The sequence below is a fragment of the Herpailurus yagouaroundi genome, unplaced genomic scaffold, assembly GCF_014898765.1.
Source record: "Herpailurus yagouaroundi ecotype Mexico unplaced genomic scaffold, PumYag 159, whole genome shotgun sequence".
In the NCBI taxonomy this organism is placed as follows: Eukaryota; Metazoa; Chordata; class Mammalia; order Carnivora; family Felidae; genus Herpailurus; species Herpailurus yagouaroundi.
Window position 1 is genome coordinate 25,545,732 of NW_024412400.1, and position 71,681 is coordinate 25,617,412.

The following is a 71,681-nucleotide window of genomic DNA, read 5'->3' on the forward strand; positions in this document are numbered from 1 at the left end:
ATTGAGGATCTTTGTCTCCTAGTCCATAGACTCTGGAAGACTGAAAAGTGATCAGGACAAAATTCTCTTCATAGCACATAAGAGTTCTTGGGAGTCTGAATTTAGGTTCTATAGCTTTTCTTCTCTTGCTTTCACTCTACCTGACTCAGGGTACACATACACACACAAAAGGTGCTGTTACCACTTGAGTTCAAGTTCAACAGGCATGTATTATGTGTCTAACGAAAGTCAGAAAGTGTGTGAAGAACTTGGGGCAAAAATATGTGCAAAATTTTATTAGTCTAGTGGAGGAATGTGTGTGCTCATTGTAATACTGAGTGGTCGTGTTCAGACAGAGCTACATATATAGTGCCCCTGAAGACGGGCACTTAGCCCAGCCTGGGAGCATGGAGAGATGGTGCATGAACAGATCCTGCATGATGGACAAGAACAAGCTGGTGAAAGGACAGAAGGGCGCTCTGGGCAGAGAGAACAGTGTGGCAGAGGCAGAGAAGAGAGTGTTGTACTGGAGACTCCATGTTAAGAGATGGTGTGGTAAGTCCAGAAAGTCAAGGCCAGGCTAGGAATGACCTTGTAGCCAGGTTGCGTTGGGGAGGCAGAGCATTGTTTTGAAGGTGGTGGGGAGCCATGGGAGGATTTCCAGCAGGGGAGAACTTAAGGTTCATCACTTGGGCTCTAGTGTCAGTTGAAGTTGCCTGAATGAGTGGATCTGAGGTTCCAGGATGAGTCAAGGCTGGAGAAATACCTGGAAATTATCTGAACACAGGTGGATTATGTTTTAAGGGTCACTGAATGCTAGGATGTCCCTACAGCGATTTTGGGAAAATAATTGTTATTTACAAATTTAGGTCTGTTTTGTGTCCCACTTGGCTAACGTATCAAAGGACACATTTGCTTCCTTTCCTGGAATTGTTTTTGAAATCTCTCTGCCTTCCCAGAAACTGAAGAGTACATATCCAACTCTGCCTGAGCCTGTGCTGACATAATATGCAGTGAAGATGATATTTTGCAATTTTCTGATTCACGGGTGATTCATCAAGATCATCAGAGCTAACAGTTCAGAAAACACATGGGTCAAGGACCTGGAAACGTTCTTGGCACATAGTAGGTATTCAAGAAATATGTATAGTTTTTTAATTTGGAAAGCGACCCTAAGAGTCTAGAATTCACTCTGGAAAGAGCATTATAATTTGGGTTTATAACAGTAAACATATCACCCAGACACTTAACTTTGTCTGGGTGCAAATCTAAAGCCCAGCCATTGAAATTTCTGGATTTTTCATTGCATTGCCTTGCTTTCAGAGCACAGAAAGATTTAAACTTTTCCAACTCAGCACTCATGGGTATCGGCCAGATGCTCTTACCTTCTGTGGTTACTGACTGGCCTAAGAGGGAGCAGATTAGAACCAAGGGGTTGGAGGATGTTGTCATAAGCCCCCCGCCTTATGGAAAAGCCTTGAGAAAATCCAGAGCCCCCTTGACATGATCACATAGTAGCTTTCCTGCTCATGGGACACAGATGGGGTTAATAGGCTGTAACTTGTTTTCAGCAAAATTCCCAAGCATCTTCCTGTATCATATACTCCCATATGATCTACAACAAAGGAAGGAAATCATTATGAATCCCATGGGAAGATGCCCCCTCTCATTTTTATAAGCCATGCTTACTTGCTTTTTATGTCTCTTTTTAAAAAGCAAATAGAAACCTGCCTCTCAGAGACAGAAATAAAGGAAAAGAGCTTTGTTGGATGGTACTTTGGGGCCACATTTCCCCCTAAAATGTGTGTAATAAGAGAGATCAGAACACTTTTGCTTCATAGAATATCTGACCAATTGTGGTAGTAGAGGGTAAGATCCAGATGGCAGGTACCCTTATGCCTTCCTTTTAGCCAAAAATGAGTAAACTGAGCTGGGTCTGGGTCAATTAAAGACTACCACTTTGGACAGGGAGCAAAGAGACCTGACCAGCTGGGAGGGCCGTTGCTCAAACAACTATGTGAAGGGATGTTGTTGCTGGGCAAAGAGCTGGAACCTCAAGGAGACAGTAGTGGCTCTGTGCAAACCAGCCCACCACCTAGAGCTATGTGCAAGGCCCTCCCATGGAGAGTGGTCAAGGATATTCTCAGGGGCGCCTGGGTGGTTCAGTCGGTTGAGCATCCAGCTCTTGATTTCAGCACAGGTCATGATCCCAGGGTTGTGGGATCGAGCTCCACATGGGCTCTGTGCTGAGTGTGGAACCTGCTTAAGATTCCCTCTCTCTCTCTGTCTCTCTGTCTCTGTCTCTGTCTCTCTCTGTCTACCCCTCTCCCCTTCTTGTGCTCTTGTGCTCTCTCTCAAAAAGAAAAAAAAAAGGTATTCTCCAAGAGTTGACTAAAGAAATAATGACATTCCCAATGAATAGTAAGAACGGGGGCTTCTCATCCTTCTATTACTTTAAGCATCTGAGCAACAGGGGGGAAGAAACAGGATCTCTCCAAAATAGAAGTCAACAGGCCTCAACTGTGGCTTCCATCTGGGTACCCAGCTCTATGGAGCTATGTGTCCCTTGTGCGTTGGTGAAGGCTCACTGGACAATGACATGTAGGCTCAGCAGTGTGGAGAGCAGAACACTAGGTTATAAGGTAGAGATGGGGTTGGACAGCTCTAGCCCTGTCCTTGAGGGTGGGGAGGAGGAGGCACCCCAGGATCTTTGTTTTATCTGGAGTCAGCCTCGGATATGCCAACACTGACACTTGAAGGGGCATGATGGGCTGGCAGCCCCAAACATAGGTTATAACAGGCAGGAGGCATCACTGGGCCTGGCCTTTAAGCCTACATTATGGACCTATGCTGGCCTCGGAGCACAAGGAGTGAGGTTTGCTGGCCTGGTGCACCCCCGGGGCTAAGGCCAAGCTTTTGGAAATCACTTTACTCTGCTTGCCTTTTGCTGTTTGTGTTTTGAAGTCTGGTGAACTTGGGTGTCAGGGAAGAGAGTTTATAGAAATACCCAAGGGTTATTGCCCTTGCCCGTGTAAGAGCTTGTATCTGATTGTCTCCAAATCCCAGCTGCAAGAGAATTGTGTCAGGGAAGGGAGGGAGTGTGTGCATTGCCCTTTGTGAGTGTCTTCATCACAATAATGAAAACTACAGTAACAAATTTCATCTGTTAGCACAATTTAATCCTGTTTGCTAGCTAAAATGCGGAGAGCTGCTCTTTGCTTCTCAGCCGCCTCCCACATTGCTGTTCTTGCAGCCTGTGTGCTCGTTAAGAAAGTTTGTTCTGCCTAACCTCTGGGGACAACGAAGGCCTCTGGAATCTGTAGGTCCCCAGAAGAAAGAAGGCTATGGGCTGAATATCAATGTTTTATGTTTTTATTAAGAAAACAAAAAAAGATTTATTTGTCCCTATTTCTTTCTAAAAAGGATTGAGGTCTGCTTACAGTGGGAACATATGCTGTATATTGTTTTCCCCTTTTGTTTTTCTTTGCTCTTTTGTTATTTATAGTGCAGAAATATTTTACTTTTACATTTTTCAAGCATACTCACAATTTCTTTGGTAATATTTTTCTGTTTTTTGAAATCTATAATTTATCTCCTTCTGCAGCTGGGTCAAAAACTCTATTCCAGGGGGGTGGCAGAGTATGGTTATGCACCAAGTCTGGTTTTCTTTTTTTTATATATTTATTTATTTTTGAGAGAGAGGGAGAGAGTGAGTGGGGGAGGGGCAGAAAGAGAGGGAGACACAGAATCCGAAGCAGGCTCCAGGCTCTGAGCTGTCAGCACAGAGCCCAATGTTGAGCTCAAACTCACGAACCTCGAGATCATGACCTGACCTGAAGTCAGACGCTCAACTAACTGAACCACCCAGGCGCCCTGAGCCAAGTCTGTGTTTGTAAGTAAAATTTGATTGGGACACAGCCATACTCACGTGTTTATTGTTGTCCGTGGCTGCTTTTGTGCTACAGTGGCAGATGTGAGTAGTTGTGATAGACCATAGGCCCCGCAACGCCAAAAATATACTGTCTAGCCCTGTAGAGGCAAAGTTTGCTGACCCCTACTCTAGTTCACAATCTAACGTAATTTTAACACGTTATCTTGTCTCATTGAATTTATCCTTATTGACACGGTGTGGTGGCCAGAACTTATATTGGTTCTTCTCTATACTGATGTTTCCCCACTTCCCCTGAGCGTCCAGTCTCACTGGTATCTATCCAACCTGCAAAGGCCTCTCTCTTTCCTCTCTGTCCCAGATGGGTTTCTCAGCCCTGTTCCTTCCCATCCTCCAACACGGCACACATGTCAGTATGTAAGTCTTGGCTAAAAGTTTCAGGTGAAAATAAGGAAACATGTTTATATTGAGGACTAATCACCTAACTCCGAAAATCCCTCTGGCAACCCCTCCTGCCCCCACTGGAAATCCCTCCTGGATCATCTTGCTCTTCAGGACTTTACCATATCATTTGGCCCATCTCTTCCTCAATACCCCCCTCGTATCCAGATCCCCCTCATTTTATCATGGAGAACAATCACGCTCTCCACTCCTATCTTAGTATGGAGTATGCCTGCACATCCTCTAACGCTGGTATGCACCAGTTATTGGAAAATAACTAGAATATGAAAGGGAGCATTTTGTGTGTATGTGTGAGATTCAGGAGGAACCTGGGCCTCCCTAGGCTTTAGGCTCCTACAAGGAGGAATACCAGTTAGTGGAATACTTGTGGCCTCTCTCTATGCCTCAGTCATTTTTCCCTAGGGATGAAGGATGTCTACCATTATTGATATGTTTGGGATAAGGACTGAGGATGTTGCCCCTTCCTCAGTCCCTCCCTCCTGAGACACAGCTGCCTAGAGGTCCATACCACGGTCTTGCAGCTCAGTGGAATAAGTTCAGCTCAAGGGAGTGGGGCATCTGGTACATGGGGTAGGATTACTGAAAAAGAGTGGAATTGATGAAGGGCACCTGGGTTGCTCAGCTGGTTAAGCATCCGACTCTTGGTTTTAGCTCAGGTCATAATCTCATAGTTCTTGAGATCCAGCCCCATGTCGGGCCCTGTGCTGGCAATGCAGAGCCTGCTTGGCATTCATTCTCTCTCCCTCTCTGGGCCCCTCCCCACTTGTGCTCTCTCTCTCTCTCTCTCTGTCTCTCAAAATAAATAAATTAATTAACTTTTTAAAAAAGAGTGGAATTGATAAGCAGAGTAACTCCTGCAGATGGAAGCTTTTGGAGGGTCAGGCCGCGTATCTTAAGGTGGGTTTTCCCATTAAGAGACACTGAAATAAGGATTTGAGTGTAAGCAGTTTACCTGCACCAGTAGGGAGTGGGAAGGAGATGTGGCCATTAAAGATGTATTATAAAGCCAGCTACCACTGTGGGTGATTAGAGTAATCCCACAGTAAGCTCTAGGAAATGGTATGGAATTTACACCTCAGAGTTATCCTATTGTAGAGGATGAGGGAGCTGAGGCATCTATACTCCCAGCAGTCATTGATTGAGGACCGCTCCCTGGGGATGACTTTCTGGACTGCCCCACATCATAAAGCATCCTTCTTCAGCTTTTAGGAAAAACCCTCAGGCAAAGAAATGCAGATACTGACAGTTGGAAGTTCTTCAGGGGCTCCCTGAAGCTGTAAGGCCAGAGGGAGGTGGGAGGGACCAGAATACTCTATGTCACTACCAGAGACTCTGATGTTGAAGGGTGGATTTGGCATCTCATCTCCTTAGTTGTGCTTTATCTTTATTGTGCAACTTAAGGATTGAGGGAATCAAATTTCGGGCTTTGGCAAAATTTGTTTACTGATCATCTAATCTTATGACTATTAGATGTAGCTAGTTTTCAGAGGTCACAGGTCCCAGCCCATCTCCCAAGGGTCCCCTACAGCTGCCTTTCTGTAGGTCCTCTGTAGATAGGGCTACCTGCCTGCCAGACCGCAGCTGTCTCCTCAAGACAAGGGCTGTATTCCCATGACTAGCAGCCGCACTTCCAGCAGGACCAATCATCCCATGTCCATGTGAAATGGCATTTCTACTCCTTCCTATCCTGGAGTCTTCCAGGAGAGAAGCGAGGGCTGAGAAGAGCTGAAAAACGGAGCAACTAATTGATGTGATCAGTGCTCCAAAAATCCTTTGGAGAAACCGATAGTGTTCATTCCATCAAGATTAGTCAGTTGTACTTGGTAATGGAAGGGCATAGAGGGCCAGATGGAGGAAAGGGAGAGTCAGAGAAAAGCTGCCACAGGAGCATGGATGCTGTAAAAACAGTTTTGATCAGAGATGAGAAAAAGAGAAGCTGAAGGCAAGATAAGGAAAGCAAGGAAATCACAACATAACCATGGACCAAACAGCAAGAACAACAAAAAAAGTAAAGAACTCCCCTGGTCAAAAGAGCAGAACTAGTAGACAGAATGAGAAGGAGGAAAAGTATCGAGGGGAGAAAGGAAAAGGAATTACATTGAACAAGGTGTATTGTCCTACATCATATAGGATCAAACCATCCTGCCATGTGGATTCAAAAAAAGATCTGTGAGAAGCAAAGAATAGTTCAAGAACTGGTCCAATGAGGACTCTCCTAGTTCCAAGTAACAACAGAAGACTACTGGAAATGTTTAAATGTTTGCTACTCAGAGAGTGGTCCACCGATCAGCATCAGCATCCCCTGGGAGCTCATTAGGAATATAGAATCTCAGGCCCCACCCTAGACCTACCAAATCAGAATCTGCATACAATCCCTAGCTGATTTGTGAGCACAGTGAAATTTGAGGCCTGCTGGATTAAATCAAAATATTAAGAGATGTCTCATGGACTCTGAGGACAAGGATCTAGCAAGACCTTGAGAACAAACTGGAACCAGCAACTTGAATACTATCAAGATATTCCATCTATCTCTTGCTTCTCCTTCTGAACAATAAAGTCCAATCATAAAAGTGAAGATCAAACTCTTGGGAATCAAATCTTCCAATTGTCAGTTTTCTCTACTTTTAAAATGATCATTGTGGATAAAATCAAAGCAGAATCCACAGAGAACAGAATTTGAACACTTGGTTACACTGTGAGGAGAAGGTTGAATTTCTATTAGAACTAAATGGAGACATCTGTTTTGTTTAAATTAAGGATCTGTAAGTATCAGCCAGGGACCAAGTTGACAGCCATTTCTATAATAAAGCAATAAATCATGGGGATGGTTAAGGAAGCAAGGAACCCCACATTCTCACTTGGTTCAACCAATTAAGCAATAAGCCATCTGGGTCCTTTTGTTAATTACTGTCAAACACAACTCACACAATTGAATTCTGCCTTTTATTTAATTATATTAATTTATTCCAGCAACTTCAAACACAATGCCAATAATTAAGTTCATTAAAAAAAATAGAGGTCTTGTTTAATTTTTATTTTGCAACTATTAATACCATTTACAAGGTTGACATCTGAGAATGTTTAGCTCCATCTCAGTCTCAGGATGTTAGGGGAATTTGCTTTAAATATAATCATGTCTGAAGGAAGAAGACAGTGTCCAAAATCTCTTCTCTCAATGGGATGATGAATCTATCCAGATCAGCACTATCCAAATAAAACTGTTTGCAGTGATAGAATGTTCTATATCTGTGCTCTCCAATACAGTAGCCACTAGGCACAGGAAGCTATTGAGCACTAGAGATGTGACCAATACAACTGAGGAACTGAGTTTTAATTTTTTTTTTAATTCTAATGAACTTACATTTAAACAGCCACGTGCAGCTAATGGCTACCGTAGACAGCACAGGTCTGGAGCATATTCTAAGGAGGGAGAAGTGCAGCAGGCCATTGACTTAAGCTGGTAGAAAAAAATATGTTAATTATGATAGGCCTTGTTTACAAACCCTCACTTCCTACCTACTTTTTCTTATTTGAAACGCACTGAGTTCTGAGACAGCCCAGAGGAGATCAGTATCTTCAAAGGGAGGTTTCCTAGCTGACCATGTGAAGTGAAATGGGCATAAATGGTGTCTTCTTAACAGCAGAACCAACCCCACTCCACAGCTCTTTATGGACAAACTAGGTAGGCCAGGTCACAGCCAGGAGAGCCTTTCAGCTCTTGCTAGCACTGGCTCTGCTCTAGCAGAGGCACGCTCTTCCCACAGTTGTGGACATTCAACCTGCAGGCACATTTGGGGGACTGAGGCTCAGAGATGGCCACATCAGCCCTAACGAACATTAACTCCCAACTCTGGTTCCTCTCGTGTGAATTTGGGCTCAGATGCTGGCATTCCCCTACTGTGGAGGTTTGCCTCTTTGCAGAGGTTGCTATTTCTGATCCAGTCCATGCAAACCCTGTAACAGGGCATCAGGAGAGCTTCTCCACTGTATACACCTTGTTATTGGGAATGCTTAGTCTGAGCTGACCCAACGCCAATGACTAATGAGAAATACACTGCATGAGATTCTGGTTGGGGTTAACCAAGCTAGAGAAGGGCTAGGGCAGGGTGAATGGAGGTAGAAAGTCAGGAGGAAATTCTCATTTACATGAAAACATCCTATTCCAGGCGTGCTGACTCTTTGCAGCTGCCAGGCTGAGCTGGAGAATTGGGTCAAAGCTTTTCCATCTTCTCTTCAACCCCGTTCTTTGCTCAGTGGCTTCCCTTCCTTCTTCTGAGCTATGGCTCAACCAGTGAACATGGAATTTGTCCTAATGAACTTAATCCAAAGTTTTGGGGATGTCAGGCCTTTACACCCTTCTCACACTTTAACTTTCATGGTTGGCTACACAGATAGTTCAAGGTAAGGCCATTTGCAAAAAAATTATCAACCGGATGTATGTATCCTGGAGGTGTTGCCCAAGACGGTCCATGCCTCTCCTTTGTCAGAGATAAAAGCAATTCTCAAGTGCATGATGGAAAACAAAATAAAACAAACAACAATCTTCTGTACTACATAATGACCATCATCCAGTGATAAAGACAATGAGACAATGAATCCTTTTTTTTTTTTTTCTAAAACAGCCAACAGTCAATGCAATAAGGGGCGAGAAGGAAAGACTTCCTATACTCATTCATGGAGTTTTCTTCTCTACTATCACCAGGAGCGCAAACACAAAAGGGTCAGCTTCATGAAATATATATGCTCTTTTAGTTCCCTTGGGGATGAACTGTAATGGCTAAACTTCTCTTTTCCGTTTGACATAGGCATTCATCGTTCATCCACAGTGTAGATGTTGTCAAATCGCCACAGCTGGCTGGCTTTTCCATCACACTGGCGCAGGTACAAATCTTTGCTGTTTTCCTGCACCACAGCTTCCATGCATTTCCCAGAAAGAATGTGAACAATCATTCCATTCTGAAAAAACAGAAAAGACGAGGGAAAAAAGTCATTTCCCTGCAATCAGTAGGCAAAGAAGGATATTTCTAAGATTTGTGTTAATCATTACGAGAATTACAGAGGTGGTGTGAACTCGCCTAGTAAGGAACTGCATTATGTTGGTTAGTGTAAAAATAATTTAGGTAAATATATATAATATAAATATATTATGAATATAAATATCATTTGAAACCTTGAGATCATTAATTCAATTACTTTATTGAGATTGTATAATTGTGCCATTTCTTAGAGAGTTCTGTTTAGTAACAGGCCAGTGTATAGAGCATGTTCAGTCTTTATACCATATTGGTGAAATTCATTGTTATCACTGTGCTTGTACATTTCTGCTTTCAAAATGATTTAGTTTGATCTCTGCCCACTGTGACTCCTGCAATTTAGTACTGTTGCCACCACGTCGCAGTAGAGAGTAAAAGCTCAAGGATACACTGAGGGCCCAAGGCAGCCATGTTTCAAAGACTATAGCTGCCTCCTGCTCAAAGTCCACCGGACTTAATACTGAATCTAGCCATCCCTTCTTTGACAAAAAATTGATTTCTTTATGAAAAGTTAAACATTTTAACCACCAATGCCGATAATGTCCATTTGCTTATGTACTTTTGAGATAGAATTCACATACCATAATATTTACTCCTTTAAAGTATACAACTTGATGGTTTTTAGTATATTCACAGAGTATATGCAACCATCACTGTAAAAAGAAACCCACTATCATTAACAATCACTTCCTGTCCCTCCCTTCCAGCCACTGGAAATCACTAATTTGCTTTCTATATTTATGAATTTGTTTATTCTGGACATTTCCTAGAAGGGTAGTCATATAATAGATAGCCTTTTGTGATTGACTTCTTTCACTTTGTATGATATCTTCAAGGGTCATCCATGTTGTAGCATACATGTTACCTAATTTTTTTTCTTTGTATTGTAGTAAAAATAGGTAAGATAAAACTTACCATTGTAACCATTTTAAAGGGTAAAGTTCAGTAGTATTAAGTATATTCACATTGTTGTGAAACGTATATTCAGGACTTTTTCATCTTTCAAAACTGAAAGTCTATTATTTATTAACCAACTCTCCTCTCCCCCCATCCCCTGGTAAACACTACTTTCTGTTTCTATGAATTTGACTATTTTAGATACCTTATTTAGGTGGAATCTTACAGAATTTGTCCTTTTGTGACACATTTATTTCACTTAGTGTGATGTCCTCAAGGTTCATCCATGTTGTAGCATGTGATCCTTTTAAGGCTGAATAGTATTCCATTATACACACACACACACACACATACATACATACATACATACACATACATATACATACATACATACCACATTTTGTTTATCTATTCACCCATCGCTGAATGCTTGGGTTGTTTCTACCTCTTGGCTATTGTAAATAGTGCTACTATCAACAGTAGCTGAATGATAATACTTTTTTAATGTTTATTTATTCTTGAAAGAGAGAGAGAGAGAGAGCACGAGCAGGGTAGGGGCAGAGAGAGAAGGAGACAGAGGACCCAAAGCAGACTCTGCACTGACAGCACAGACCCTGATGTGGGGCTTTAACTCATGAGCCATGAGATCATGACCTGAGCAGAAATCGGATGCTTAACCGACTGAGCCACCCATGTGCCCCATAATACTTTTTTAAAGTCTTAGGTTGTAATGCCTGAAATATACTGGGTATATCTTACTCACTAATCTTGTACTTATTATTTTAACATGCTGTTTCTAAGATGTATCTTATCCACAGGACTTGGTTAGAATGATCCAAGACGTCTTTGAGCATGTATGGGCCCCAAGTCTTAGGTTCACTTGTCACCAAGTAGAGAAGGAAGGGCCTTTCTGTTGCTCGTAAACCACACCACTGAGGTAGTTGGCTGCTTCTGTAACATGCTCCCTGGTCTTACTGGTGACCTGAGCTAATAAACTTCAAAAAGGGACCGTCTCTTCTCTCTGCCACGATCATGGTCAGAGCTTTACAGAGACATGGCAAATGAGTACACTTTAAGATGCTTGCGGTCCAACTTTGCTACAGTGTTGGCTTTACTTCCTCCTGAGGCCTTAATGCCAGGTCACTAAGTTCAACAATAGGGGCTCTGACCTGTATGGTACGATCTGACCCCTTAGAAGACCCTGGGCCACAGTCCCAGCTAGAGGCACTGCTGAGCCCTTCCTGGACAGATTACTTACCTCTTGGAAGTCCCAGTGCTGTTGATGGATAGCAGGCCCTTCCTCGGTGCAGTTCTGAAGAGTCACCTGCTCTTGCCTGATGTCAAGACACAGGTGCTGTGGGCTGCCAAAGCGTATCTCCTTCCTGCCGGTGTGCTTCAGGTGCTGGGACAAAGAGGATGTTTGTTAGCACAGCTAGGAGACCTTCTCCAAAGCTGGAGATGAAGGAAGGGGAGCTCACAACGGGGCTGACGTCAAGTGGCAATCTTTAGATTCTCTTAGGGTCAGCCAACACCGTATCTCATAGCCGAATCCACACATGCAATGCCAGACTGGACCAAGCCTCTGAAATCTGCACGTGCCAGCTGCTGCCACATTCATATTTCTACACTGTGGCATGTTTCTCCATTAGTCTCTCTTACTGCATCATGGTGAGGCCATAAAAGAGTGCCGTGTGTTGTGTGAGTGCACTACCGCAAGAGCAGATGAGGAACACTTCTGAGGCCCAAGGGATCTCTTTCTGGAGAGAGCTGACCTGGCCTGTCACCTGGCCCAAAACGAATTGTCTGTTGCATCTGATGACTCTCACTCATGGTCATTTTTTTCCTCCAGTGTTTTATACGATTGGATTGTGCATATCTTTGCAGAGGGGCTCTCACTGTAGGAAGCCTGTGTGCCCTGGCCGGAGAGCATGCTCTGACAAAACCAATTTCTGTTTATTCCTGCCAAGTGCAACCTGAGTGGATCTTATATTAATTTTGCGGTTGGGAGGCAGTGTTGGCCTCAGTGATCTGCGCATTCACATGGGGCCTCGTGCTTAGAAGGGGTTAGTGTTCTTGGTTTAATGTATTTGGTTTAATGCTCTCCTGTTACTATCTTGAAATCCTTTTTGGTTTTGTTTTTGCTTTTGTTTTTGTTTTGTTTTGTTTTTTGAGATAAGGCACAAGTGAAAGAAGGGCAGAGAGAGAGGAAAAAGAGAGAGAGAGAAAGGCAGGGCTCACCTGATGTGGGGCTCAAACCCACGAACTGTGAAATCATAACCTGAGCCAAAGTTAGATGCTTAACAAATTGAGCCACCCAGGCGCCCTATCTTGAAATTCTTTTTTTTTTTTTTAACGTTTATTATATTTGAGAGAGAGTGTGAGCAAGGGAGGGGCAGAGAGAGAGACGACACAGAATCCGAGGCAAGCTCCAGGCTCTGAGCTGTCAGCACAGAGCCCCACGTGGGCCTCCGACTCATGAACTGTGAGATCATGACCTGAGCCAAAGTCAGATGCTTAACCGACTGAGCCACCCAGGTGCCCCAAGATGTTACACAGTTTTGAAATTCTTAATAATTGTTGAACTGTGGGCTCCACATTTTCACTTTGCGCTGGGCCCCAAAATTAGATAGCCATTCCCGCTTGAGGATTCTCACACCACACAATTCATATAAATTTGAATCCTAAACCCATATTAGATGCAGACTTGTGGTTAAAAAAATTTTTAAGAGTTATTTTTTCCTATACAAAGACCCTGTGGAGACAGACAACCTTCCCTGTCATCTTCCTGTGGCAGTGGGTGGATTTTTCTAGTCAAACTTTTCACAGGTAAGTTACTCTTTGAAGGTCAAAACTGGCTTTCTATGGCATCTCATTTCCAACTTCTCATCTGTCAAAGGCTGCAAGTAGGCTCCCACTGATTACTGCATGTAGCTAATGGCTCATGTATCCTGAGGCAGGATAGCTTGGCCAATGCCCTGTGGCTCTATTTTCAGATGCCTCTTGATTTGTGGCCCCTGGAGATTTCCCTTTGTTACAAATTCACTTACTTATGTGTTTCTTCTTAATTTTTTATCTGGCATATCTAGGTGCTTTTAGGAAAACGGCTTTCAGCTTATCCAGCTCACAATTTTGCTAGATATAGAGGTCCTTGCTAGTCCCCTCTTCCCCACCAAGAATCAGAAAACCCACAAAAGCGAACATTCTGTTCGCATGCCTGAGACTGCATTATTCCCGGTTGCAGAGGAGGAAACCAAGACTTGGAGGGTTTAAGAAGCCTCTGATGTCATACAGCTAGAAAGTGGTGAGCTCTTGCCACCATATTACACTGCTTCCTCACTTAGCACTTTATATCTGTATCCTTCTCCCCTGTGTCAGGTGTAAATGCCTTTTGCTGTGTTCCAGAACACTGGTAAAAGGCAAAACGGAAAGAGGCCACATGGGTCCTAAGAACCTGCTTCCCCATGTGCCCTCCAGATACAGGCCTCCCTGACCCCAGCCCAGCCCCCTCCCCGCCCCCCACCTCCAGGATCCCAGAACCTGCTTTGCCAAGCCTGGCCTCACCGGTCCTCCCTCCAAGACATGTTCTGGCATTTGCCCCCAGGCTCTCGGGGCCTCATCTGACTCATTTGATCAATATCTCTAGGAACTCGTACTTTGTTACTTATTTTTACCACAGGCCTTTGGGATATGACACCTTAATGCAAAGGCCCCTGTCACAGGCTAAAAGAGATTTGGGGGCGGGCTAGGCCTTTCTAGGTTCACCCAAGTTGTGAAAAGAAGTGGACCCACTGACCCTCAGCCAGCATCTCTGAGTCTTCCCACCACCTTGGGGAGTTATTCTGTGATGGCAGCTTTGAAGAGAAGCTTAGCCTAAGATACAAAGAGATCTTCCTGATAAACAAGGGGTCTTCATGGATGCTGGAATGACCCTGCTGCATCGAAAGCCTTTCTCTGACTCAATTACCTTCTTCTCATCTCAGATACTTGAGGGCGTAAAATTTACCAACCCCTGGGGTGCTGCAGGAGGAAATATGGTTCTATCCTTTCACCCATTCCTTTAGCTTCTGGGAATTATGAACTAGGGATTTTAGAGCGCCAGGGACCATAGGGGGCTTCATGGGAATCTATGAACCCTGGAAATTGTTAAAATTTTGTGTAGCTGTGCTTATATGTGTTGTTGTTGTGTTTTTTTTTTTTTTTTTTTCTGGGAAAGGGTCCTTAGAATTTATTACCTTCTTAAATGAACCATGTGACCTATAATAGTCTAACTCCTTGTCTAATGTCTGGTCTCTTAGCATTCAAGCTCCACTCCTTCACCTTATATCCTTGCTCTACTTCTGGGCAAGCTCTTAAGAAAGCCCCGTGCTTTCTTCTTTGGTGCTGGTGGGAAGTTCAATCCAGGTAAGCCCAGCCAGAGCTTGGGAACCCTCACCTGCCCAACCCCCCCACCAACCACATAAGAGCCAAAGTCAGCCGCCCCTTCTTGCTGTCTTGCTGTCTTGCTTGTCTTGCTTGCTTGGGAGCCTGTCCTGCTCCACTAGGAAGTCTCATTAGGTGAATAATGATGCTTTCCATTCTCTGTTGTTGCATGTGGGGAGTCATCAGTTTCAATATCTGAACCAAATTTGGGGTCAGGGGTTGATCTTGCCCCCCCCCCCCAGGGCAACCACTAGGTACAACCTAAAAAGATGAGGAAGCACAGGGAGGGATGGAGGGCCCTACTAGGCCTTCCTAGGCCTACACTTTAACCAGGTGCCACCTGGATTTCTTGATGTCAATTTCAAATAGTCTGTCCTGTGGTGAACCTTCTATATCCAAGAACAGGAAACTTGGCTCAAGGAAAGGCCTCCCCCTGTGGGCAGGGTGCCTGTCAGGCATGTTCAGCATCTCTCTTCGGCTGCCCTTTGGGCCATTAGCTTTTTCTGTCACCAGGGCAGCCCCATCCATCTTGGGTAATGACAGGTCTGGCCACACTGCAGAGTGGGGCCTCGGGGAAAGTTGTGCAGTTTGTCTTCATTGCTGCATTTCGGTCCTTCCCCAGCAGTCATCAGAGCCCTTTCTCCTGGGGAGAGGCCCCATCAGCCCTGGCATCCCAGTACAGCTTATGTGCTGTTCCCCAGGGGTATTTGTACTCTCCCCTTTCCATCTGACTGTGGAATGAAAGACTTTCTCCTTGTGGAAGGAATCCCACGGACCAAATTGCTCTGTGCCTGGGAAATCTTCTGAATGACGCCAGTGCTCTGCAGCTTGGAGCCAGGGACCCCATCTGTGTGGAAGCCCTCCTCTAGCAAGTGCATCAGATGGTTGGCCGAGGCCACGAGGCCTATCTGCTCCAAATCCAGCCCTCCTTCTCTGCTTCACACACACACACACACACACACACACACACGTGCATATGCAGAGACACCCACACAGACAGACAGATACATGCACAGAGACACAGACAGACAGACAGACATGCACACACCAGGCCTCTGTTGTGCAGTAAAGATCCCCCTCTGTGAACTCTGGCTCCCATAGAGCCCCGTTAAATCCTGGAAAGCCACAATACATCTGCATGGGAGGACTCAGAATCAGAGGACTGAGACAAGACTGTAACCACAAGTTGTGGATTGGAGGCACCACTGTAAGTGGGGAACACACTCTGGGGTCCCCTTTCCTCCTCAGTGCTTCTGTGCCTACAGCGCCCACTTGGATGACCCATATTACCCCATCTCTGGTTCTAGCTGGCTGAGGATCTCTAGCTGGTCCAGATGTTTCAAGTGGTGCCCTGATAGAAATGTGTGTCAATTTCTTTGACCTCTGATTAGAGATTTTTAATTTAAATAGGGAAGTTTTCCACAAACTCCAGATTTCCAATGTCTTTTAAATTTGGGGGCTAATCTCATAATACTGGACCCACTTACAAAAGAGAAAACATGTGTTGAGGCTGGGGGACGGGCATAGCTGTCCTTTCTGATGGGCACGTGTTCCTCAGGCATAGCAGCCTCCACCCAGCTCACTGTGCTCATCCCTGCCTGACCCTGGGGATATCTGAGTTTGCAACCCCTGGGTCAGTCACTCTCTGAGCCTCAGTTTCCTCATCTGTTAGATGAAAGCATTGGCTAGATAGTCTCTATTTGCTTCAGGCTCGGATGCTTGTATTCTCTGATGATGGCCCATGTCTGTGATTGTGCCTGGGGGCGGCGTGGGCAGAGCTGGGATGGGTCATTGTGGTGGGAGACGTGGCACCACTGAAAGGAGGTGCCCCAAAGGGAAGTGAGGAGCATCCCAGGAAAACCATTCTTAGGTCTTGCCCGGATGTTACCCACCTGTTGCTGCCGGCTGTCACTGCAAGGAGCTAGCATCATGGTGCAGCCCAGGATGTCCCCCTCTTCCTGGCAGTCAACACAGAAGCCAAGTCCGGTGTTGTGGAGCTGAAAGTGGACATCCATACAGAAGTGAACCCCGCCCTTCACTGTTAAGACACCCTCCATCAGGCGCTAGTCCTCCTCTCCTCCTTCCCTGCAGTGTAGCTCACGGTTCCAGGTTCAGGCCACAGAAATAAGCAAGGTCAAGCTAAAGCCTCTAATCCCAATGGACAGGAGGCAGACCACATCTGTCATGATGAAAGGACCTGAAACAGGTTTTGGGGTAACCCAGTCACCTCCCTCAGGGCAGGCATGGAAGCCTCTGAGGCTCCCCTGACCTTGGGACTGTGTGGCCAGGGTCATGGACAAACATCTGAGTATCCAGTTTCTGTATTGGGAGGCTGCCCATCCCCTCCCCTTCCTCCTCATCTTCCCAGGGGCATGCCTTGCCTTTCCAGAGAACCTGGGCCTGCACTCAGATGGATAAAGCTCAGGGTAGATGTTGGCCAGAAACCAGTGGAACGTCCGACAACCCAGTCTCCTTTGCAGCTGCAGGCGTTCTGTGCAGTCTGGCTTCTCAGCCTGATGGAGGAGAAAGACATGGGCACTGGGTGGGGAAAGGCTGACTGTTCACCACAATTCACACATGGGGGAGGGACAGAGGTAGCTGGGAAGAAGCTGAAGGATTGGGACAGAGTGAGGGGACCAAGGCCACGGTTCCCTAGGGCCGTAGCCAGGTGGGGAAAGTCATGTGTTAGGGGAAGAAGTTTAGAAGGGACAGAGTAGGATGGTCCTCCCTACAGAGAGCTGTGGAACCAGCAGTGTGGTTGTGAGAGCACTCCCTCCCCAATCCTTCACATCTTCAGTCTACAAAGACGATTATACCTGTGCTTTAAGGACTTTTTGTGGAAGCTGGCAAAATGGCAGGGCTTTGCACCTAGGCTGGTGTGCTGCAGCACCATAATGAGCCATATGGAGGCAGGAACTGACCCAAAGGCAACTGAGAGGAAATAAGCTAGGAAATTGTGGGGTGGGATGGGGGCAAGACAAGTTTACTTTTCTTCCCCTCTAAGTGCCCAATTTCCTCCATTACCATTAATAAATCATTCCTTTGGGCTACTCTATCCCCTTTCCTTGAGATTCTCCTTTATAATACAATTGTCCTGGGATGGGTGTCAGGTAAATCCTTAACACTCGAGTATAAATTTATACATTTGGCTATATTGATAAGATACAAGGAAACCTACCTATACATTTAGTATTAAATCGTGGATATCTTGAGGGAAGACAGAGGTGCTAAGAAGGGGTAGGAAGGACCAAAAATAAAAACAAAAAAGAGAGATCATATTTCCTGGGGTAAGGAGAGGAAAGGAGAGGGGGCTGGAACAAGAAGTCCATGTCAGAGTTCCAGTTTGATGGCCTTTAGTCTGGCAGTTAAACACTGGGCTAACAGGCTGAATGAAGTGATTCCACTTTTTCCATCTTTTACTCCTCAGATATAAATGGTCTGGATCTGCCATACTGACATGCTCTCGGTATGCTTCCCAGACTATGATCCCCTGAGCACCTGGCTCAGAAATGCCCACGGAACTTGTTAAAAATGCAGGTTCCTAGGCCCTATACCAGAGACTATGATTCAGTAGGTTGGGCCAGCAACCCTGGAATCTGCATTTTGACCGTTTCTCCTGCTGAGTTTTATCCACAGAAAGTTTGGGAACAACTTCTCTAAGGCAGGGATGTCTTGTTTATTCAGCACACCTGCCTACCATTAAACCAAAGAGATCTATTACTCTTTAAGGAAATTAGTGTAAGTTTTTTATGGTTTCTTGGCTTTCTTAGTGTTCGTTTGAGACCTCACCAGTCATTCTGCAGGGCTAGACTTTGCTACCAAAGCAGGAACATGGCTTCATGAATTTTCCATCACCTTCACCTTTCTCAGTGGTCAAAGTGGCAAATCTCTCCAGCCTTTTGTTTGATCTCAAATGAGGGGCATATGCTGACAATGAACTTTCCCTTCTGTACAACCAAACTTGACAGAGGAAAAACAAGAGAATGTTAACTCCTCCAACAGTGAAACCCTGACCTTGTCTTTTGGGTGCCTATAATTTCTGTATCTCAAAATCCATGTGAGGGTTTGGATAGAAGGATAGAAATTGTAGAACAAAATTAATTTTTAGCTACTTAAATTTAAACTAAGAGCACAAAGTTAACGTCTCCACCTTCAGGGAGGCAGTGATATTATTAAAATCTTAACATCGATGTCAACCATAGGACATTTCCAAAACATGAATTAAGAGGAATGTTCCAAAAAAAAAAAAAAAAAAAAGCCAGAAAAACAAATGTCTTCTCATTTACCAGTAGGAGGTGCCATTGTCCTTGTGAAAGTCATCAGATGACTAGATGGCGGGGAGATTTGTGGATCAGAGAATGGAACACACCCAGCAGTGTGGGCAGGCTGGTGAGGGGGCCTATGGGAGTTGTCCCAAGACCTTTGTGGGTCATGGAAATCTTATCTTCGGAGCCCCCACTCCCAGCCTAGCAAACAGTAACGGGAACCCAAGTCTCAGGCTGAATAGTATTTATGTGCCAGTTCCACGAGAATTGTGCTACGTGGCAGTTGAAGATGTGCTGTTTGTGGACATTAATGAAACGTTTAAAATTTTAAATTTTTTGTGGCTTGTTTTGGATCTTTTATGTTTATATTTATACTTCTATTTGCTTCGTGTCTTGGATGATTCCACAGTTTGAGTGCTTTGCTCAGGAGGAAAGGGTGCTCTGAGACCCGTCACTGCTTATTCCCTGCCCACTCTGCACTCTGGCCCCACGATAAAGGATTGCAGCCCATAGATGTCCCACAGACCTCAGGGGGCTCCAGGCCAAGATCAGCTGTGACGCTGTGTGGAGATGCTTGGGACGGACAGGCAGCTCTGCCAGGGAGCCACTTGAGAGGGGCAATTTAAGGGAAGCACAAGCCAGAAGCTTTTGTTTTCCCCTCCAGGTTGGACAGAGAGGCACTCCTTGGCCCAGCCTCCTGCTGGCGGCCCGTGCCCGGCCCAGAGGCCCCTGCCAGGATCTCTCCTTACCTGGCTCAAGGAGAAGGCCTCTGGGCTGTGCCTGTAGAAGGTTTCTTTGAATGAGCCCAGCCAGGTCTCGGCGATGCGAACCTTGTTCCGCAGAGTGGCTTCCTGATCACGGGGGGACTGGGCTTCCTGATTTTGATAGATGTGCCCCACCCGAGAACAGGGAAGGATTTCAACAGAGCCGCCACAGAGCCAGGCCTGCCATAAAAGGAGAAAATAAACATCTGAACACAACTCCAAGGACATGGAGTTAGGGATCCTGACAGGGGCTGGGAAAATGCACAGGAAATCACGAACACAAAATGGTGAAGAGGACGATAGTCCTCGGGGTGCCTCAGAGTTTCCAGATCTGGGAGTTCTGGGCAGGCGAGTAACAGTGCGGGAAGAATGGGTGCAGTTGTCCTGGGAACCAGTGGAGTAAGGGAGCCACATCCATGCAATACCGGAACGGGCCCTTTCCCAAAAGCACATGGACACGTTTGGCACCTTTAGAGATATAGCTGTGTGGATTAGCACCCCTGTTCCCCAAAGCTGCTTCCTCAGGGAAAAAGGGGTCCCTGGTGGTCAGAGAGTTTCTAAAAGCTTGTGAAGTCTCAAGTGGAGAGCAAAGCAAGTCTTCCTTGAACATAGTCTCTCCTTTAGGAGGGTTTTCACAGTTCTCCAGTAAAATTCATTTGAAAGGAAGCCTTTCATTTCATCCTGGGGATCAAGAGGAAAGCGAAAACATTTCTAGCAAAAGGCAGCATGTGGAGTGAAACACACCAAAAACAGAGTTCCCAAACTGTGGGCCATGGTACCCCTGGGGGTGCCCCATCAACCTCAAAGGGCCATGCGGGATATTTTAAATGTTTGAGAAAAACACGGTGACATCTATTGGGTGTTCTGCAAACTACAAGCTTGAGATAATTCATGATTTCCACATAAGATGGCTGCATTTTCGATAATGTACACCTTTACGGGGTTGGGTTTTCAGTGGTTGCTGTGATGAAAAAGCCAGTCTCGTGTTCAAATCGACATGGAACGGGAAATGAAGGTGAGGGTGTCTGGTCTGATTCCAAGGCTTGAGAAGTTGTGCAGTGCCCAACACTAAATTTAGGCACTAAATTTTTAGCGCAAATACTTATTTTTTGGAACTATAGTAGTTCCCCCTTATCCATGGGGGACATGTTTCAAGACCCCCGGCAGATGCCTGAAATCACGGATAGTTCTGGACCCTATATACACTATGTTTTTTCTTATACCATACATACATACATACCCGTGATAAAGTTTAATTTATAAATTAAGCACAGTAAGAGATTAACAATAACTAATAATACAATAGAACAATATCATGATATACTGTAGTAAAAGTTATGTGAATGTGGTTTCTCTCTCTCTCTCTCAAAATATCATCTTATATTGTACCCACTCTTCTTCATGTGCTGATGGGAGATAATAAAATGCCTACGTGATGAGATGGAGTAAGGGAATGACAAGGCATTGTGACCTAGGGTTAGGCTACTACCTGTCTGATGATACCTCAGAAGGAGGATCATCTGCTTCTGGACCAAGGTGGACCATGGGCAACTGAAACCGTGGACGAGGCAGGACCAGTGAGCTCAATGCACAGAACTGTTTGGCATTTGTTTTGGCCTATGGGTGCTATGAATAATGCCTGAGATGCCAAGGGTGCTGTGAACACAGAATGTACAGGAACCCCTGTGCTACAGTGTAGACGGCTGATATGATGCCCTTTCCTATGCACAGGTTGGATAGCTGGTTTCAAGAGGGAGGCTGGGAGCACAATCAAAATAGGGCATGAGAGACGTGGGAAGGGAAAGAAACACACTACATTTCATGACTCGATACATTGCCTACAGCCTTATCCCTGACCAGGGGCATTTCTAATGGCTGCGTCTCAGCTGGGACCTCACATACTACTCCACAGAACCCATCTAGCTCCTCCCTTGGTCCAGGACATACCTTGAGAGACAGTTCGAGGTTTTCACCACCCCGCAGTGACATGAGAGGGTCATATGCACCAGTGTTTTGGAAGTAATGTCTGTCCATGGCCACAACACCACTGGGCACTACAGGGCTCCTAGGCAGAGAGAAGACAGACACAGACTGCAGTTCAGAACCTCAAGTATATCGGGAAGTCTTACCATGTGGGAGCTCCAGTGGCCGAGAGAGTGGACTCTGGTCCCAGATAGACCTCGATGCTTTTAATTGCAAGACTGGAGCCAAGCAACCAGGTCAAAATTCCCAGTATTCTTTTTTTTTTTTTTTTTTAAGATTCATTTGTTCTTGAGAGAGAGTGTGTGAGCAGGGGAGGTGCAGAGAGAGAGGCGGGGAGAGAAGATCTGAAGCAGGTTCTGTGCTGACAGCAGCAAGCCCATTGCGGGGCTCAAACTCACGAGCCGTGAGATCATGACCTGATCTGAAATTGGACGCTCAACCGCCTTAGCCACCCAGGTGCCCCTCAAAATTCCCGGTATTCTATGAGAAGAGAGCTATGGCTGCCTGGGTCCTTTTTACCCCATCCTCAGGTGCTGGTCCTAAAGGGAGGGGCACCGGGCTGCCTCTGAGGTTCCCCTACCCTCTGGTTTGAGCGCGTCTGGACAGACCGCTGGGAACGCCTTGGTTAACATAATACACCCTAAGACAGGCAGCACCAGGCCTGGACAAAGGGAAACAGTCAGGCTTTTTCTTCCCACATCCTGATTTGGGACTTGGGCAGATACCACAGGGAGGGTGGAGGCCGCTGGGGGCCAGGCATGCCAACCCCCTGCCAGAAGCCATGGCCAGCAAAGTGCCTCTTGGTGAACAGTGATGCAGGACAGCTTGAGCCCGAGGTGGGGCACTCCTTCCCCACCGCTGCTGCCCCCGCAGTAGCCTGGAGCTCAAAATCAACTTCAGGGGGACAGAGAGAGGGGTACATGCCTGGATGTTAGACTTCAATATGATATCACTAAGCTGTTACTGAATTTGACTAATTTGCATGGAAGTTTTCTGCTGTTAGTGGCAAGAGAGGTTAAGATAGAAATTACCTAAGTCCAGTTATTAGAAAATAAAGACAGAATTTTTTGCATATCTAAGCTTGTGGCTTATCAAACTTCTGTTAGAGTCATATTCCTTTGGGCAGACTCTTGGAAGGCCTTCATTCCATGTCTCTGTACTAGACATTCAGAAGCCACCTGGATAATTGGTTGGTGTTGGGCAATACATGACGAAAGTCGACCACGGCAGATGGAGGGTGACTGCCCGGGGGTAAACACCACACGATCCCTTGTCCCACGGGCCCTTCTTACAATGTGACATTGATATTGCTTCCCCCTGAGAGGTGGGGTCTAGTCTTCTTCCTTCCCATGAACCTGGATGGGCCTGCGATTATGTTGGAAGTGACCCTGGGTGACTTCTGAGGTTTGGTTATAGAACGGGATACATACTCTGAAACATTATACTGACTGAAAGAAGCCAGACACAAAAGGTCACATATCCTATGATTCCATTTATATGAAACATCCAGAACAGATCAATCCATAGAGATAGACGGTGGCTTGATGGTTGCCAGGCACTGGGGGGAGGAGAGGGTGGGAAACACCACTTAATAGGTATGGGATTTTACTGTAAAGTGATGGAGATGTTTTGGAACTAGATAGAGGTGGTGGTTGCACAACATTGTGAATGTGCTACCTGCTGCTGAATTGTTCATTTTTAAACGGCTCATTTGTGTTACGTGAAATTCACGGCAATAAATTGTTCTTTTAAAGGGGGAGAGGGATACAGCTTGTTTCACCTGGCCTTCTTGAGTGGGATACTTAGTCTTAGAACCCAGTGCCATGGTGTGGCCAGCCCCACGTGCAGTGACCTCAGGGAGAGAGCGGGGGAAGTTCCCACTGAGGTCCCAGCTGATAGCCAGCATGAACCTTCAGACATTCAAGGAGCCTCAGGGGGATTCCAGCCCCACCTCCACGGCCCCTTGAGCCATTTCCTGCCATTCTAGTCTAGTGCATGGTCCTGCTGAGGCCCCAGATACCACGGAGCAGAGACACCCAACCCTGATGCTTCCTTTCATAATTCATGACACACAGAATCTGTGCGCTTAAAAAAACTGTTGTTGTTTTACAGCGAAGTTTGGGTGGTTTGTTACAGAACATAAGATATCTAGAACATCTTCTTAAATAGAATAATTGTCCCAAACCCCAAACACACCCAAAAACCAAAGCAAGCAAGCAACCCCAAAATTTGATATATTTTGAGAGTTACGGTGTCTTAGCATTCACCTGGCTGAATTCTTCCTTTTTAGCAAGAAAGTACTTGAGGTCAGGGAAATTCCAGTGTTAGCTGGAGAGGTAGAGTTAGCTCAAGATCCCAGCTCGGGTTCTCTCACTGCCCCACACAGAGGCATCCACTGACACTCCCTGGAGGAACTTAAGCTGGACCCCATTCCCATAAGAATATAACACTAATAACACCAAGTGTTGCGCTCGGCACTCTCTCCATGGTTTTCACGCAGGAACTCTTTTATTTAGCCTTCCCAACAACCCTTTTGCCCTCAATTCACTGATAAGGAAACTGAGGCACAGAGTAACTTGCTAGGAAACTGGTGGGGCTGGGATTAGATCCCAGGCAGTTTGGCTGCTGAGTCCACCCTGAGGAAGCAGAGGTATAAAGCAGGCTATGTGACAGAACCTTACCTGATTGGGCTGATGGGGGACCGGAGGGCCTTCCTGTCTCGCTCTGGCAAAGGCTCCCAGTGGAAATCCAGCTTCCAGTCCAACACCCCACGCTGCAGGTCCTTGGAAGGGTAATACTGCAAAGTCTTCCAGTCAATCACGTCTATGACTGGAGACACCACCCGGCTCCTGGAAAGCATTGTGGAATCAAATAAGGGATACAAACCATTCACTTGCTGGAGGTTAGAAAGATGATCTACACTTGCACTGCCCAGTATGGGAGCCAGTGGTCACAATATGGTCTGGGTTGAGGTGTGGTGTAAGGGTCAAATACACACTGGATTTAGAAGACTTAGTATGAAAAAAAGATGTAAAAATCTCAGTAATTTTTCCATTCATCGCATGCTGAAATAATAACATTTTGGATATATTGGGCTTGCTAAAATGTATTATTAAAATTAACTTCATCTGTTTCTGTTTTGTAATGTGACTCTTAGAAATGTTTAAATTATATACATGGCTCATTATATTTCTGTTAGTACTGTTCTAGAAAATATGTTTTTGCATGAGGAGCTGGGAGCTCATTTCATTAAATAGCATGCCTGCCTCTTTTTTTTATTTAAAAACATGTTTTAATGTTTATTTATTTTTGAAGGAGAGAGAGACAGAGTGTGAGTAGGGGAGGGGCAGAGAGAGAGAGAGAGACAGAATCTAAAGCAGGCTCCAGGCCCTGAGCTGTCAGCACAGAGCCTGACGCGGGGCTCGAATTCACAAACCGCGAGATCGTGACCTGAGCCGAAGTTGGACACTCAACCGACAAAGCCACCCAGGCGCCCCCCTGCCTCTTTCTTTTTTCACAAACCTCTGTTGATAACACTGAAAGACAGGTGAATGGGGTTCTAGGCTCAGCTCTGCCACTAATGGGCTGTGTGATCTTGAGACAGCTGCCATACCTCTCTGGGCCTTGGTTTCCTCCTTTGTAAAGCAGGAGGTTGAACCACGTCCCACAAATACCTTTCTCATCAGTAACACTCTAGGACTATGGCTATTGACTTCTTTTGGGGTCTTTTCCCCTTTGAAAAGTGTAGACTCCTCTTCAGAAAAATAATCATAGGCACATATCCAAAGTATTATGCATAATTTCAGAAGGTTCATGGGCCCCTGCTCTAGGGTCTGTTTCTTGTTCCTGTATTATACAACTTGATTGGCCTGAGGAATCAGGTTTGCCAAGCCCCAGATGTGTCCCTGATGTTAATGCAAGTGTATGTGGGCACATGGTGTCTACAAGCAAATGGCGGTCCTGCGTCTAGACTTATTTGCTTGTTCATTTACTGATGGCTGTTGGTGACGGTATTTTATCCTTTTGTGTGATTGTTGTTTGTTTTGTTCTGCTTGCAACAGCCTGGGATATGACCTCAGGGAGGGTAATGTGGGAAACTGGTACAGGTCAGAAGCTTTTTTATCTCAAATATAATTTATTGCCAAGTTGGCTAACATACAGTGTATACAGAGTGCTGTTGCTTTTGGGGGTAGGTTCTGTGGTTCATCGCTTACATACAACTTCACATTGTAACTAGACAGGTGATCACTCAGGTGGCGTGCCAGGAGCTGACCTCCACCTAGCCAATATCTCAGTCGCATTGTTTTCTGTTTTGTCACAGGTTTTCTCTCATGGCTGTTACTTTTTTTTTTTTTTTTAATTTGAGACAAAGAGAGAGAGCATGAGTGGGGAGAGGGCCAGAGGGAGAAAGAGAAAACCTTAAGCAGGCTTCACGTTCAGCGTGGAACCTGATGTGGGGCTTGATCTCATAACCTTGGGATCATACAAAATCAAGAGTCGCGTTCAACTGACTAAGTCACCCAGGTGCCCCCAATGACTATCAGTTCTAAAATCTATGCCAGGAAATAGATCAGTCCTGAACTCGGGGGTGGCTGGGAGGTGCCACTCTAAGAGAAGAGAGATTCCTGGCAGGAGAGATGCCAGCCACACTGTGTTTTACACTTCTATTGATGTCCATCTCTGTTCCTTCCATCTTGGAGACGGCCAGGACTAGGGTAGCCCAGGCTACATGGAGAGGGCCAGGCTGGTCTTGGGACTCAATTATCTGTCCTCAAGTGACTGACGTTGGCATAACAAGTCATGGGGTTTATATTTAGAGCAAGGACTCTGATATGGTTTTCCTGCCCTTTTCACATTGTTGCCTCTGGAAGGGAAGGGAAACTTAATCCCTCTGGGTCTCCACTGTTTCTGGCATCCTGAATTGACCAAAGAAAACTGAGAGGCAAGATCAAGGAAGAAAGGAGCACACCCGGCCCGGCCCCCCCCCCCAAGTCCCCACTTACGGCAGAGTGAACTGAGCAGATGGAATGGATTTGGCTCCGGGCAAAGCATTTTGTGGAATTTCAGAATCGAGAGCCAGGGAAGCCGTGTGGCTGAATCCTGAAGAATCCCCTCAAATTTGTGCCATCTTAGTAATCATTACAGGACAAGAAAGGAAATTGCATCCGAGCATCCATACAACTTGCTGGTCCTAGATCTTTGAGCTGTGTCCTTCCTGACAAAGGTGTACATTACTTTTGACCAGAAAATGGGAACTCTGGAATTCATCAAATTTCTCTTTTTGCTCTGTCTTGCTGGAACCTCAGAGTCTATGCAAAACTCGCTGTTAATAACTGTATCACCCCTCATATCCAATGCTACCTTTTCCTGTCTGAAATCTCCTTTTGCTTCTATCTTGACCAGACACTTAGGTGATTATTCACGAACCTCTCTAAGTGCCTTTTGGGTAGAGATTAAGAGGATAGCAGCTGCTTGACCACGGCTGAATTAGGGAGTGACTGTAGTCTAGTGACTCAAAAATGGTGATTTAAAAAAATCCAAACAGTCTTATATTTAGCTTTGGGTTTTGCACCTACAGATGTGTCTGGTGTTCTTGGAATACACTTAACGCAACATGGCAAAGCTGCCTTGTTTGACTTGGAAGGAGCTCAAAGTGTCTGCTTATGCCATCATTCTCTCTTTCAAATTGAGCTTTAACTCTCAGACAAGTACAAGGCTGATTCTCTCGTAAGCCTCTCTAAGTTCCAGGTCAGGCGATTGGGTTTCACAAGACACACAGAGGTAGGAGAGCTATCAGCCAACACTGGTTGACTGTTGACTGTAATACATGAGGTCAGCTTAACTGGGGTTTCAACCTTACCAACCAAACCTAGTTTATTTATAAGCCCTAGTTTATCTCATCCTTCTGCATTATTCCTGTGCTTCAATGTCCCTCTGGGTCTATGATGACTACAGTCATTTTGGAAGTTCACCCAGATTCTCGGTGTTGGGGAAATTATCAAGGCTCTAAATTCTCTCGCCCCAGAGCTCTTGCTTCTCAAGGGTGACCCCAGGACTGCTGTGGCTGGCTCTTTCAGACTCTGTCATGCTGAGGGGTGTGGAGTAGGATGAGGGCTGGAGAATTTCCCAGGGGCGTGAGACCAAAAGGAGGCTCCTCCCTTTGTGGGCTGGAGGCATCTTGGGCCCCTGCTGCTCCTCAGCGTACACACACACACACACACACACACACCACTTTTACACAGGATTCCTCAGACTGCTTTCCATCATTTAACCTCTTGCAGGGCAGAGGGTTCTTGCTTCTCCCCACTGAGCAGGCCTAGCCCTAGCTAAGCACTAGGTGACCTTAAGAACTAGGTATCTCAGGGCGCCTGGGTGGCTCAGTCGGTTAAGCGTCCGACTTCAGCTCAGGTCATGATCTCACAGTCCATGAGTTCGAGCCCCGCGTCAGGCTCTGTGCTGACAGCTCGGAGCCTGGTGTCTGCTTCAGATTCTCTGTCTCCCTCTCTCTGACCCTCCTCCGTTCATGTTCTGTGTCTGTCTCAAAAATGAAAAAATATCAAAAAAAAAATTTTTTTTTAAATAATAATAAAAAAAAAAGAACTAGGTGTCTCTAAGATAGAGGACCAGACCCAATTTAAGTGAAAAACAACTTAAACAACCTCTGGAGCCAACATCGCCCCTCAGGGGGTGTTGTCTTTGAGCACTTCACTAAGGACTGCCCCCTTCCCACTGGAAACCTTCATTTGTCTAGGGCCATGACTCTCACTCCATGGCTTGGGTACTAGAGCTGGCTGGCAGTTAGCACATGGCAGTTGACCGCTACCCTTGATCTTCACCTTTGTTACTTTACATGGAAACCAACCACCAGTCAGCACCTTTAATTCTGCTTTACAAAAACTGCTCTTTGAGTAACTCTGTCTGGGGCTGCTATGTACAGTTATGTGGGCTGTGCACTGCCCAAACTTAGAGAATGCCTCAAATACTGACGTTGGAAATTTGCATACCTATTTCTTTTTTTTTTTTTTTTTTTACGTTTTTATTTTTATTTTTGGGACAGAGAGAGACAGAGCATGAACGGGGGAGGGGCAGAGAGAGAGGGAGACACAGAATCGGAAACAGGCTCCAGGCTCCGAGCCATCAGCCCAGAGCCTGACGCGGGGCTCGAACTCACGGACCGTGAGATCGTGACCTGGCTGAAGTCGGACGCTTAACTGACTGCGCCACCCAGGCGCCCCTGCATACCTATTTCTAAAATTTCTGGCAGTTATCATTAAGGTATGTTGTTCTACAAAATGAATGTATTATGACACATGTTCTGAGAAATGGGAGTAAAGGGTAATGAAGAAAGGAATCCTCTTACCAGTTCATACAAAGTTGCCATATGGCTCTCCATAGACCTGTTCTGTGGGCAAGGACAGAGAACCAGGGCTAGGAACCAGGCCTTGAACCCTCTGACCAGGTTGATGAGGAAGTTATGGCTCTTTGAAATAGTTGATTTATGGCTTGTTACACTGCTACTCATCATCCCGCTCCACCATTTTAATGAAAGATCTTAAAGACCTTTTCTTACCTTCTGCACAGTGGGTCCTCACCTGGTGACAGAATGCGTCTTGCCATGAACCTCAGCTGGGGACCATTTCCTCTCTCAAAGAGCAGCAGCTATTAGGAACTGTGCCCACTGGCTTCTATGGCTTTGCTTTACACGAGGTGAGTGGCCACAGGAGGCCAGAGGAACACTTGAGCAAAGTTGCCATGGGAGTAAAACAAACCTTAAAAGGGGACCCAGCTGCAGGTTTCAGAGTATCACTGTGTGCAGTGGAGAGAAATGAGAAATCAGACCCAAGAGAGGTAGCTTTTCTTTCAGACCCTCACCTGCAAAGGCCTTCAAGGTGAACACTAGGTCCCAGAGCAAATAGGGTGCACAGGAAGCTGTGAATGAGGTGTGGGGTCACAAAAAGATGGTCAAACCACAGAAGGGAGGGGACATGATGAGGAAGCCAAGCCAGAATGGGTCCAGGACCAGAGGCTGTGTGTGTGTGTGTGTGTGTGTGTGTGTGTGTGTGTGTGCATACGCATGTGTGCAAGAGAGAGAGAGAGAGAGAGAGAGAGAGAGAAGGAGGGAGAATGAGAGAGAAGGAGAGGGGGAGAAGTTTGATAAAGAGAAGAAGGGAAGAGCCCAGGAAATTAAAATTTCATGGACCCACTTCTTCACTGTGGAAGGTTTCTCAGGGAGCCCCATTTTATTTCTAGCTGAGGACACTGAGGTATTGCCAAGTCTTCCTCACTCAGCCTAGAGTGAGAAATCTCCAGATCTGTGAAAATGGCACCAATGTGAGAAGCAGACATGAGGGGCTTGTTCTAATCAATGTTTTAATACGTGTCTCACAACCAGGGTGGGGGTGGGTATGACCAAATGTTACTCCCTGATCAGCTTCTCCGATTCTTTTTTTTTTTTAATAGAGTTTATTTATTTATTTATTTTGAGAGAGAGAGCAAGAAAAGGAGGGGGAGAGAGAGAGGGAGAGAGAGAGAATCCCAAGCAGACTCTGCACTGTCAGCACAGAGCCCGATATGGGGCTCGAACTCACACACCATGAGATCACAAACCAGAGTCAGACGCTTAACTGACTGAGTCATGCAGGTACCGCTCTCCAATTCTTAAAATAATTCCTAGACAACAAAAAGAGCAGTGGACCCAGAGTTGGAACACCTGGCTCACCTGCAGAGTCTCTGTGTGCCCTTGCAGATCATTTCACCCCAGGGAGCCCCAACATCCCTCTCTGTGAAACAGGAGCAGAATTAGCCGCCTGAGACATCTCACGAGGAGGGCAGGTCAATGAAGAATTATACGAAAGAGATCTGTTAGGGTTATGCATACATATGGCTTAATAATATATGACCAGGCTCCTAAATGTCTGCATAAAAGAAAACAGCCCAGCTATTGAGTGCCTGTATAACCCTGAGGGGTCTCCTTGCCCTCCTAGGAACTCAGTTTTTTTCAGGAGTGCAATCCTGAGGTAGGACTAGATGGTCTTACAGGTCCCTCTGAAAGCCATCTATGATATAGGTGTGGGAATTAGACAGGGAATAGGCAGGACCAACTTTAGGTCCTGCTCCAAAGATACACAGCCCTTGTGATTTTGAGAGGAGAATCCAAGATGGCAGAGTTGCAGGGTTCGCGTGTTGGCTTGCCTTGGTCTTGGTGCTGGATTTATGCACGTTTCCTTTTCTTCTGAGATAATAGCCAGGGATGGGCAGTAATCTGCATCATGGTCCTGCATAATTAATCCTTCTTGATTTCACTTGAGCTCTGATGGTTCTTTATTAAAAAGGAATTGCTGGACTATTAACAATTTGCATTGTGCTGCTTGAAAGCTCCTCCACCTAGTGGAATATGCTAATTCCTCTACCTCCTCGTCCAGTAATGACTTTTTTTTATATGTGGTCATCCCCAACTTCAAAGGAGACAGCGAACATTTACCAGGGGAAGGAATGCAAGAATAGAAGTCATAAGGCTTGGTTCTAGCATCAGCCCTGTCTGGCGGGGCATCATCAGAAGCAATCATTTGTTGAATCCCTACTGTGTAATAGGCCTCTGCAAACCCCACGGGCTGGTCCAAGGTGCGCTAGCCACAAGGTTTTGCTTTTCCTTAGTGGGATATTCAGGTTGAAGAAAATGGTCGACAAGACATGTTTAGAAACTGTATAAGGAGAGCAGGAAGTGGGGGAGTAAATGACAGTAAGATGGGGAAAGAAGAATGGAAAAATGGTCGCTGTTCTCCAGGCCCCAGTCTTTGTGTCTAGAAGGCAGAAAACAAGGCAGATGGACTGGAGAACCTCTAACTTCCCTTCCAACGTTACCTCCCTGTGCTTTTGAAAAGGCTCAAACTCAAACATCACAAAAAACCCAATGACACATGCTGCTCTCTAATGGTGGAGGAGACTTGGGGACTTTTTCAGTGGTGGATAGATGTTCTGTGAGTGGCCGAGGCTGCCGATAATTTCTCCCAATCCCACCTCTTGCTCCCCAGACCTCAGGGGCGAAGTTACCTGTCACCAGCTATTCTGCTGAGGAGGGGCTCCAGCCAGCCCGGGTGGCACTCACAGTGGGAATCCATGAAGACCAGCACATCCCCGGTGGCCCTGGTGGCCCCCAGCATCCGAGCCCCGATGGCCCCCAGCCTCTTGTTGCTCCTGAGCAACTTCACCCCCTCCAGCCTGGCCACATATTCGCTGAGAGAAGACTTGAGTTGTCCTGGAATCGACAGAGTCATGGTTAGTGGGGTCACAGACACCACAGCCGGTGAAATTGTGACAACTGTCACTAGGATCACTATCAGCAATTCTCTTGGGAGCTGGGGTGAGCATGACGTCCTGAGACTCAGATACATTCCACTGTGGCTGTTGCTAGGAAGTAAGTTGCTTAGTTTGTTTGGGGTGGGTCAGTATTCTCTCTGGTAAAAACCAGCAGAGATGGTGTCATAAAACCAGGAGAGGAGAGAAATGGCTAACCTTCTCTAACTGCAGCAGTGAGGGTATGCAGATACTGTTGGTGCCCTACGCAGATGCCCTAGGGTCCCTTTTACTGGTTTGGTTTTGGTTTTCATGTACCCAGCAGCTGTAGGTTGGCTACTAATTGTAGTCTGCATCCTTCTCTGGAGACAGGCCCTTGGATATGGACCTGCCTCTCCTGTGAGTGCCAGAGAGTCATGCAGAACACCACCCTTGGCCCCACATGCCCAGGGCCAATGACCAAACAGTGCAGGGTTACCAAAACCCACTTTCTTGCCCCGAGGCAGGACAGATCCTGAGGTGCAGCTTGCACTGCAGAGCTGTCTGTGGGATCGGGCTGTGGCTGGACTTCATCTGAAACCTCATCTTGGTTTAGCTCCTTCCTCTGCTTCTCCTACTTCCCCCACTCTCCTACGGGGTTCCCCTGAGAGTGCATTGCCCCCCAAATCACGAGCACATGAATCTCATCTCAGGCCCCACTTCTAAGAAATCTGACCTAAGACAGTGGTTCAGGACAGAGGGTCCATGAAGTGTGGCTGCTGGTAGGCCATTGGTGGTGCTGGCCAAAGTGGTCTCCTTGTAGTGGTAGGGGTGGGTGGGCAGCACAGTGGATCGAAGAGAATGAGCCAGGAATCTAGACTTTCTTTAGGAACAATGATTCCATAGGGGATAAAGAATGAGAGAGGCTTCTTAGGTTTTTCATTTAAGATAAGAAAAGCTGTGTGTGTGTGTGTGTGTGTGTGTGTGTGTGTGTGCACGCACACATACGCCAAGATGAACAAGCCAGTGGAGACCAAAGGAATAATGTATTCAGAAAGAAGTAGCATCCTCCATGAGGTTGTGGAAATGGGGCGCCCCTAATCACTGAACTAAGACGTTCTCAAGGGCAAGGATCGTACCTCACCCATTTCCACTGCTCTGAGCCCTAGCACCGGGCTGGCCTATGGTAGGCGTTCAGTGTGTGTGTGTTGAACAGAACTAAGCCAAAGAGCAAGGATTTCCTCAGTTCCTCAGCCCAGAGACAGTCTTGACAGGGATACACACAGCCCTGCTGCTTTGGTGACTGGGTCTCCGGCGAGGGGAGGCTCAGGCAGTCTTTTTAAAGCTCCACCTTTTAAACAGCATGTGGCTCCCCAAGGAGACTTTTCTGCAGAGGAAACTGTCGAGCAGTGGATGGATTTCCAGTCACTTGGCTGTTGAATTTCTTGGTGGTAAAATTTTTTGCCTATTTATTACTTTATAATTATTTTTCTGGTAAGCTTATTAGCCCCAGGTCCATTCCCTAGAGAAGGACATCTATTAGCAAAGCTATTAAAATTTCTGAACTTGGATATGTGAAAAACAGCCCTATGGTGACTCCACTGTATTGAACACTGCTGGTTGTCTTATCCAACATTCATTCTCCCCCCTCCACCCTACTAGAAGAAGCTTGATTTTGTTCAGTGCAGCTAAAAGCACTCACTTACCCCAAGACTCCCTTGCTACTAGTAATAGACTTTTGATCCAACACTGGTAGAAATATGCAGAAATATGGGCCTGAAGCCCCCCAAAGAAGAGCAGTGTTCCTCAAAGTGCAGTACATAAACCAGCAGCATCCCCATCACCTGAAATATCATTAGAAATGCAGATTCTTGGGCCCAATACCAGAATTGGGGGCTCTCTGGGGGAAAAGCTAGCAATCAGTGTTTTAGCAAGCCAGTGCTTGCTAAATCAGTGTTTAGCAAGCCATGTGATTCTGATATACATTCAAGCTTGAGAACCGCTGAACCTTCTCTCTCCATCATCTTTTAGTGACTCAGTCGTGCAACGGGCTGGTCCCTAGTAGTGTTTCCCGTCAGTGTAAACATCTGAGCAGATTCTGTGAGTCTAGGCTCTGGGCCCGACTCTGCTGCGCTTGGCCTGACTCAGTCCTGGTCAAGTCTCATCTCTAGGCCTCAGCTTCCTCATCTGAAAAATGAATGGATTAGGCTAACCAAGAGTGATTTAATGACTAATCTGCTCAAGTGCATCACCCAGTGTCTAGGAGGCAGTGAGCACTTATGAATGGCCACCCTGCTGTGATTCTAGAGTGTCTTGGGAAGAAGCGTATTAGGATGTGTGGAGGTTGGGACTGGGAGATACCTCCCTGGGATCAGGCTGGAGTTACTTCCCGGGACTCTGGCTCAGACCTCTTTGCCTTGCTTGGTGGCTGTGCTCTCTATGCCTTCTCCCCCTATTTCCTTACTGGTTGCCCCTGGGGCTCTTCACTCATGAGTTACCTGCACCTGAATCCTCATCTGGAGGTATGCTTCTGGGAACCTGGCCTCCAGAGGTTCCAAACCCCAGTCTTTGCATGGGAACCCCCCCAGGGTCCAGGCCCACCCAAAGAGCTGGGAGGAGCCCATAGCCACCTTGCTGGCTGAGGTCGTCCACCAGGATGATCTCCTTCAGGAAGGCCCTGGGCACCGTGTCAAGGATACTGTGCACGGTTCTCAGGAGGGTGGACCAGGCCTCGTCGTGGAAACAGAGGATGATGCTGGCTGTGGGCAGGCTCTCCTCGGGGTGCTGTTGTAGACACCTGAAGGGCAGAGAACCAGAAGAACAAAATAAACATTGGACGGCCTCTAACTCCCTCCCTGGGGCCTGACTGGAGCTGCTTTAACCAGACGGCTCACCCCCCCCCCCCAACTTAGTAGCTATCTCTCTGGGTTTGCCTGAAACTTCCGTGTAAAGAGAACCCATCACACCCTCGCAGTGGTGCTATGATCTCCCAGTCCTCATATCCCAGGAGCATCTTGACAGTGTTTAATCCACGTCTCTCTCATAGCAGTTGAGAGGTGTTTCCACCACTCCCAGGAGACGGCTGTCCTAATCTGTAAAATGGGAATGAAGGACATCACCCACCTCACGGAGCTGTTGTTAGGCTTGAATAGGACGAGGTACACAGTGCATGTCTTATGAACACAAATTATCATTCATTGAAGGGCAGAAACACTATTCTCTTTGTGTCTGCTTCCATACAGTCTAGCATAGCACCTGGCACATAATAAATGTTAAGTATTATTCTTGCAGAAGGACAAGGATTGAACATGTGCGAAGGCCAACAAAATGCCAGACCCTTTACACATATTACTGCTTGTTTACACTAAAATACGTCTTTGGTTTGGGCTTTTACCCCCATTTGGGGGATAAGGAAACCGAGGCTCAGAGAATGGGCAAGACTTATCAAATGTCACAGTACCAGTAAGTGGCAGAGAGCTTCAAGGCTGTCGTGCCCTTTCCCCTCTGCTGGTTCGTGGCTGGACAGATGGGAGTGTGAGGAGCTACCTCCTCGAGGCCATTCGCAGGGCTGTCTGGTTCCCTCCTTCCTTTGCAGATGAGCCCAATGCTTTTGATTTGCTTTGCCCTGCCTCTGCTGAGGGTTCCGACTGAGACCACAGTGGAATGAATTATAACAACAACAGGATGCGTAGAGCAGTGCGTGACTCACGACTGTTCACAGAGGCACTTGCTTTCCTAGGTAGCTTCTAAATGTCCCTCCATGGAGGAGTATTTGCTTTTGAGTAGGGGTTATCTCAGGGACCTCAAACTTCCGACACCTAAAGGCAATTGTGATGGTCAAAGTGCATGCGGTTCTCAGTCTGACAGCTGGACGAAGGCTGGCCCCGCCGGAGAGAAATACCAGGCTGCCTCTGCCTGGCACCGTGCTAACCAAGGCTGAAACCCTCCGTGTGCAGGACACCCGCATGTGACTCGGGAAAAATCCTATCGCAGGCGGTGAAGGGAATTGATAGTCAGGAAGAGCTTTAAGGTAACAGTAAAACAGAAATCCTAGATTTAAAAAAAAAATGAACATCTCATAAACTAGCTGTGCCAGTTACTTTATTAGTTCTGTATGTATGCACTCTTTCTTTCCATAAAGGATTTGAAGTCACTCAAAAGGAATACGTACAATAAAATAATGGTAATATAAAAAAGTAAGGATGAAAATCAGGAGTAGGGAAATACAAGCAAGAGTAGAAAGTCAACATTTGGAGAAAGAACATAAATATATAGGCCATCAGGGCCTTGGTGTTTCCAGAAAGAATTTTAAACGTGAGCTTCCTAGTAGCCAAAGGAAAACAGGAGGTTTATTCTGCAACGGAATTGACACCATCGGAGAGGTTACATCCCAGATTTTTTAAGGGAAGGTGATGTTCTTTCTAATACTTTTTTTAAAAATAACTTTTATTTTGAAATAGTTTAAGACTCAAGAAGTTGCAAAAATAGTACAGAGAGTTCCTGTGTTATCATCACCCAGCTTCCCCCAGTGATGATATGTTACATAACCATCCACCACGAGCAAAATCAGGAATTTCACACGGTTCAGATACTATTAGCTCAAGTACAGACCTTATCTGAACTTCACCAGTTGTTACATCCAGCACTAGTTTTTAAGAGAAATTCCTATGGACTTCAGAGAGAAGTCCCTAAATGGGTGACAGCGTCCTTAGCAGCATGCCTGTGACAAATGAAATAATGAATTTTATACGCACTTTTACAGTCTGCTTTCAGGGCTGTTCAGATAACAGGTCCAAAGGGGAACCCATTCCCGTAAGGTTTTTGGAAGATAAAGGGGTCCCCAGCGCATATTGTGGGCTATGCGGAGGTATTTTACCCCTTCATCTCCTCCCCCCACTCCCCCCTCCTTTCTCCCCAAACCCCAGTGGAACTTTTCTCCCCCACCCCACTGACTTTGAGAATTTCCACTCTGCCCTCAGAATTGCTCTAGACCTGTTCACAAACAGATTCAAAATTTCCTTTGTGTCCTATTTCCTTTGTGGTTGAGAGTGTAGGCAAATTCTGGAGTCCTAGGACAGAGGCATCTGGTGGCTGTGAAAAGAAATCATGCCTCCTTCGTGAATCCATTGGGTACTGAAAACATCACTAGGGCAATGGCTTGGGGTCATGCTTGGGGACAGAGAGGCCTGCATATGGCATTCTTGAGGCTGCAGGTTTTTTGTTTGTTTGTCTTTAATGTTTATTTATTTTTGAGAGAGAGGCAGACAGAGCGAGAGCAGAGGAGGGGCAGAGAGAGAGGGAGACCCAGAATCCGAAGCAGGCTCCAGGCTCCGAGCTGTCAGCACAGAGCCCGACGCGGGGCTCGAACTCACAAACCATAGGATGATGACCTGAGCTGAAGTCAGACACTTAACAGGACTGAGCCACCCAGGTGCCCCGGGGGCTGCAGTTTTACCGGGACTGAAGTCTGTCACCTCGGTGCAGAACACGGCCTTGTCTTTTCTGTCCCCAGTCCATAGAATGTGAGCACTGGAAACAGCAGTGTGTGGTGCGTGTGTCCTTGAAGAAAGGTGCTTAAAGAGCTTATACTTTAGGATCATATTTAGATTTGAATCTTCACCTTGCTGCTTCCTAACCCCTTGGGTAATATACCCGATATTTATAAGCCTTCATTTCCTCATCTGAACACTGGATGATATTTACCCCTTGGGCCTGTGGTGAGAACGTAAACCTTTTTTTGAGCGTGTCATAGGCTTAACCTCAGTTTTCTCATCTGGAAAATGGGGTTGTTGGAAGGGTCAAATGAGTTAATACATATAAAGTACTCATAGTAAGAGTTCAATAAATGTTCATTTTTATTATTCCTTACAAGCCTCCTGTGTACCAGGATACCTCACTACCTGAATTTGTTTGTCTATAAAATGAGGATAACACGTAGATTTACTTTATGGGGCTATGTAAAGATTATATAAACAAAGATGTGTGTTGTGTGCTTTGTCCATAGAAGCTTTCAATAAATGGAAGCTGTTGCCATTACTCAGGTTAGTGTTGTGTGCGGGCTGGCTTCCGGTGTTGCTTTCTATCGTGGTAGAAGACTGGTCAGGTGTTCTAAAAATAAGGACTGCTGGTACTTGTAGGATTTTCCCACGTGCTATGTCATTTAATGCTCACTCCCATCGCGGGGCTTTTGCATTGCCCAACTCCAGTGGGTGCCACGCTCATAGAATACCACGTGATGGTGCCCCTCGGAGTTGTACAGCATGACAGTAGCATCCACCACAGAGGATTCCAGGCAAAGAAAGCCATATGAGTGATTGGAGTTCATCCAGATCCCCTGCCGGACCCACTCTCTGTAGAACACCAGCCTACAATCGCCCAGGCAGCCACTGGGAACAAGGGCCTCCCATCCCCTTTGTTCATCCAAGTGGCTTAGGTGGCTTCCATTTTGTTTCGTAAAAATACAGGATGAACTCTCCTCAAGAGAGTAAGGCTTGTCACTCCTTAACTGACGTGAGTGTGTGAGGCTTGGGAGATTCTGATGGAACAGTAAGGAATGGTCCGGATCATGGGGCCCTGATCACCTGTGTCTGGGAACCCTGGGCCCCTGGTGTCACCACGGGGATACTAGGTCCCTAAGGAGAGAGAGGGCACAAGGAAGGAGGCAGGAAATGGGGAAAGGAAGGCAGGTGGCACTAAAAGCCTGCCATCTGCTTCACAATGTACCCATGCTTCCTCCCCACCTCCCACCAACCTTACAGAGCTTTGGAGGGTGGAGAGCGAGGGGTGTGGTAGGCCAGAACTAGGGAGAGAGCTTGAGCAGTGATTCAGAGAAGTTGCTGGAAGCCTCTAAAAAGCAAGCAAGCAAGCAAACAAAACAAACCCTCCAAAATCCAGCCAACAAAGATTGTTAAAGGGGGGCCTTAAAGTTTATCTAGGCCACCTCCTCCTTGCAAGTGCTCCTTGGTTGGGTACAGAGTGAGCACACACTCAAACGTCCGCAGACAGTGGCATACATCCAGAGGACAGCAACCTGGCCCCATGGGAGCTTCAGTGAGCTGAAGATCACATGCCTCACCCGCCACCCCCCCACCCCGCCGCCCTCCCCAAGAGCAGCCAATGTTACTAGGAGGAAATTCAGTCCAGTGTTGCCGGATCTTTCTGATTTTCAGGAAGAGCCATAAACCTGAATTATTTATGGGAAATCTCTTGGTTTGATTAAAAAAAATTTTTTTTTTTGAGGGGTACCTGCGTGGCTCAGTCGGTTGAGTGTCCGACTTCGGCTCAGGTCATGATCTTGCAGTCATGAGTTTGAGCCCCGCGTCTGGCTCTGTGCTGACAGTTCAGAGCCTGGAGCCTGTTTTGGATTCTGTGTCTCCCTCTCTCTCTGTCCCTCCCCTGCTTGTGCTCTGTCTCTGTCTCAAGTAAATAAACGTTAAAAATTTTTTTTTTAATTTTTGAGAGCAGGAGAGAGAGAGCAAGAGGAGGAGAGGGGAAGAGGGAGAGAGAAAGAATCCCAAGCAGGCTCCATGATCAGCGTGGAGCCCGACACAGAGCTCAATCCCATGACACTGGGATCATGACCTGAGCTGAAATCAAGAGTTAGACACTCAACCGACTGAGCCACCCAGGTGCCAAATCTGTCAATTTTTAAATATTGGTCACTCTTCGAATATTAAAAAAAAGACTTTGGCCTAGCTGGCTCAGTCAGTAGAGTATATGACTCTTGATCTCAGAGCTGTGGGTTCAAGCCCCATGTTGGGTATAGAGACTACTTACAAATAAAATCTTAAACAACTGTGGCCAAACCACATGTCTGTGACAGGATACAACTTGTGAACTGTCATTTGGTGACATCTGAGTTACCCCTGACTCCTGTGACTCCTGTCTTTCATCCCAGGCAACAATTTGCCTTCTGTGCTTCTTTTCCCTCTAAGACCCTCGTGCTTGGAGCCAGCAAGCGCTATGATTAGAGCCCGAGCCGGGGTACCGGTCTGGAGGGAAGAGTGTGAGACGAGGTGTCAGAGAGCATGGGCCGTGTGCACTGAAGAAGACCTACGTCGTGCTCAGACTTCCGAATCCCCTGTGAGGAAGGGAAATAAGGGACTTTGAGCAGGTCTGTCTCTTCTCTGGGGCCCAGTTTCCATATTTGATGAGGGAGGAGTTCACTCACTGCACAGTGTCTAAAGACATTTCCAGCTTTGTCGTCTACACTCTGTTCTCTCATTGTCTACAATGGGGGACTGGGGAAATTAGGGTGGACCGTGTGATATTGTAGAGTCTTATTAATATTCCTTAAAGCCACCACTTAATGAGTCTTCTCTTCCTGTGTAACAGGTGCTGTGCTAAATACATGCGTTATCACATCTAATCCTCCCAAGTGCATTTTGAAATAGGTCTTTTCACGTGTGCAGAGATGGTCACCATAATTCTGTCCACCCTCACATGCATGTTCCTTTGCGACGTGACTGTGCCGCTTTTCTCACTGAGAAGCGCAACCTATTTCTCCACCCCCCGAACCTAGCTGGTCTTGTGATTTTTTTCTGATGGATAGAATGTACTGGAAGTGATGTTCTCTCAAGATTAGGTTCCCAGGGGCCTTGCCGCTTCCGCTGGCTGCCATAAACTGCAATGCCAGGAAGCCTATCTACTCTAACGGAGGGTGAGAGGCCACTCGGAGAAAAGCTGAGGTGCCCCAGAAGACAACCAGCATCAGCTGCCAGGTACGTGAGTGAGGCCATCTTGGATTGCTCAGTCCCAGTTAGCCTCCAGAGGACAGCAACCACAGGAAGGACCCCAGGTGAGGCTGGCAGAAGAAATGCCCAGCTCAGTCCAGCCTAATTATAGAATCATGGGTAAATGGTTATCGTTTTAAGCTACTAGTGTTTTGAAGTAATGATTGCATTGAGACATAATTCACACCTCATAAAATCCACCCTTATAAAAAAGTATACAATTCAGTGGTTTCTAGTATCTTCGCAAACCTGTTCACCTACTACTGCTAATTTCAGAATATTTTCTTTTTAGATTTTTAAAAATATTTCTTTCTTATTTTTGAGAGAAAGAGAGAGAGGAAAAAAACATGAGCGGGGAGGGGCAGAAGGACAGGGGGGTGCAGAGGGTCTGAAACAGGCTCAGTGTTGATAGCAGAGAGCCAGATGCAGGGCTCAAACTCATGAACCGCGAGATCATGGCCCGAACCGAAGTTGGACGCTTAACCAACTGATCCACCCAGGCGCCCCCCCCCAGAATATTTTCATCACCCCAAAAGAAACCCATGACCCATCAGCAGTTCCTCCCCATCCCTCTATCATCCACGCCAGCCCCAGGCAAACACTAATGTACTTTCTGTCTCTATAGACTTCCCTACTCTGGACACTTTATACGTATGAATGGAATCACACAGTACGTGGCCTTTTGTGACTGGCTTCTTTCACTTAGCATAATGTTCTCAAGGTTCATCATGTTGTAGCGTGTATTAGTACGTCACTCTTTTTTACTGCCAAATAATATTCGTTGTTTGAATACACCACGTTTTATTTATCTGTTTGTCAGCTGATGGGCATTTGTTTCCATTTTCGGTTGTTTTGAATAACGCGGCTATGAAAATTCATGCACAAGTTGTTATGAACTCATCAAACAAGTTTTTGGAAACATATGAACTATGTTTTCAGTTCTCTTGGTTGTATACCCAGGATTGGCATTTCCGGGTCATGTGGTAACCGTTAAGCATTTTGAGGAGCTGCCAGACTATTTTCCAAAGCAGCTGCGCCACTTTGCAACCCCACCAGCAATGTGTGAAGATTTCAACCTCTTCACATCCTTGTCAGCACTTGTCATTGTCTGTCTTTTTTATTTTAGCCATACCAGTGGGGGGTGAAGTGGTATCTATTGTGGTTTTGATTTGTGTTTCCCTGCTAACTAATGGTTTGAACATCTTTTCATGTGTTTTTTTCGCCATTTCCATGTATTCCTTGGAGTAATACCTATTCAAATCTTTGCCTATTTTTTAAATATAAATTTTTATTTATATTTGAGAGAGAGCGAGAGAGAGATAATTGACAGTGTGTGAGTGGGGAAGGGGCAGATATAGATGGAGACAGAATCTGAAGCAGGCTCCACGCTGCCAGCTGTCAGCACAGAGCCCGATGTGGGTTCAAACTCACAAGTCGTGAGATCATGACCTGAGCCAAAGTCAGATGCTTAACTGACTGAGCCACCCAGGCTTCCGGAAATCTTTGCCTATTTCTAAATTAGGTGTCATTTTGCTGAGTTGTAAGGGTTCTTTATGTATTCTGATACAAACCCCTTATTAGATTTGTAAATATTTTCTCCCATTCTTGGGTTGTATTTTCGCTGTCTTGAAGCACAACACTTTTAATTTTCATGAAGTTCAGTTTATCTGTTTTTTGAAGCCACGGAATTTTGAGGTGGTGTGTGTGCAGCACTAGATAATGGATTCATATTCCCATTTTAAAGATGAGGAAACTAGAGCCCGGAGAGCCTAAGTTACACAGCAGATAGCAGATGGCCAGTCTGACTCTACACCTAATGCTCTTAACCAGTGTAGATATTGCTATTTTTGACGAAAGTGCTAACAGAATGTTCTGGATTCAGAGTCATGAGGCTTGGGTCCCACTGTCTGGATCAAAGTGACAATGATGGCGGGTTATCTGAAGAATACACAATCCATTGATTCCTTCACATGTTCTGGGCTGTCTACACTGATTCGTTAAGGTCCTCAGAAAGCACTGTCTTGGCTGCCTTAGAAATGTGCTTATGTGGAGTCATGCTTGGCATCACTCTCTCAGCTTTCATCAGGTTTATGAAACCTGCTTTGCATTACAGAGGGAAACTGTTGAGGCTGTCGTGTCCTCTATCACTGACTATTCCCTCTACGCAGCTTTGAAGGCAAATTCCTTTCAGGCAGAAGTGTCGGGAAAAGGCACTTTTCTTCCTCTGAGGACTTGGTATGTTTTCTCCTCATGAGCAATAAGGATCGTGATATATCTAAGGTGTTTCCTTTCTCAGTTCGGCTGCCAGGAAGCTCGGAGTAAGGAAATAGGATATTTAGTCACCGAGACGGTTCTACGGATTGTCTGTCTTCATTTTAATTTTCTCTTTGATCCTGACCTTCCATCCTCCAACTGGACATTTAACAGATATTTACTGACAAGCTTATATGCATGAGGACTAAAATAGATAAGATCGTTGAAGCAGAATCGTGATGGCCCAGCCATATCCCCTTTGGCCCTATCAATATAGTACAGAACAGCCTGCCTTCCAATCGTGTGAGGGCTTTCTCTGACTGCTGGAGATGCTCTCCTCAAGCAGGCCTGAAGAGCTGGAGAATTAACCTCCCACCCACCCCTGACAGCTGTCCTCAGCCAGCGATGAGAAAGAGTTGGCATATTAATACCCAGCAACCCCTGACCCTAAGGAGGTCTAACACGTGGAGCCGCGTGTGCCCCAGCCTCTCCCAGATTCCCCCGCAGGCCGAGCTCTAGCTCTAGTTACCTCTGAGGTAACTGCCTTGAAAACACACCTTTCGTCGCTGTCCTATTTTCTGCTCCACGTTGCCAGTCCCCTACCGGTGCTCCCTGACGTCATCTGCAAGACAAATGCTTTTCTCAGGGTTTGCTTTGGCGGAACCCAAGCTAAGATCGTCTCTGGTGTCATGGAGCTTACGTCCTATTAAGCGGATGACCAAATAATTATTTAACCACTGTAGCAGGTGCTCCAAGGAGATCCTCAGGGAGTGGGGCAGCAGTGATATGACAGGCAAGACCTGAAGGGTGGGTGGGAGGCAGTTGAAGGAAGGTGTGTGGGTGGGGAACAGTGTTCCTGACAGGTGTCACAGCGTCTGCTAAGGCCTAGAGGTAAAAAGGAGCTTGGTGTATACCAGTAACTGAAGGAAGGTGTTGCAAAGTATGTTTCCCCTTATCTTGATTAACATCATATTAATAGCGATTTTCTATTTTATGATGTATTTTTAAATCCTTTGAGGGATGAAGGTAGGTAGGTAAACAAATAAGTGAGCAAAAGGTAAATGGTCCATGCAAGCGGCCCCGGGCAAGTCACTTCACCTCCCCACGTCTCACATCCTTTCTGTCGAGTGGGGATGCACATTCTTCCTGCTCTATCTGTGCCATGGCTCTGTTGGGGGGAATCAGTGGGGCGGTGCATAGAAACAGCTTTTGGACATTGCAGAACAGTGTCCAAATGTGACAGGTAGTTGTGAAAAGGACCCATGAAGAAATGCACATTCTTCTTATTAGCTAACAGGGTTACGTTCTTTGTTCTTCAACCATATATCTGGTGGATGTTTTACTGTCTCAGGTCGTATACATGAAAAGCTCACCTGACCTCATGTGTCCATCTTCTGAGTGGCAGCAGTGGGGAAGGAAAGACCAAGGGCTTTGGAATCGAATCAACTCGGCTTTGAATCCTGGCTCTGCTATTTACATCCCCTAATTAGTCAACACAAGGATGCTGTTACTTTTCGATAGCCCAGGGGAACTTCTTGGATTAAAGGGATCGTCCTGGCTCTAGACAGCTGCTGAATACAAGTTAGTTTCATATCTTCACACTCCAAGATCGGGGGAGTCCGGGTCTGGCTTTATACACAGATGCACGCCCTCTCTGCATGCAGCTCCAGGGTCCCCCATGAACTCAGAAAATGCGTTTGGATGATGATTCTGGAGAGGATGAGTCACAGCTTTGCGCCAGATGGCCTGGCTGTGGCACAAACACCGCCCCCACCCTTTCCTCACCTGGCCAGGGTAGAAAGGTTTCTGCTGGGTTTTCTGTCTTGGGGTTACTGACCTCCAGCTTCTACCAAATCAGCAGAAGTCCCCCACGCAGACGAGTTTCCATATCGCTGCCCTGAGCCCAGCGATGTAACAACCTGGTTGCTTATCTGTATCCCTCAACTCACCCCAAGCTCCTTGGGTTTGGGGCGGGGTCCTGCTCACCTTCTCACCTTTGATAGTTGCTAAATAATTATTTGTTCAGTGAATGAAGGTAGCCACTGTTCTTGCTCACAAGGAGTATATAGACTGGTTGTCTATATAAATGGGAGGGTAATAACCATAGACTCAGTTCTCCACAATCTGTGAAAATCCCAATGTTTAGTACATTTTGTCTGTAGTTAATGGGGCTCATCTTGGGAACACCAATTTCCAGGCCATGCCTGGAGACACAAGGGCTGGGACACGGCCTGGGGATGATCCTGTGAGGGATGGACAGTGTTCCTATGAATGAGAGGGAAGTATGTTCAGGCTGGAGCCTGTGGGTAAGGCTAATGCTGCCAGCCTATCATTCCCCAGAGTTAGAGAGAAGTCATACAAGGGGCACACAGTCTCTTTGTAGGGTCCTCAGAAGCCTCACAGCCTCCTTCTAGGGGCTCCAGGCATCCTTAGCTTTGCTCTGATTCTGGCTCCTCAGCCCTGGACTAAAAGTGGGCACTGACAGGTAGTCGTTGGTCTGAACACTGACCAGAGCCTATGAAGCATCCTGGCACAGTAGTTTCCCCTAACAGGCATAGCCTCCCCCAAATAATGGCCAAGTGAAACTTCCAGATCCTCTGTCTCAAGGAGTTTGATATTCAGACATACAGAGAGGATCAGCAGTTGGTAGCAGGTCATAGGACAGGCAGTAAGTCAAAGGTGAGGCAGCAGAAGCCAAGAGGTAGCCCAGTGCCCTCACACATTAACCTGCACCTGTACCACCGGGGCATCTCTATAAATGCAGATTTGGATCTAGGAGGTCTGGGTGGGGGCCTGAGGTTCTGCATCTCAGGTGATCCCGATGCTGCTGGGCCTCCAGACCAGAGCTTGAGTAGAGGACAACGGTTGTTAGTGACAAGACACCAGCAAGTAAGTGGCCATGAGGGCGATATGAGCAGGCTCCAGGGACGCCAGCTGCTGGAGGACATCAGGAAGGCTGAGCCCTAGAAGTACCATGGCTCGTGAGTGTCTTTCCTGTCCTCCTTCTTTACCCCCTGCAGTCCTCCCTGGACTGTCCCTGTTCCTCGCTTCCTGTGCAGACTGCAGGAACCCCACCACCTGCAGTAACACCAGTGTTTCTGCTCCTTTTCACCTAAAAGGGCCTTGGCAGGAGTTCTCAGCCTGGCTGCACATTAGAATCACTTAGGAGAGTCCCCTCGAATTGTATCTAATTGGTTGGTCTGGGGTGGAGCCTGGGTGTGATGATTTATAAAATTCTGCAGCTGATTCCAATGTGCAGGCAGGGCTGTGAACCGTTGGCCTCATCAGCATTTCTCAAACTCTGACATGAATATAAATCAGCTAGAGATCTTGTTAAAAATAGAGATTTTCATCTAGTAGGTCTGAGTGGGGCTTGAAAGTCTGCATTTTTGATGCTGCAGGTCTGAGGACCATACTTTCAGCGGAAATAGCAGTTTCCTTAAGAATTAAACAAGATAAGATGCAGGTTGACCACCTCTGATCTAATCCCCAAGCCTAACCCGAAGCACAAAGCAAGACTCTACTGCATTGGCTACCACGGGCACATTTGATCTCAAGGGGCTACATTTTTTTTTAAGTGTTTATTTTTGAGAGAGAGGGAGACAGAGTGTGAGCATGGGAGGGGCAGAGAGAGAGGGAGACACAGAATTTGAAGCAGGCTCCAGGCTCCCAAGCTGTCAGCACAGAGCCCGACCGGGCATTGAACTCGTGAATCTCAAACCGCGAGGCCATGACCTAAGCCAAAGTCGGACGCTCAACTGACCGAGCCACCCAGGCGCCCCGTGATCTCAAAGGGTTATACTCAGCCTGTCTACACCACAGGCACTGAGGATGGGTGGAGATCTGGGGACGCACGGTTCCTAGCCTTGGCTACACTGGGCTTGAGGGCTGAAAGCTTGGTACTTGTGAGTTCCCCTTGTGACCTGGCTGGCCAGGCACCAGAACAAGCACTCCCACCCACCACACTGGGTTGTTTTCCCTCCTTTCCTGAGTGGGAGGGTAGGTAAGCTGAGTTCCAGCACCAGGTGTTTGCCCCAGCCTGCTCCTTCCTGCTCTGCCCTCCGTCCCCACCGCAGGGCCGCACCTACTCACTCCGATTTATTGGTGCCCTGCCAGCCGTCTTCTCTCACTTTTGTAGCCCAGGTGTCAGGGCCAACATAGGGGTGGGGAGACATGCTGGAGTGGCTCCCTGCTGCCTGGAACTCGACTGACCTGACCGGAAGGTAGACTGCACCACCACCTTCTCCTTGACCATATAGGGCTGCTGCCAAAGCGGCCTCTGGGCGGGAGGGAGGGAACGAAGCGGAGGATACCCCTTCCTATGTCTTCCCACTGCCTGTGAAATGCCATTGCCCAGCTGGTGCCCCACAGCGTTGCTTCTCAGCCCCAGCTGCGCATCAGAACTACCTGGGGAGGCCCAGGCCCCTCCCCAGACCAACTAAATAAGAATCCCTAGTAGTGGGACCCCAGTATGGGTCGTTTGTAACACTTACCAGGTGCTTCCAGTGTGCCGCCAAGTGAGTGATGATTTAGCAGCCCATGGGGTAGAAAATAACTCTTTGATCAGAGAAAGGACAATGACGTGATGTCCACAGCTGCCTGCTCTGGCTTTTCTCCATCTTTCAGTTCACTCCTAGACCCTATACTCCAGAATATGATAAGGACAACTTCCGTTTGGACTTGAATCCTGGGGGGCGGGGGAGGAGGGAAGATCATCAACATTCTATCTCATTTAACCTACAACTCCATGCATGGGTGTTATTTTATCTACATTTTACGGTTGAGGAAACTGAGGCTTAGAGAGGCTGAGTGATTATACAAGGTCACACAGTAAGAGATGGGGCCAGGTTTCGGGCCCAGGTTTCCTGTTCTATGGGCGTGTGAGTTAGTCAGAGTTGTGGGTATATAAACCAGGCTAACATGGGCCAAAATATGAACCCAAGTTATAAACTGATGCGAGTAGGTAGGTAGCACCCAGCCAGCAATAGCCGAGCTGACATTTATATTTAAGTACAAAACTCCAGGTCATGAAGGGGACTGTGTTACTCACTACTTCTCTTTTCTATTTTCCAATCCCACGACTCCCTTCTCTGTGGAATCTTCCAGAGCTCTACTACCTCTCTGCTCATTGTCTGTATCAGTGGTTCCCCAAACTAACATCAGCTTTTTAAAATTCAGATCACTGCATTCCAAATCAGAACTATGGGGAGTCTCTAGAAAAGTGGTCTGAAAATCTACATTTTTTTTTTAATTTTTTAACGTTTATTTTTGAGATAGAGAGAGACAGAGCATGAATGGGGGAGGGTCAGAGAGAGAGGGAGACACAGATCTGAAACAGGCTCCAGGCTCTGAGCTGTCAGCACAGAGCCCGATGCGGGGCTCGAACTCACGGACCGCGAGATCATGACCTGAGCCGAAGTCGGACGCTTAACCGACTGAGCCACCCAGGCGCCCCTGAAAATCTACATTTTTAACAAGCCATGTGGGGGAATCCACAAGTACATATTTGGCAAACCAGCAATAAAGCCCCTTGCTGCTCAAAAACGTGGCCTGTGGACCAACAACACCGGTACCAACTGGGAGCTTGATAGAAGTGTAGCATCTTGGGTGGAACCCCTAGCCGACTACATTAGACTGTGCATTTTAATAAGATGCCCGGGGCGAGGGGTTTGCATACACTTGAAAATCTGAGAAGCGTGGCTCTGTCCAACCTGTTAGATACAAAGAGTGCCCACACATCAGCAGCATGAGCGTCTCCCAGGAAACTTGTCGAAACCAAATTCTCGGGCCCCACCCTTGACCCTTGAGTCAGGTCCTGTAGGAGAGGAGGCCAGGAAGCTGCATTTTAGCAAGCCCTCTCGGTGGTCCCATGTGAATTCAGGTTTGAGAGCCACTGCCTAGACCAGATTACAGAGCGCTTTCTCAGTCAGGAGCCTCTTTGATGCGGGCAGTCGTTGCCCTACGCCGGGCCCCAGGATGATCAAGGAGAGCTGGGCTCGGAAGAGCCTTGGAAGCTGTCGTGCCACAGGAGGCTGAAGGGCAAGGCCTGCTCCTCCCCGACCCCCCCCTGTGAGAGCAGCTTTGAGGCGCCGAGTCAGTCCTAGTCTTCAGTCTGGGGCTCCCACGTGGGCCCCTCTCTTTACTTCCTCTATATATTCATTCGCTATTCCCGCGCCTGCCCCAGGACCCAGCCCTCCACACAACACAGCCACTCCCCGGAGCTTCCTCTGTTCTTGTAAAGAATGCATTGGTCAGCACGCATGGAGCTCACATTTCCCCAGCGATGTCGTGCTATGGACCCCTTTTCTGCGCCTTACATGTGTCACTCAGCATGGTACTTGAAGGTCTCCCTCCACTGGGTATTGTGCACCGAGTCTGTTGCTTCTACGTCCCACGGTGTCTCTGGGCTGTGCCCAGCTTCCCTGGTGCCCACCCATGACGTGTCCAGGTGGCTTCCAACTCTTCAGTGCCACCAAGAATGCTGTGACAGACATCCTCCTCCGTGTCTCCCTGAGGACCAGTGTGAGCTCTCCCTAATTTATAGGTGGAAAAACTTGAAATTCTTCTAGCCTACGTGACTTGCCCAGAAAGTACAACGTGGTGGTTAAGAACATGGCTTTGCAGCCAGAGAAAGACAGATATCATATGATTTCACTCAGATGTGGAATTTGAGAAACTTAGCAGATGATCATAGAGGAAGGAAAGGAAAAATAAGATAAAAACAGAGAAGGAGGCAAACCATAAGAGACTCCGAAATACAGAGAACAGGGCACCTGTGTGGCTCAGTCAGTTAAGCGTCCGACTTTGGCTCAGGTCGTGATCTCATGGCTTGTGAGTTTGAGCCCCGCATAGGGCTCTGTGCTGACAGCTCGGAGCCCGGAGCCTGTTTCAGATTCTGTCTCCCTCTCTCTCTGACCACCCGCCCCCACTCACACTTTGTCTCCCTCCCTCAAGTATAAGTAAACATTAAAAAAATTTTAATACAAAGAACAGAGGGTTGACAGGTGGGAGGGTGGGGAAAATGGGTGATGGGCATTAAGGAGGGCACTTGTGATGAGCACTGGGTGTTGTATGTAAATGACGAATCATGGGATTCTACTCCTGAAGCCAAGGCCACACTGTATCACACTGTATGTTATCTAACTCGAGAGTAACAAAACTAAACAAACAGAAAGAACATGACTTTGGTGTCAGACACACCTGGTCAGATAACCTGGCCCCAGTCCCTTCGCCTTTCTGTTTCTCAGTTTACACATCTGTAAAATGGAAATATTAATGGTATCCAGCTTATGGGTTCATTAGGAAGATTAAGTGAATGAAAACCACTTAGCAGGGTTCCTAGCACATAGTAAGTGCTCAGATAAAAGTTCACCGTAATTTTACCTTTCTTTCCAGAGTCTGCCTTTTGACCTTTTACACTGACTTTTTTCTCTGTCTTGGTCCTGCATTATTACTAACTTCCTGGCATGCCCCTTTTCAAAATGACCTCCAGCAGTGACCCCGGAGGTACTCAGAAAAAGCCTGTGGCTTGGATGGGGGTGATGAGCAAAGGCCAGGGCTGGTCTAGAGGTTTCGGTGAACGAAGGGCGCACGGGACTAGCCCAAGTTGGGACAGGCTTGTGCAAAGCCCTGGGGTGGGTGGTGCTTGGCACACTCCAGCAGAAGGCAGAGGGACTGGGGTCTCCAGAGTTCTCCGAACCCTGGTGGGAAAGCAGAGCAGGACTCGCACAGAGTAGGTGCTTCGTATACGGCCATTCTTTTATAAGCTGAATTTTGGCCTGATTTTAAAGCGCTGACAGTAGGAGAGTCCTGTCACCCTGGAGGGACAGTGGGGGCTTGTTGCCTCAGTTTGCAGAGGATCCCTTGTATGTCCTGAGAGGGGCCAGAATAGACACCCAGCACCTGAACTGCAGAGGGTAGAGGAGAGGCTGGGGGCCAAGGCCCAGACGGCACAGGCCGCAGGGAGCAGATGCGACCAGCAGAGGGCGCCACACGCCTCTAGACAGAGCCCACTGCTGTCGTTAGAACCGGGGCAAGGGGAGGGAAGTATGCGGCGGGGAGACCAACCGTCCAGGTTTGCCAGGGACCGGGAGGCGTCCCAGTCCGGGGAAACCGAGACAAACTGAGCCGAGGTGGTCACCCTGGCTTGAAGCAGTGACCACTGAAGTGGTGTGCACGCGATGTCAGTGCACGTCGCACACGTGACACAAAATGTGCCCACACTCACAGTGCAGGCGCGCCAACACCTACCAGGCACTGCACACCAGAAGCATAACACACACAACACACTTGCACACACACACACGTACAACTCGCCCGACGCCTTTCTAACCTACGTGCACCACAAGCACACACAACGCCCGTGCGCTTCGCACTGCACGAATAGCACACACAGCACACCTACCCGTGTACAACTCTAACAAGGCGTTTATACCACACATGCGAGTCGCACACTCACACAGGCACATCAAACACACGTAGCTCGGGCACAACACAACATACATGCACACACGTCCCGCAAAAACGCATACACAACAAAAGCCAAATCACAACACACGTGCACGCGTCACACCAGGGCGAAACATACGCAATCACGCGTGTACCATACACGCCACTGCACCTATCAATGTGATCACGCGCATAAGGACACGGACACATCCACACACATGTGCACGTGTGATTACACGTGCACAACTCACACCGCAACGCACGCGGGCACTAGGCACGCGGGCACCACGTAATCCACTACGCGCACGGACTACACGCAGCACACGTATGTAGCATCCATTCGCCACACACGATACAGTGCGTGTTCGACACACTCACGCACAACTATATGCAACGTACCCACAGAACTTCATAGTCACAACGCACTTGCATAATGCAGAGACACACATACACGCCTGTGGGTGGCCAGAGACCCTCTTGTTTGAGGCAATGCTTCTTATCAGCAAAATGAAGATACTCATTTTTGTCTTAGGCCAAAGAGAAAGATGTATCCAAAGACTTTGAAAACAGTACGTTCACTCATTCGGCAATCACTCGCTTCCTGTGTGTGTGGCCGGGACCCCGGCATCGATCAAACCAATACGTCAGCGACCGTTTAGCTTTGGTTGTAGTGAGGGTTATGAATTAAAACTGCTGAGAGCACCAAATTGCAATGGGGTGGGCCTGGCTGGGTCTGCACGTTTCCTGAAAAGAGCTGTTGAAGGCAAGACCTGAAGTTGGAGCAGCAGGGTTGGGGTGGGTATGAGAGAGGCGCCCACGCACACCATCTGAGAAGCCGGTCTCGGGTGCTGACCTGCATTTGCGTGACCCCGAGGGTGACTGCCAAGCGGCCAGACCGACAGGAACCCCACCAGGGATCAGAGGAGTACACTGTCTTGCTCTTGACTGCGGCTCTAGATGGATCCTCTCACTCGGAAGGTCTGAACGTGTGTTTGCTTTGTGAGAAGCACTCTGGGCTCTAGGAAGAGCAGTGGCTTACAGGGAAGGGTTTTCCCAGAGCTAACCAGTCGCACCGGCCACGGATGCCCGACTGGGACCCTCCTCTGCAGCCAGCCACAGTAAGGGAGGGGGAGGACAGGGGATGCACAAGGGGAGCTCAGCATCTCCCTGGGTATAGCCTGGATGCACTCTCCAGCTTGGCTTCTGGGGGTGGGGCTACCCCACCAGGTCAGGCTGCAGCAGCACCGCATTCTAGCTCCTGCGCACTGGGACTGTCCCCTTAAGTCTAATGGGGTGGCAGTTCAGGCACACTGGAGCTTCTTCCTTCCTCGATTCAAATCCCTGCCTTGGCACCTGCTAGCTGTGTGACGGTGGGCAAGTTACTCAGCCTCTCTGTGCCTTGTTTTCATACCTGTAAAATAAGCCTGATGGTAATAATAGCACTCATCTTGTAAGGACTGATAAACGAACAGCTCTTAGATTAAAATCAGGCACATGGAAGGAGTCACATAAATGTTAGCTGCGATTGTTACTTTGACCCCAAACGAAAGCAAACCCTAACAACAATCATAATATCAAAACATCCTGGAGGCGGGGTGTTAGAACTGGAAGGTGGGTTGGAGAACATCTGCCCCAAGCTCCTGTGTGGTATATGGATAAAGCTGTTTGACCTGATAGTCCTGAGACAGAAGGACTAGAACCAGGATGGGGAAGGGAAGAACCAGTAAGAGCTCCCCTTTTCCTCACCTGCAGGGCTGGTTAAATCAGAGTTTCTCACTCAGTGGGTCTGGGATGCGGTCTGAGACTCTGCGTTTCTAACAAGTCCCCAGGTTATGCTGCTGCGGCTGGTCCAGGGACCACACCTTGGGAACTGCTGCCCTAAGGACAGCCGGTGGCAGAAAGTTGGCATTCCTGGGTCTGTTGATGACGCCTCAGTACCTGGGGGAAGGGGAAGCCAGGGCCTTACTTACAGTGGATGCCGTACCTCGGGCAGCGCCCTCTGCAGGGGGATGCGGGCACTGAGCGCCTCCTCCAGGCTGAGTGGGGTCAGCTCATCTTCAGATACCTCCCCATCTTCCTCCTCGGCCCCCCAGTCCCTCTCTGGGGCCTCCTCATCCTGCCTTCTGCTCAGCTGTCTGATGAGCCGGTAGCTGCCACCTTTCCTGCCCTGGGTCTTGTTCCTTCTGGCCCTGGGTGAGGCCACGGCCACCAGGAGCTGATCCTCCCGCAGTGAGATAAAGGGGGGCAGGCCCTCCAGAGGGCTGTACTCTTGGCCCTCATCCTCGGCCTCCAGCACCCATTCCTGGGATTCCCCGAAGTCCAGGCGATACCCAGCACCTGGGCTGTGTTGGGTGGCCAGGACTGTGACCGCGTGGTGCGGGGCGTGCGGGGGAGGGTGCAGCATGGCCACCATCAGCAGCACGCATCCCAGCATCAGTAAGAGCAGCAGGAATTGCAGTCTGCACGGCCCATGCCTGCATCGCTTCCTTAGGAGCATGTTGCTGGAACTTGCCATATGCAACAGGTCATATTCAAGTTCGCGTCCTCCTCCTGCTCCAGGTTCCTTCGGGCTTGCAGGAGAACCTGGCTTCCTAGTTCCACCTGGAAGTTTTTTGCTGGTCACTTAACCTGCTCCTTTTTTTCCCATCTGACATTTGCCAACAGCATGTGTAAGACTGACTTCCACTTATAATCAGAAAGCCACGGGACCTTTCTGAGTGGATTTCTGTATTGCCTTCTGAGAGCCCATTCACAGGGACTTCAAATTGAATTGTTTGGCCCCTTTTACCCCCTTTTTCTCCTAAGGAAAAAAAAAAAAACGATTATTCCATTCTGCTCAGGTGTTTAGTCCCACGTGTTTCGTCTCCCCCCTTGCATGAATGGTCAGGTTGCTAGGCGATGTCTGGAGAGGCAGCTGGTGGGTCCTCAGTCCAGCAGCGCTGACAGTGGTCCTCCTTTGGACGCTTCAAGTCAGGTCAGATCAACAGATGTGAAGCCGGCAGGCAGCGCCTGATTTCCTTTCACACATAGCTCTGCGCTCAGCTGAGAGCCCTCTGCCAGATGCAGTCCCGGCCAAGCCAAGCCTCGCTCCTGGTCCTAATGCCCTCACTGTTCCCGGGCTTTGCACAATCCCGTAGCGCACAGCTCCGGGGCAAAATATAAACCGTCACTGCTAGGACCAAACCCAAACAGGAACATCCCAGAAGTTCAGATCTGAATCTCGTTCATGGTTCATAGGAAGACTTCTTTCCTCCACCCACAGGGGAAGGAAATAGTAGTCCCTCCTGGTTTCAGAAAGCCTGTGCCTGTGGCATAGATGCAAACAGCTAACTGTCTGTTTGTACCTTCAGCCTGCCACAGGCGATGTGTGAAGTTAGGCTGGACTCTCCCTCCTTGCTGAGGACCACTGTCCTTGTCCCTCTGAAAATGACAGAAGCTGGGGGGGGTGGGGAGGGAGAAGCTCCTGTATGCCCCTCCAGCCACCAAAGCATCTGAAGGCACTGGCCACTAAGCAGGGGCATCCGGTGAGGAATGTTCCTTCAGTTGTAAAACCTCCTTCATCCAACCAACAGATGTTGACGCACACCTACTATGTGCCAAAACTATTCCGGGACTGGGAGTCCAGCAATGAATAAAGCACCAAAATTTGTGCCTCATGCAGTTTACCTTCTAGTGGGAGAGGCAGACAGAGAATTAATTTAGAAAGGCAGTGAGTCACGGGTGATACGGGTGAAGGAGAAAAGTAAAGCAGGGAAAGGGGCTGGAGAGCATGAGCTGGGGACTGACAGGGGACACTGAGTGGTGAGGGGAGGCTTCACAGAAGAGCTAGCATCTGTGTGAGAAGGAGGGGCAGGCAGTGATGTGAGGATGAGCATTTGGGGCAGGGGGCATAGCAAATGTGAAGGTCCTGCGGCAAGCACGTGCCAGGCCTTTGGAGGAGCAGAGAGAACCAGGGTGGCAGGAGCAGAATGAGGAGGGCAGAGTGGGATGGAAAACAGGACGAAAGAGGTAAGGTGGGGGTAGGAGGTGAGGGGGGATCCTACGGGACATCGGAGTGCATCGTAGGAATTTTGGCTTTTTTTCTTTCCTCTGAGTAAGATGTGAGCCCTTGGAGGGTTGTGAGCAGAGGACAGACACAATTGACTCGGATTTAAATGGGATCACTCTGGCTGCTGTGTTGGAATCAGACTGGGGGAGCAAAGGGCAGAGGCAGGGAGTCAAGTCAGGCTAACATTATTGCAGCGAGAAACGATGAGGGTGTGGACCAAAGTGGCATCAGTGGAGGAGGTGTGGAGTAGGCAACTACTGGACGTATTTTTTTAATGTTTATTTATTTGTTTATTTTGAGAGAGAGAGAGGGAGGGAGAGAGGGGGAGGGGCAGAGAGACAGAGAGAGGGAGAGAGAGTGGGAGAGGGGCAGAGAGAGAGAGAGAGAGAGAGAGAGAGAGAGAATCCCAAGCAGGCTCTGAACCGTCAGCACAGAGCCTGACCCGGGGCTTGATCCTGCAAATCAAGAGATCATGACGTGATTTGAAATTGAGTCAGATGCTCAACCAACTGGGCCACGCAGGCACCCCGGCTTCTGGGTATATTTTCAGGAAGAACCTACAGCAGTTGCTGATGAACTGATAACCAGTGTCAGAGAAAGAAAGGAGTCAAGGATGATTTTCAAGCTTTCAAGTCTGGTAGTTGGAAGAGTAGAGTTGCCATCGGCCGAGATGTGGGAGACCAGGAGTTGGTAGAAGGGGATGAATGGCAGTGGCTGCTTGGGCCATGTGAAGTTTGAGATGTCTTCTAGACAGTCAAGGGGACATGGAGAGTAGGCAGTGGGACATGCAATAGCTGGAGGTGAAGGGAGAGGTCTGGCTTGCAGGTGGTAAAACTTCACAGGGATGATGTCTGAAGCCATGAGATCCAAGGTCACGGAGCGCGAGACGTAGATGGGAGACAGAATGGACGCCAGCATGCTCTGAGTTCCTGAGCTTCTGGCCCGAATAGCTGATCAAGGGTGACTAACTCCGCATTTCTTCTGATGACTACAGAATGGCCCGGGCTTCCCAGTAATCAGGAGTGGAGTGGGGGGAGGAACGCCACTGGGGAATTCCTGAAATGAATTGCTCGTTGTTTCTGTTTTGATTTTGATCTTGGAATGTGAGCTTAAACATCTCATGGAAAAAAAAAATGCTTTTCCTTTTGATTCTGTTGCTTCTTCTAGAGCGTGTGTGAGTGTGTGTGAGTGTGTGTGAGTGTGTGTTTCCCCTGAAGCCTTTCAGAATCAGAGGTGACATGGTGGGTTATATGTGATTGTTCCTAATAGGCTAGCATAGTGTCCCGATGGACAGCAGTTAGGAATTGCTGGATTGGACCGTGCTTTCTGAATCCCACATCAGGGTAGGCTGGGGTGAGAGTTGTATGGCTTTCAGGTTCAAGACACAGGCACTCTGGAAGATGTAATTTAGAATTTCTGGTACATTTTGAGGCTCACAAGGATGATTCCAGGGGACTTTCAGAGAACAAGGTATGAGCAGTCTCCAGCCTCAGGGCAGAACACCCTCCCCTACCCTCTCCGGCAACATTGGTTTCAAACTCGTCAGCCACATCATGCCTCCTCAGGGCCTTTACCTGGCCCATCCTTTGCTTGACTGCCTTTTCCCCAGAAACCAGCCACAAGGCTCATTTACTCGCTTTTGTGTTTTTTCCCCACCGTTTCACAGCGGAAGCCCTCCATCTTACCCATGGTGTTCTCTGTCCTCTTGCCTTGCTTTCTTTGAGAGTCTCTGGAGCTCTTCCCAACAATTGATAAGTAAGACACTTGGCTCTTTGTTGTCTGTGCCCCCATCCCACCTCCATAAGAGGTGGGCTCCACAAGGAGAGCTGTTCTATCAGTTTGTTCACTGCTGTTTCCCCAGAGACTGCACCTGTATCTGGCAGAGCGTAAGCACTTAATAAATATTTGTCGAATGAATATAGGGACGATGCTATAGCTATTCTGATTCAACTCAAGTGAGGTCTGTGTGTCCTCTGAGACTCCAGGATATGGATCAGCCCTAAAAGGGTTCCACACAGCCCATAATCATGGGGTGATACTTTCAGTCTGCCCAGAAGGAAATAAAATTCCCATGTACATCCCCCCGTGGACAGAGCCACCCCAAGTAGAGGGAGCAGCAGGCCTTCCTGGCCCATCCCAGCCCCTGGCTCACAGGGGTGTTACTTTGCTGCTTATACCAGCTGGAGCCCCCCTTTAGCACCCAGATATCAGCCATGCATCTTCAGTCTACAACCCTGGCACTTAGCTTCTGTCTTCATGCAGCTGGAATTTTCTTCTCTGTGTCTTCCACTCAAAACAAAAGCAAGCAAGCCATGGACCTCCAAACACAACATAAAGTCCTTTTAGTCTCCACCTTATTCCTCTCAGCCTGGTTGGCTTGGTCGGAAAAGCATGTAACTCTTGATCTGGGGGTCATGTGTTCAAGCCCCCACTGGGTGTGGTGATTACTAAAATAATAAATAGGGATGCCTGGGTGGTTCTGTTGGTTGAGTGTCCGACTTCGGCTCAGCTCATGATCTCACGGTTCACAGGTTCAAGCCCTATGTCAGGCTCTGTGCTGACAGCTCAGAGCCTGGAGCCTGCTTCGGATTCTGTGTCTCCCTCTCTCTCTCTGCCCTTCCCCCGCTTATGCTCTGTCTCTCAAAAATAAGTAAAATAAAACATTAAAAATGGAAATAATAAATAAATACACTTAAAAAAAAGAGAAAGAAATGGGACTTCCCTTAGGGACATCCCTTCTGTCACTTCCCAGAGCCTCAGGGGCTACCTTGCCCCTGTCCAGGTCTAATTAGAGGAGGAAGGACTGGACACAGTCCCATAGCCCCTGTCCCCCATTATCTCTCTCTTCTCTTTCTCACCTGTATTCCTATTACGGGTTGAACTGTGTCCCCTCAAAAGAGGTTGAAGTCCTATACATGGGTACCTGGGAATACGACCTTATTTGGAAACAGGGTCTTTGCAGATGATCAAGTACGATGAGGTCATGAAGGTGAATCCCAATTCACCAATACTGATGTCCTTATGCAAGGAGAGGTTTGGACAGAGGCGCACACAGGGTGAAGATGTGAAGAGGAAGGCAGAGATCAGAGTGATGCACCGAGGGACGCCAAAGATTGCCGGCGAGCCACCAGCAGCTGGGGGAGGGGCATGGGACAGGGTCCCCCTCACAGCCCCAGAGAGAACCAAGTCTCCGACACCTCGATTTCCTACTTCAGCCTCCAGACTGTGAGAAAATGGATGTCTGTCGTTTAAGCACCACCCGGTCTGTGGTGCTTTGCTACACCAGCCCCGGAAACTAATATAGTTCCTTTTGCCCGCCCACCTTTTCCTTCCCTCAGCTCTCTCTCTCCCTGGCTTTTCTCATAGGACACAGCGCCTTTACTGTAAAAAAGACTGTTATTTGCCTAGAAAAAAGTTGAGCTTTCAGTTCAATTTCGTAGCAGGTTAAAGTGCCTGAACAAGTCAGAGACTGAGAGATTCACAGTGGGCATCCGCTAGTAAATAAACACTGTGCCTTGTAACAGGGGACCTGGCCCAGGTGATTCAAGATGTCATCACCAGGGGTATGTCTGGTCACCATTCAGATTCCCATCTGAACCTGAGGTGAAGAGAAGAGCAAGAAACAGGATGAGAAGATAGTTCCCCAAGGTACGTCCTCTGCTTTACTTTGTTATGACACATGGTGATGGCTGTTTGCTTTTTTTGGCCCCCCTGTTACCGGTCCCTCCATCTTCGTCTCTCCCACAAGCAGCACGGTGCCCGCTCAGCAACACGTGTCAAGTTCATGGCTCTTGAAGGTGAGACCTGATGTACACTGAACGCCTCGTTGAGAATAAGGTGACAGCCTGGGACGGGTCCCAATGTTCAGCCTAAGAGAGGGGAGAAAAGAAGTGGGAGGCCATGCCAGCCCCACCTCCCCCCTTCCCTCAGACCACCTCACAGAACCGGGCCTGAGGTGGCCAACCCCACCGCACTCCTGGTTCTCTGCTGTAACCCATTTGGCTTGGCTTTCCTTGTGCATGGATGGTACTGGAAAAGAGCATCACCAGTGGTTAGGCTGTGTGTCAATGCCACCATGACAAGCACTGACAGAGAGCAGGTTTACACAGGGCTACCTCAAGGGAGGAGTGGCATCCTTGATGCCTGTAAGCCACCCCTCTGTGCCCAACCACCACCAGCAGGGTCATCTTCAAACGCAAGAGTGACCAAGAATATAGACCCCTCTTAGGCCCTTCTCAGACACACTGAGCTAGAGTTGATGTGGGTGGGCCCAGGCATCTGTGTTTTAACAAGCCTTCCAGATGCTTCTGATGTCAGCTAAGGATGGAGAGTTCTCTCACAAAGAATGTATCTCCCTCAGGGCACCTGGGAAGCTTGGTCGGTTAAGCATCCAACTCTTGACTTCGGCTCAGGTCATGATCTCACAGTGTGAGTTCGAGCCCCATGTCAGGCTCTGCGCTCTCAGCTTGGGATTCTGTCTCCCTCCCTCACTGCCCCCCCACCCTCGCTTGCTTGCTCTCTCTCAAAAAAAAAAGTTTCTTCCTCAACGTATATAATTGTCAAAGCACTATGCTGTTTACCTAAAACGAATATAATATTGTGTCATTCTACTTCAATTCAAATTAAATATTTTTAAAAACAAAGAATACATCTCCCTTAACATGACAAAGAAGAAATCCAAACTCAGGTTGCTTCTCTCTTTCTCCCTGGCCTGGGACATATGCTTCTTGGGCATGAAGGGGAAGTAAGGGAGCTCAGTTTTGTGTGTACAAATCCCAGGTCACAGACTCAGATGTGCAAGGACACATTCTGCTCGGTGTGGGTTCATGAGTTTATTTACAACAAAAATAAAAACACCCATCCAGCCTTTACACATAAACCAGTCTCAGAAAGTTCATGTTTTTTTCATCCCCTTCCTCTCCCCAGGGCAGGGTCTAGGTTGTGGGTGCTACACAGGGCCCAGGCATTGAGAGGGAGCACGCCTGTCCTCGTCATTGTCATTTATCTATGCCAGAGTCCCCTGAAAGGGCCCCGTTCCCATCTGGCTTCTAGAAACTTCCCTACAGAGGTTCTGCTGAATCCACTCATTCTCCAAGCACAAGGCTTCCTTGGGTCACAGTCTTCCCAAGGCCCAGCCACACCACTCTTTTTGGGGGGCCCGGGGAACTCTCTGAGACTGCCTCACACCCACCAGCCTAAACCTATGTAAGAATTTTCTCCTGCTCTCCCGCTCCTGCTCTGTGCTGGTCGAAGAGGATTCTGGGAAATTACCATCACCTCGGACGGTACCTGAGCATGGGGACACTGGTCCTCTCTATCTGGGGCTTCTGCCATTTACCTCCGCATGTACTTTCCGCCTTGAGAATTGGCTTAGAGGAGGGGCTTAGGGCACTTTTCAGGAACCCATCAGGATCCAAGGTCTCTTTGCTTTCCCTTCAATATTTCTTCTCCTGGCTTAGTGGATTAAAACAAACAAACAAACAAACAAAATATATATATATATATATATATAATTTTATTTTTAATTCCCCAAGAGATTTTAGCAGCCATGGTTGATTGACTACACTAGACCCACTAGACCCACTTGGCCTTGCTCTGAGTTCAACCACAGCTGCAGATGGACACTAGCTGTTCGTGCAGAGAGCTTACCACAGTGCCCACATCTCCCTGCCCATCTGAGAGTCTCTCCAACATCAGGGAGCTTGCTCACCCTTCATGCAGAGTGAGGCAGGAAAGTTAGGGATTTAACTACTGGAGCAATTTTCGTCATTAAGGAAAGGAAATTGGTGGATAATACTGAATAAGCTCAGAGAAACTATTCTGAGATACGACTTCCACAATTCATTAGAGAATTCCTAGCAGGATTGAGGTCCCAGTTGTCCCCAATGGCAGTCTGCTTATCAATACGCCCTTTGTCCATGTTCTCCCTTCTTTGTCTCATTCTCACCATCCCCTTGCTTGGACTTCCTGTTTCTCTCCCCCCATAAACTACCTACATCCAAGTTCTTTTAGTGGAATCCAAACTAAGAAAGAGATGCCAACCAGCATAAAGACTTTATTTCTTTTCTTCCTGGTTGTAGAGGAAAGTAATTGTTGAAAGAAACAACTTCCTATAGTATTCTGCAAGATTATTTCTGTTCATTTTATGTAAGTCTAACTATGACACATTTCCTGATCTGAAGTCTGTGCAATAAAATGGATACCTATGTAATCAGCACTGTATTAGATCTGAAGTCCTTAAAAGAGTGAAACAGGGGCGCCTGGGTGGCGCAGTCGGTTAAGCGTCCGACTTCAGCCAGGTCACGATCTCGCGGTCTGTGAGTTCGAGCCCCGCGTCGGGCTCTGGGCTGATGGCTCAGAGCCTGGAGCCTGCTTCCGATTCTGTGTCTCCCTCTCTCTCTGCCCCTCCCCCGTTCATGCTCTGTCTCTCTCTGTCCCAAAAATAAAAATAAACGTTGAAAAAAAAATTAAAAAAAAAAAAGAGTGAAACATTCTTCAGCATATTCTATATTATGCCTGGAAAAATATGTTGAAGGGTAAAGGCCATGCCTGATATTGTAAAGTCAGACTGTCTTAAAAAAAAAACAACTAATTTTTTAGTTTAGATATACTAATTAGATTAACTAATCCCAGTGACCCTAACAGTCCTTTGGAATTCATTCTAATCACCCAATTCCACTAAAAAAAGTTTTTAAAGAAGATCCCGTTATTTTGTTTTCAGGTCATGATTATGTATTTCTTTTAAGGCAACAACTGTTCTCCTAAGTATTCAGAAAATTCCCCCTGCTGCTCGGCAGGCTGCTCAGTGATACCAGCCAGGGGCAGACAGGGAGGGAGATCACAAACACTAAGCTTATCCCCTGTGGATCCATCCGGATAGGTGGGGGAGTGGCAGCACTGACTCTGCCTGCCTGGGGAAGCCTAGACTTGGGCAATGGCCATGACCCAAATCAACATCATGCTGAGCCCAGAAACAAGACTTCAGACAGCTCCTGCCAGCTCCCAGCAGCAATGTACCAGGCAAGTGACTCCATACAAATTCAGTTGGTGTGCATTTTGGTTTCATGTTGTGAGAACGCTCCAGAAGAGTCTCTTCTTATTTTTTCCATCTTTTCAGCTGCCCATGACTCTCCTGTCCTTCTGAATGGGGACCAAGATTCTCGTAACCACCCTCAGACCTGCCACGTGAGCCCTCTCTGGGTGAAATCAGTCGCTACTGATGCCACAATCTACTCTCAGCAGACTGTACTTTGGGGACCTTTGGCTCTTGTACAGAACAGGGAGGCACTGTTGATACTCTTCAGGTGTTCTTCCATTTTCTGGGTTTCTGTCCCTATTTAGTCTATTAGACCTCCAAAGCGAAACATTTAATTCTTTGCAAGCAACATTCTTCAGTGCCATCCTCTTCTCCCCAAGGTGCCACTTGCCAGAATGGGGAAAGGCCTAGGGCACAGAAGAAATTATGGAGAGCAAACGCACCAGTTATCCTGCCATTTGAGCTCCAGGTGCTTTGAAGGCCTGAGATCTAGGAGAACAACGTGTCTCTGTCTTTTGTTATTCCTCTAATTCTGAAAGCAAAGGTCTACTTTCTGTCCTGGTGTAAAAAGCAGGGTGAATGCACCACCCTCAATACTCAAATTTGAAAATGTGTAGCTTGTGTGTGTGTGTGTGTGTGTGTGTGTGTGCATGCATCTGCCGGTGTGCCTATGCATTTGTAGAATACATGTGAGATAGACTTTGCAGATAATTACACTGACTTGAACTGGGGCTGAAGGGATTAAAGATGCTGCTAAACTTTTGAGAGTACTTGGAAGAATAATTGCACCGGGCTCGATGTGGATTTCAGAGAGAGATGAGTCAAGTGACCAATATATGAGGTTTGCAGTACTTATAATTACTCTTTTGGAAAAGCACTGTGAAACCCTACTGGGTGTATTTATTATTATGTTGCCTCCATTCATTCTGAAAACATTACTGAATATTCATTATGTGCCAGGCAAGGTGCTTGGCATGAAGGATAAAAAAATGAATAAGATATGGTCAGTAAGAGAGGTCCACAAGCAATTACAGCCACAGACTTTGCTGGGAGTAATCATAGAGATGTGTACAAATATTTGGGTAAATATGAAGAAAACAAAATAAAATGTAAAGGCCTGACGTTTCTCCAGGCCTGTTGATGAACAACGAAAGTGCAATTATCTCTCCACCCATCCACAGGCTGTAAGATCTTAGAAAGCTGCGTGGGATCTTGCATGCTTGGCACCTGCTGGTGCTGTAATTTCCAAAGGGCTTTTTAGTAGTGTGTCAATAATGAATTAAAGCCAAACTGGTTCCAACTTTGAGGCTGTCACTCTCAAAGCCCTGCCTTCGGTTCTGTGACATATAGACAGAACTAAGAAGGAGCTTCAGCAGGTGACCTTGAGGGAGGAAGCTGATCCTGCCATGACCCTCCCACTGGGTCTTGATCCATGGAAGGTGGGTTTAGAAGGAAAATTTTTGTCTTCATCAGCTCATTTTAACCACATGGAGAATTCTGATCATATGGAGAGCTTTCTCCTTATCAACCCAGTTCCTGGACTTTTTGTGCTGCAGTTTTAGGAAAATGGATAGAGAGACACTGAACTAGAGAGGCATGGGGAAGAGAAATGGATTCTCGTGTTGGTCGGTTCTCAGGTTCTAGTTTGGTCTGGGAGAATCTGAATGATGGGAAAAGTGGAGAATAAAGAGGAGAAAGGGGCGGAGGAGGGGGATCCACCATGAAAGAGGCTCAGTCGATCCGTCTAATAAAGAGGTGAGACAGGAGAAAAGGGAAAACATGAAGAAAGCCCAACGGACGGGGCATGAGAGTGACAGATGTCAAGTTTGGAGGATGAGATGCCCAAAAATAACTACAGAAAACAACAGTAGGAGAAGAGATGAAAGGAATTTTAAGAGGTGGCTCTGTTCTTTACTCATCAGTCACAAAGCCCACACTCTTCTCAAGTGCACATGGAACATTCTCCACAATAGAACATATGGTAAACCATAAAATGAGTCTCAATAAATTTAAAAGTATTGAAATCGTACAAAATATATTCTCCAACCAATTACAATCAATAGCAGAAAGAAATTTAGAAATTTACAAATATGGGAAATTGAACAATGTACTCCTTAACACCCAATGGGTCAAATAGGAAATCGTATGAGAACTTAGAAAATAACTTAAAATAAATGAAAATGAAGATAAAACATACCAACACTTGGGGGATGTAGCTAAAGCTACATAGAGGGGGAATTTATAGCTGTAATTGCCTATATTAAAAGAGAAGAGGGGCACCTGGGTGGCTCAGTCGGTTAGGTTTCCGACTTCAGCTCAGATCATGATCTCAGGGTCCGTGAGTTCGAGCCCCACATCGGGCTCTGTGCTGACAGCTAGGAACCTGGAGTCTGCTTCGGATTCTGTTTCCCTCTCTCTCTGCCCCTTTCCCACTTGCACTCTGTCTCTTTCTCTCTCAAAAATAAATAAACATTAACAAAATTAAAAGAAAAAGAGAAGAAAAATTTCAAATCAATAATCTAACCTACTACTTTAGGATTCTGCAAAATGAACAGCCAACTAAACCTAAAGCAAGCAGGAAGAAGAAAAAAAAATAAAAATCTTGGACATTATAAAGCTGCCTCATTTTATTTAACAGCCACATAGTATTTCACTGACTGGGTAAACTATTCAGTGGTTAATTTAACCGGTCTTGTACCAATACACATATAGGTTGTTACCAATTTTTGCTTTTATAATAATCCTGCCTTCCGTATCCTTACACACACAACATCTCACATATGTGTGCTAAATATTATTATTTTTTTTAAATTTTTTTCAACGTTTATTTATTTTTGGGACAGAGAGAGACAGAGCATGAACGGGGGAGGGGCAGAGAGAGAGGGAGACACAGAATCGGAAACAGGCTCCAGGCTCCGAGCCATCAGCCCGGAGCCCGACGCGGGGCTCGAACTCACGGACCGCGAGATCGTGACCTGGCTGAAGTCGGACGCTTAACCGACTGCACCACCCAGGCGCCCCTTAAATATTATTTGTGAATTCTTGCAAGTGGAATTTCTGGGCCAAATAAAATGTGCATTAAAAACTTTAAAGCTATTACAAATTGTACTCCAAAGAGGTTGAATTAATTTACACTTGCAATAATAAAAGATAAAAATGTCTGTTTCCCCATGGTATTACCTGTATAGGATGTTATTAACCTTTTTAATCTTAGCCTACCTGATAAGTGAGAAATGGTATCTGAGCAACAAAAACTCTAAGGTACCTAGTAACAAGTCTCACAAAATTTGTGGGCAAGATATAAATTTTATCAAAGGAATAAAAGCAAACCTGCAGAGAAACAGCATGATCCTGGGTGACAAGACTCAATATCATAAAGATGTGAATTCTTCTCAAATTCATCTATAAATTCACTCTCGTTTTTTTCACAGTCTTAATTGAGCTTCCATAGATCTTCACAAGCCATCCTACAATTCCTACAGAAGGGTAAAGAACCAAGAATGGGTAAGTATGAAGAACAAGGATGTCTCTCCCTAGATATCTAAATTTATAAAGCTATAATAATTAAATAGTGTGGTATTGGCAAATGAATGAGAAACAGATCAATGGAACAGAACAGCGAGTCCAGATACAGACTGGTAAAATTTTTAAAGCCTGGTGATACTAATTCAGACAAGGATGGGGAGGAAAGGGACAGTTCACATTACTGGCGGCTGTGTAAGCTGGTGTCTTTGAGGAACATTTTGGCAATATCCAGTAATGTCAAGGATGCACGCACTGGACAGCCCAGCATTCGCGCTTCTGGGAAGATCTTTTGTACATGTTCACACACACACACACACACACACACATGTACAAGGATATTCACTGAAGCACTGTAATGACAGAAGATAGGAAATAACCCAAATGTCCACATAATGTCACATAATGAAGTTCCATACAAGCAGTTAGAATGAGTGAACAAAAACTACATGAACTGCATCAACACACAAATCTGTAAAACATAATATCGCGTGAAAACTTACGTTGTAATGGGACAATGTGCATTTTTGAAATAACCAAAATAATACCACATGTTAAGCACATGTGGTAAACATAAAAATTACTAAAAAGTAAAACACTTCTAGGAGATGAGCACTACTGGAAATGGAGGAAAAAATGGAATAGAGTAGGGGTGGGGGATGCAGCTGTTCCGTAACTTCAAATATTGATTAAAACCAAAGATCTGAGGCCCATATGAGCACAAATCAACTTTTTAAAAACTCGGAATATAAATACGTGAGTGTCTATTACATGATTTTCAATATGTTTGAGATATTTCATAATCAAACGAAAGTTAGCTGGTATCTTACTAGTGTTTGAATATCCATTTCTGCATGGCCTCAGCCTTTACTCAGTGTATATTATTAGCATCAGAGATGTCCATTGAAAAGAGCAAACCCACTGCCATTTTTATATTTTACCATCCAGTAGAAGCAAGATCTGTGAAAACTTAGGGTGGTATTTAGGACATTTCTCTCATCTTCATTTTGTTGTGCTTGTCACCTACCCTTTCTGATTAATGAGTGGACAGACTTAAAACGAAAGGTTCCTATGTTTTGGGGAGGGCAAAAATAAGGAAAGGAACTGGAGAGACAGAAAATTCCACAGCCATTCCTTCCATTTCCTGGGAAGAACATCCCTTAAAATTATATAGTAGGCAGCTCCCCACTGAATCTGTAAGGCCTGAAGGAAGAAATCTAGGGAGCGTTGGAAGCCAACTTAAGCCAAGCATGGCAGGAGGCTTGTCTGTGCCTTCTCCTTGACAGGGTATTTGGGAAAGTTGGCCCCTGGTCCAGCTTCTCCATTGTGTCTCCTCCCAAGGACCACAAGTGCCCGCATACCACCGGGTTCCAGGGATGGGCCTAAATGACCTGCAATTTGAAGCCACCCTCTAACAAAGCCTCTGACTTCTCTTACTCTTTTTTTACTCTCTGAATTTGATTTCCTATTTCTAGTTTCTGTTGCTCTGTCTTCAAGTGAAATAATCTTTCCTTCTGTAGCATCTAATTTTCTATGAACCCCATCCAGTGTATTTTTTCATTTTTCATCTCAAACATTCTAATTTTATCACTAGCAGTTCTCTTTGGATCTTTTTTTATATCTTCCATGTCTCTACCTAAAATGCTCAACCTGTCCTCCACTTTCAAATGTTGGGAATATGTATTTATGACAATGGTTTCCATGTTCTTGTCTACTAATACTATCTGTGTCATTTCTTGGTCTGTTTCTATTAATATTTCTCCTCACTACGGGTCATAATTTACTGGTTCTTTGCGTGCCTAGTAATTTTTTCTTTAATGCCAGACGCTGTGAATTTTATCTTCTTGGTTGTTGGATATTTTTGTATTTCTGTATTATTGAGCATTGCTCTGGAAGGTAGTACACTTACTCGGAAACAGCTTGGCCTCCGAGCAGTCTTTAGATGAGGGCCAATTTCTCCCCACTACTGAAGCGAGACCCTTTTGAGTTCTCTGCCTGATGCCCCCGGAATTACAAGGTTTTCCACTCTGGCTGGTGGGAACACTAATATTCCCCACCCTCTGTAAGCTCTGAGGATTCTTCCCTCTGTTCCCTTCTTCCTCATGTTTCCTCTCACACATGTCCTGATCAGAGCTCATATGAAGACTCACAGATCCTTGCAAACCTCTGAAGCTCTCTTTGCACACAGCTCTTGACTCTCCAGTACTTCGCCTTGTAAATTCCAACCAGCTTGGCCTCCTTGGTCCCCCAGCTCCATCTCTTCAACTCACGGCTACCCCCAGGTTCCACCTGGGTTCCTCTTTCCTGCAGTGCAACCTGGAAACAGTCTCTAGGCAATACTCCGAGGAAATCTTAGGACTCACCTTGTTTGGTCCCCTCTCTTGGGGATCCTGTGCTGCCTGTTGGCCAATCCCTGAAAACCATAGTGTAATATTTCTCCCAGTGTTTTTAGTTGCTACTGAGTTGTTTGAGGAAGAAAGCATTTCTGTGCTGTCTTTATTTGGGGTCCCCCAGAAGCTGACTCTGGGGTATAGCTGATTATTCATTATTCACAGATATTTGTGAATTTGCCTCCTTACTATAATATTTGTAACCTCAAAATCAACATCCGTGGCACTTTCACATTCACTTGTGGACATGCAGAGTGTGACAGAAAAGATGGGGTCACCTGATATGTCCACTGCCAGCTGAAGTCAAACATGGTAACACTCTACCTTCTTGTTTCAGCTCCTATATTGTAACCAAGTATCCTTTTTCACGTTCTATTTTGTGCCACATTCTCCCCATTTTTGTGCTTTTCGTTGGTGCCCCCAAGCCTATTACTTAAGTGCTGTCAAGTGTTCCTAAGCCCAAGAAGGCTGTGATGTGCTTCATGGAGAAAATATGTATTAAATAAGCTTCGTTCAGTCATGAGTTATAGTGCCGTTAGTGACGAGTTCAATGTTTATGAATCAGTAGTATATATTGAATATCTTTGAACATAAACACAAAAAACAAGGTTATATATTGATTGGTTGGTGAAAACATTGTGACCAAAAGCCTAGGAAACCAACCCCCAGAAGCAACGATTCAGTATTCGCTACTTCTGTGTTCATGACAACAGCATAAAGCATAGCTACTACAAATTCTCATTATTGTATGATAAACTGTACACTTAATTTATTCAGGTGAGATAAGAAAAGGAAAGGAAAGGAAAGGAAAGGAAAGGAAAGGAAAAACACTGGTGGGGAGAGAAGAGAGACAGGAAAAGTCAGGTAGCCTTTAAAGGGTATGTCATCCCACAGTTACCACAGTGCGTAACTAGAGCTTAATATCCTTGGGGACCTCTGGGACCCAGGGTACAACATGTGTCTCAGAATAATCCCAAACAGGGGGAGGAAGCTGGGGTTTGCATGCACCAACTCCCATCAGTTGGAGACTGTTGGGAAGGGGCAATTTATGACCTTCTAGGGAGCAGCGGGAGTAGCTACCAAAGAAAAACCTCAGGCAAAGGGGTACAGAGCCTGGCAATTGACATTCAGCCTGGGTTTCTACTATAGTGGGAGAGGGGGATCTGTAACAGGACGGCCGGGGCTGTAAACTCAGATGCCTCCAGAAGTCAGGCAGGTCACAAAAGCAAGAGAAATAGGCCAGGTGGGACTGCAGGAGCTGGCAAGTTCCTATCCTGGTTGGACAAGAACAGCTGTCGCTCAGTACAGCCAATTTTTGCCATGCAGGAAAAATAGGCCTATCCTTTTCAAATCTCCTGATCTTTCAAGAAAAGTGGGAAATTCATATTTTTAAAAATGTGAAATCCCCAATTAGTAAAAGTTGGCAACGAATTCAAACATTTTAAAATACACCGTGAAGGCCAAAGAAAACATGTTGGCAGGCCAACTTCAGCCCACAGACTGCCAATTTGCAACCTCTCTGATGGAAGATGTGCAAAACTCCACCTGTTGGGTATGAGCCCAGGAAAATGTATCTTTATCTCATGTACAATCTCAGGCATCCCGGGACAGTCAAGAGATGCTGAGAAGTCTGCCCTGACGTGCGCGTGGCAAGGCACCTCTGTGTCTGTCTAGTGAGCTCACCTCCCTCCTGCCTCGAGGTTTATCAGATGTCCAAGGACAACCGTTTGTCATGGCTGGTGGAGTTCTCCATGATTTCTTGTCACTGTGCTGGCATTTTTCTTCTCGTGAAAAAATAGCTGAGCCTACTGGGCTATTTGTCTGGCATCTGCTAGTCTGCACAGCCAGTCAACCCACTCCATAGCTGAGACAGGGCTGCCTGCCCAACCTTCCACCTGCACACAGAACGGAGATTGTCAGAAGGAGCTTGCAATGGCAGTATTTGTGGAAGCAGAGACTAGCAAATTAGCCACCATCTGGCATTTTCTGCAACACAGAGGGAGGGAGAGGTCACTGGTTGTGGGGAATGGCAGAGTACCTATTCAGTCAGGGGTCAGTGGTCAACCAGAAGGGCAGAATCACCAGGAAATACATATATATTCTTCAATTCTAAGCCATTACTCTTAGCCATTACTCTCCCAATTGGTGAGTCCCAGCCTAGTTGACCCTACCAGACATGATTCTTTGACTCATAGTGATCTAAAGACTGTTGTGGTTTTGTTTTTTTCTGTGTTTTGTTTGGTTTTGTTTTGTTTTGTTTTGTGGCTGAGTCCAGGAGGACTTGGCTCTTCTGGCCTGTGACCTCATTGTTTATCTTCATTTTTTAAAGCTTCTGCCTCCCTTCCGTAGACCGGATCAGAGCTGGACACAGCAGGGTAGATGTGTGAAATAAACCCTAGCCAGCGTTACTACAATCTTGGACACCCAAACGATGGGTCACATGTCCACAGCTCGTGATTCCTCCACAGTTTGGCTGAACCTGAGTTCTTCCACTTTTATCTGCCATTTGAGATGGGAAGGCATTGGAAATAGCTAATCTGTGAACATTGACAGTGTAAAATCCAAAAGGATAGAGAGGAGATGAATTTGTGAGCAACCCAATCTTAGTCCCTAGGGAAAGACTAGAAAATACATATAGTCTGATATGCAAAGGTCTGACATGATCCAGATGCTGGATGCTTCTGGTTCAGCATCCAACTCTCCTTACACTGTGCAGCACCTGGAAGGGGACGGGCGGGTGCTATAGGACATTCAGGTATAGGAAGATAAAGAGGTCAATGGTCCCCAAGATGGGGGACTGGGATTTGCTCCTTGGATGTCCTTTGCACAGTGTCCCAATTCACAAGAGTGGGACTGTCTCTAAAGGAGGCTTTTGAAAATCTTTTGTGATCTCTTTACAAACATGAGATGATCCTTGAGAGAAAGTGTATAGGCTGGAGATGACTCTTGACAACAGCGGTTTGCCAATCAATAAGAGTGGAGCAGGCAGAAATGTAGGCCCTCCCTGACTTTAGAGAGGAGGCAGGGCTGGTTCCCTGAACAGAGAATTCTCATGGCCTGCTGGAGCCTTCCAGTAGGACTCATGTTCAGAAGGCTATGTATCTAGACAGTTTGGGGCATAGACACCCCCCCCCCCAGGTAATTCTGCAATTCTTTTATTTTTTTTAATTTTTTAACGTTTATTTATTTTTGAGACAGAGAGAGACAGAGCATGAACGGGGGAGGGGCAGAGAGAGAGGGAGACACAGAATCCGAAGCAGGCTCCAGGCTCTGAGCCATCAGCCCAGAG

At 46.9% G+C, this 71,681-nt stretch overlaps 1 protein-coding gene across 2 annotated transcripts; it reads right to left on the reverse strand.

Annotated features, from left to right (window-relative positions):
• Positions 1 to 7,254: 7,254 nt before the first annotated feature.
• GALNT15 (polypeptide N-acetylgalactosaminyltransferase 15) lies at positions 7,255 to 54,742 on the reverse strand. 2 transcript variants are annotated; one of them, XM_040480122.1, is made up of 10 exons: positions 53,367 to 54,742; positions 34,594 to 34,760; positions 31,742 to 31,946; positions 24,373 to 24,540; positions 21,656 to 21,773; positions 19,694 to 19,888; positions 17,061 to 17,192; positions 16,572 to 16,676; positions 11,519 to 11,662; positions 7,255 to 9,286 (listed from the first exon to the last, which is right to left on the reverse strand). In XM_040480122.1, the coding sequence occupies exons 1-10, from the start codon at positions 53,909 to 53,911 to the stop codon at positions 9,140 to 9,142; spliced, it is 1,926 nt and encodes a 641-aa protein (XP_040336056.1). In that variant the 5' UTR covers positions 53,912 to 54,742; the 3' UTR covers positions 7,255 to 9,139. The 2 variants fall into 2 exon arrangements, with proteins under 2 accessions (XP_040336056.1, XP_040336057.1); XM_040480123.1 differs by having other exon boundaries at positions 53,381 to 53,491.
• Positions 54,743 to 71,681: the final 16,939 nt, after the last annotated feature.

Coding starts and splice junctions, on each gene's coding strand:
- GALNT15 (XM_040480122.1), bottom strand. CDS start 53,911: ATGGCAAGTTCCAGCAACATGCTCCTAAGGAAGCGATGCAGGCATGGG. Junction 31,947..34,593: donor GGACGACCTCAGCCAGCAAG/GTGGCTATGGGC, acceptor TGTCGATTCCAG/GACAACTCAAGTCTTCTCTC. Junction 24,541..31,741: donor AGCAGAATAGCTGGTGACAG/GTAACTTCGCCC, acceptor AATGCTTTCCAG/GAGCCGGGTGGTGTCTCCAG.